The sequence below is a fragment of the Orcinus orca genome, chromosome X (assembly GCF_937001465.1).
Source record: "Orcinus orca chromosome X, mOrcOrc1.1, whole genome shotgun sequence".
In the NCBI taxonomy this organism is placed as follows: Eukaryota; Metazoa; Chordata; class Mammalia; order Artiodactyla; family Delphinidae; genus Orcinus; species Orcinus orca.
The window spans coordinates 68,024,492-68,096,580 of record NC_064580.1 but is presented as its reverse complement, the minus strand read 5'-3'; the positions used below and the strand labels follow the sequence as shown (position 1 = coordinate 68,096,580).

At 36.2% G+C, this 72,089-nt stretch overlaps 1 protein-coding gene across 10 annotated transcripts; it reads right to left on the bottom strand.

Moving 5' to 3' along the window:
- Positions 1-18,156: 18,156 nt before the first annotated feature.
- GPR174 (G protein-coupled receptor 174) lies at positions 18,157-65,181 on the bottom strand. 10 transcript variants are annotated; one of them, XR_007474929.1, is made up of 4 exons: positions 56,221-56,734; positions 44,026-44,118; positions 22,299-24,772; positions 18,157-19,786 (listed from the first exon to the last, which is right to left on the bottom strand). XR_007474929.1 is itself a non-coding variant. In XM_049705127.1 (4 exons), exon 4 carries the CDS (start codon positions 24,211-24,213, stop codon positions 23,212-23,214), a length of 1,002 nt encoding a protein of 333 aa, XP_049561084.1. In that variant the 5' UTR covers positions 24,214-24,772; positions 37,875-37,940; positions 44,026-44,118; positions 56,221-56,734; the 3' UTR covers positions 18,157-23,211. The 10 variants fall into 10 exon arrangements, 8 of the variants coding, with proteins under 8 accessions (XP_049561084.1, XP_049561083.1, XP_033262805.1 ...); XR_007474930.1 differs by having other exon boundaries at positions 18,157-22,370; positions 22,559-24,772; XM_049705127.1 differs by adding an exon at positions 37,875-37,940 and having other exon boundaries at positions 18,157-24,772.
- Between the last annotated feature and the right edge of the window lie 6,908 nt (positions 65,182-72,089).

Genomic DNA, 72,089 nt, shown 5'->3' with positions numbered 1-72,089 from the left:
GATGTATATCTGACATATAACACTGTGTAAATTTAAAGTGTACAACATAGTGATTCGATACATTAAATTGCAATATAATTGCCAGTAGCATTAACTAAAACCTCTATTGCATCACATGATTAACATTTCTTCTTGTGGTAAGAACAACTAAGATGTAATCTCCTAGGAAGTTTAATGTTTATAATACATTTTTGTTGTCTATAATCACTATACTGTGTATAGGTCTCCAGGACTTACTTATCTACTAGTTGCAAGTGTGTACCCTTAAACAACATCTCTCCCTTTTCCCCACCTCTCAGCTCCTGGTTCCACCATTTTACTCTCAGACTTTATGATTTTAGTTTTCAGTTATCTTACATTCTACATACAAGAGATGTCATATAGTATTTGTTTTCCTCTGTGTTACTTATCTCACTTAACATAATGTCTTCAAGGTCCATCCATGTTGTTGTAAATGGCAGAATTTCCATTTTAATGGCTGAAAAGAATTATATATATATGTATCTATATGTGTATATATATATATATATATACTGCATCCTCTTTATTCATTCAGTTGTTGACAGACACATGTTGTTTCCGTATCTAGGCTATAGTGAATTATGCTGCAATAAACATAGGATTGCATATGTCTCTTTGATAACCAGTTTTCATTTAATTGAGGTATATACCCAGAAGTGGGCTTGATGTATTATATGGTAGTTCTGTTTTTAATTTTTACAGTGTGGAAATATCACTCTCCATAGTGGCTGAATCAGTTTACAATCCCAACAACTGTGCACAAGGATTTCCTTTTCTCCACATCCTCACCAACCCTTATCTCTTGTCTTTGTGATGATTGCTATTCTTACAGGTCAGAGGTGATATCTCATCCTGGTTTTCATTTGCATTTCTCTCATTATTAGCAAAATTAAGTACTTTTTCATGTACTTGCTGGCCATTTGGATGTCTTCTTTGGATAAAAGTCTATTTAGTTCCTCTGCCTATTTCTTAATCATATTTTTTTGATATTGAGTTGTATGAGATTTTATAAATTTTGGATATTAACCCCTGATTCAATACATAGTCTGTAAAAATTTTCTCCAATTCTGTAAGTTGCCTTTTCATTTTGTTGATCGTTTCTTTTGTTTTGCAGAATTTTTTTTGATGTAGTCCCAATTTTTTTCTTTTGTTTGTGTTTTTTGATGTCATATTCAAAAAAGCATTGCCAAGACCAATGTCAAGGAGCATCTTACCTGTTTTTCTTTTAGAATTTTTACAGTTTCAGGTCTTACGTTTAAATCTTTGATCCATTTAGAGTTAAGATTTGTGAATGATGTTAGATAGGGTCTAAAATTCATTTTTTCTTTCTGTGGTTAGCCAGTTTTCCCACCACCATTTCTTGAAGAGACTGTCTTTTCCCCACTAGGTGTTCCTGGCTTCCTTATCAAATATTAGTTGACCATATATGTAGGGGTCTAATTCTGGGCTTTTCTGTTCCATTGATTTATGTGTATATATATATATTTTTTGCCAGTACCATATGACTTTAGTATTTTGAAATCAGGATGTATGGTGATGCTGGTTTTCTTATTCTTTCTTATGATTGCTTTGGCTATTCACGATCTTCTGTGGTTCCATACAGAATTTAGAATTGCTTTTCTATTTCTATTAAAAACATCATTGGGATTTTGATAGGGATTGCATTAAATCTATAGATGGCTTTGGTAGCATGGACATTTTGAACAATATTAACTCTTCCAATCCATGAAAACAGAATATACTTCAATTTGTTTGTGTCTTCTTCAATTTTTCTCAGCAAGGTCTCATACTTTTTATTGTACAGATCTTTCACTTCCTTAGATAAATTTACTCCTAAGTGTTTTATTTTGTTTGATGCTATTTTGAATTGGATATTTTTTAAAAATTTCTTTTTCATATGTTTTATTGTTAGTGTATAGAATATCACCTAATTTCTGTGTATTGATTTTACATCCTGCAAATTTTCAAAATCCATTGATTAGATCCAACATTTTTTTAGTTGAGACTTTGGGATTTTCAACATAAGATCATATCATTAACAAATAGTGATAATTTTACTTCTTCCTTTCCAGTTTGAATGCCTTTTATTTATTAATCTTACCTGATTGCTCTAGCAAGGATTTCTAGTACTATGTTGAATAAGAATGGAGAGAGGGCACCCTTGTCTTGCTCCTGACCTTAGAGAAAATGCTTTCAATTGTTCTCCATTGAATATAATGTTAGCTATTGGTTTGTTGTATTCAGCCTTTGTTATGTTGGGGTGTGTTCTTTCTATACCCAATCTGTTGAGAATATTTGTCATAAAAGAATGGTGTATGCTGTCAAATTATTTTTCTGCATCTATTGAGAAGGTCATATATATTTTGTCTTTCATTCTATTGATGTGGTGTATCACATTTACTCTTAGTCATGGTGTATAATTTTTAATGAGTTCTTGAATTTGGTTTACTGATATTTTATTGAGAATTTTTTCATCTATGTTTATCACTAGTGTTGCTCTATAGTTTTCTTTCCTTGTAGTGTCATTATCTGGCTTGGTTATCAGGGTATTACTGGTCCCATAGAATGAGTTTGGAGGTATTCCCTCCTCTTCAGTTTTTTGGAAGAATTTGAAAGATAATATCATTAATTTTTTATATATATATAAAACAACTTTATCAGTACATCCATCAATGGACACTTAGGTAATTTCCACATCTTGGTTAATGTAAGTAATGCTGCTATGAACATTAGAGTGCAGATATCTTTTTGAGATACTGTTTTTATTTTCTTTGGATATATTCCAAGAAATAGACTTACCAGATCATATCATAGTCCTATTTTCATTTTTTTGAGGATCCTCCATATTGTTTTCTATAGTGGCTGCACCAATCTACAATTTCACTAATAGTGCACAAGTGTTCCTTTTTCACCACATCCATGTCAGCATTTGTTTTGTCTTTTTAATGAAGGCCATTCTAAGAGACATGAGGTGATATCTCGTGGTTTTAATTTGCATTTTCCTAATGAGCGTTTTTTTTGTTGTTTGTTTGTTTTTTTTATGTACCTGATAGCCTTTCATATACCTTCTTTGGAGAAATATCTATTCAGGTCCTTTGTCCTATTTTTTTAAAACTGGGGTGGGCTTTTGTTTGTCTTTTTTTATTGTTGTTGAGTTGTATACATTCTTTATATATTTTGGTTATTAACCCCTCATCAGATATATGGTTTGCAAATATTTTTTCCCATTCTGCAGAGTTTGTTTTTTTTTTCATTTTTTTGATGGTCTATTTTGCTGTGCAGAATCTTTTTAGTTTGATGTAGTCCCACTTGTTTATTTTTATTTTGCTGCTTCTGCTCTAGGTGTCATAAAAAAAAATTACAAAGACCCAGGCCAAAGAGCATTATTCCTGTGCTTTCTTCTAGCAGTTTCATGGTTTCATGTCTTACATTTAATTCTTTTATACAATTTTAGTTAATTTTTGCAAGTAGTGTAAGATATTGGTCCAGTTTCATTCTTATACATGTGAATATCCAATTATCCCAGCAACAATTATTGAAAAGACTGTTTTTTCTCCATTGAGTATTCTCAGCTCTCTTGTCAAATATTAGTTGACTATATATGCTTGGGTTTATTACTGTGGTCTTGATTCTGTTCCTTTCATCTATTTGTCTGTTTTATAACAGCACTGTACTGTTTTGATGACTCTGCATTTATAGTATAGCTCCAAATCTGGAAGTGTGATGCCTCCTGCCTTGTTCTTATTTTTTTCTCAGTGTTTCCTTGGCTATTCAGGGATTTTTGTGGTTTCACATACATTTTGGGAGTGTTTTTTTCTACTTCTATAAATATTCCATTGGAAACTTGATAATGATTGCATTGAATCATAGATGGCTTTTGATAGTATAGACATTTTAACAATATTAATTCCTCCATTCCCTGAACCTGGGTACCTTTCCCTTTCTTTTTGTTTTCTTCAATGTCTTGTAGTTTTTAGAATAGAGATATTTTACCTCCTTGGATAAATTTATTCCTGAGAATTCTTGGTGCTGTTGTAAATGTGATTAATTTCTTTATTTCTTTATTCAGAAAATTCATTTTTGGTATATAGAAATGCTACTGACTTTTGTATGTTAATTGTGTATCCTGAAACTTTACTGAATTGATTAGTTGGATCTAACAGGTTTTTTCTGGTGGAGTCTTTAGAATGTTCTATATATATAAATCATGTCATTTGCAAATAAATTCTATTTTACTTCTTTCCTTCCAATTTTGATGGCTTTTATTTCTTTTTCCCTGTGTGATTGTTCCAGCTAGGACTTCTAGTACTGGGTTGAATAGGAGTGGTGAGAATATGCACCATTTTCTTGTACTTGATCTTGGAGGAAAAGCTTTCAATCTTTCACCATTGAGCATGATGTTAGCTGTGCACTTGTCATATATGGCTTTTATTATGTTGAGATATGCTCTTTCTATGCCTAATTTTTAAAAAGTTTTTATTATGAATGGATGTTAAATTTTATTGAATGCTTTTTTTCTGCATCTATTGAGATGATCATACAATTCTCTACTTTAATTCTGTTAAAGTGGTGTATTGATCCATTTGCATATGTTGAATCATCCTTGCATCTCAGGGATAAGTCCCACTTGATCATGGTGAATGATCCTTTTAATGTACTGCTGAATTCAATCTACTAGTATTTTATTGAAAAATTTTCCACTGGTATTCTTCAGGGATATTGGCCTATAATTTTTGTTTCTAGTAGTGTCCTGGTTTTGGTATCAGGATAATGTTGGACCCATAAAATGAGTTTGGGAGTGTTCCATTCTCTTTGATTTTTTGGAAGAGTTTAAGAAATATTGGTGCTAATTTTTCTTTAAATGCTTGGTAAAATTGATCATTGAAGCCATATGGCCCTGTTCTTTTCTGGGACACTTGTTTACTGATTCAACCTTCTTAGTAGTAAATGGTCAATTCAGATTTTCTATTTCTCACTGATTCAGTCTTGTAAGTTGTATGTTTTTAAGAAGGTTTCCATTTCTCTTAGGTGGTCCTGTTTGTTCTCAAATTGTTGTTCATGTTTCAAGGTTTTTGATTTCTTCTATGTTATCTACTTTGTTGGCATATAACTTTTTGTAGTGGTCTCTTATAAGCCTATGTATTTCATTAATGTTAGTTATTGTTTCTCTTCTTTTATATCTAATTGTATTGATTTGAGTCTTCCCTCTTTTTTTCTTAGTATCACTAAAGGTTTGTTGATTTTATTATCTATTTGAAAAATCTGCTTTTAGTTTCATTGATCATTCTTCTTTTTTTCTGATATCTATTTTATTAATTTTCACAGTGATCTTTACTATTTCCTTAGGTCTCCAAACTTTGCTCTTATTTGATTAGTTCTTTAAGGTGTAATGTAAGGTTGTTTATTTGAAATCTTTCTAATTTCTTAATATATGCATTTACCACTATAAACTTTCCTCTCGGAACTGTTTTAGCAGTGTCCCATAGGCTGCGGTGATTTGTGTTTTTATTTTCAGGTGGTTTTAGATATGCTTTGATTTTCATTTTACTTTTTCTTTGACACATTGGTTGCTCAGGAATGTGTTGTTACATTTCCACATATTTGTAGATTTTCCAGCTTTCCCATTGATTTCTGGTTTCATACCAGAAATATGTGGTCAAAAGAGATACCTGGTATTATTGTGGTCAAAAGATATATGAGGAGTTGAGGAAGATGGCAGAAGAGTAAGAAGCAGAGATCACCTTCCGCCCAACAGATACACCAGAAATACATCAGCACGTGGAACTGCTCCTATAGAACACACACTGAACGCTGGCAGAAGACCTCAGACCCCCCAAAAGGCAAGAAACTCTCCACGCACCTGGGTAGGGCAAAAGAAAAAAGAATAAACAGAGACAAAAGAATAGGGACGGGATCTGCACCAGTGGGAGGGAGCTTTGAAGGCGGAAATGTTTCCACACACTAGGAAGCCCATTCGTGGGTGGAGACTGCGGGTGGTGGAGGGGGGAAGCTTCGGAGCCGTGGAGGAGAGTGCAGCAATAGGGGTGCAGAGGGCAAAGTGGAGAGATTCCCGCACAGCGGATCGGTGCTGACCAGCAATCACCAGCAAGAGAGGCTTGTCTGCTCACCCGCTGGGGTGGGCGGGGGCTGGGAGCTGAGGCTCAGGCTTTGGTTGGATCCCAGGGAGAGGATTGGGATTGGCTGCGTGAACACAGCCTAAAGTGGTTAGTGCACCACAGCTAGCTGGGAGTTAGTCCGGGAAAAAGTCTGGACCTGCCGTAGAGGCAAGAGACATTTTCTTGCCTGTTTGTTTCCTGGTGCATGAGGAGAGGGGATTAAGAACGCTGCTTAAAGGAGCTCCAGAGATGGACGTGAGCCACGGCTAACAGTGCGGACCCTGGAGACAGGCATGAGACACTAAGGTTGCTGCTGCTGCCACCAAGAAGCCTGTGTGCAAGCCCAGGTCACTCTCCACACCTCCCCTCCCGGGAGCCTGTGCAGCCCGCCAGTGCCAGGGTCCCGTGATCCAGGGACAACTTCCCTGGGAGAACGCATGGGGCATGCCTCAGGCTGCTGCAACATCACACTGGCCTCTGCCGCTGCAGACTTGCCCTGCATTTGTACCCCTCCCATCTCCGGCCTGAGTGAGCCAGAGCCCCTGAATCAGCTTCTCCTTTAACACTGACCTGTCTGAGTGAGGAACAGACGTCCTCAGGCGAGTTAAAGGCAGAGGAGGGGCCAAATCCAAAGCTGAACACCAGGAGCTGTGAGAACAAATAAGAGAAAGGGATATGCCTCCCTGCAGCCTTAGGAGCAGTGGATTAAATCTCCACAATCAACCTGATGCACCCTACAACTGTGGAATACCTGAATAAACAAAAAATCATCCCAAATTGAGGAGGTGGCCTTTGGGAGCAAGATATATTCTTTTTTCCACTTTTCCTCTTTTTGTGAGTGTGTATGTGTATGCTTCTGTGAGAGATTTTGTCTATATAGCTTTGTTTTAACCATTTGTCCTATGGTTTTGTCTGTCCTTTTTTTTTTTTTTGGTTTCAAAATTTTTTTTCTTAATAATTATTTTTTATTTTAATTATTTTTATCTTACTTTACTTTATTTTAATCTCTTTCTTTCTATTTTTCTCCCTTTTATTCTGAGCCATGTGGATGAAAGGCTCTTGGTGCTCCAGCCAGTAGTCAGCGCTGTGCCTCTGAGGTGGGAGAGCCAACTTCAGAACACAGGTCCACAAGAGACCTCCCAGCTCCACATAATATCAAATGGTGAAAATCTTCCAGAGATCTCCATCTCAACACAAAGACCCAGCTTCACTCAAGGACCAGCAAGATACAGTACTGGACACCCTATGCCAAACAACTAGCAAGACAGGAACACAAGCCCACCCATTAGCAGAGAGGCTGCCTAAAATCATAATAAGGCCACAGACACCACAAAACACAGCACCAGACGTGGACCTGCCCACCAGAAAGACAATATCCAGCCTCATCCACCAGAACACAGGCACTAGTCCCATCCACCAGGAAGCCTACACAACCCACTGAACCAACCTTAGCCACTGGGGTCAGACACCAAAAACAATGGGAACTACGAACGTGCAGCCTGCAAAAAGGAGACCCCAAACACAGTAAGATAAGCAAAATGAGAAGACAGAAAAACACACAGCAGACGAAGGAGCAAGGTGAAAACCCACCAGACCTAACAAATGAAGAGGAAATAGGCAGTCTACCTGAAAAAGAATTCAGAATAATGATAGTAAAGATGATCCAAAATCTCAGAAATAGAATAGACAAAATGCAAGAAACATTTAACAAGGACATAGAAGAACTAAAGAGGAAACAAGCAATGATGAACCACACAATAAATGAAATTAAAAATACTCTAGGTAGGATCAAGAGCAGAATAACTGAGGCAGAAGAATGGATAAGTGACCTGGAAGATAAAATAGTGGAAATAACTACTGCACAGCAGAATAAAGAAACAAGAATGAAAAGAACTGAGGACAGTCTCAGAGACCTCTGGGACAACATTAAACACACCAACATTTTGAATTATAGGGGTCCCAGAGGAAGAAGAGAAAAAGAAAGAAAATATTTGAGGAGATTATAGTTGAAAACTTCCCTAATATGGTAAAGGAAATAGTTAATCAAGTCCAGGAAGCACAGAGAGTCCCATACAGGATAAATCCAAGGAGAAATACGCCAAGACACATATTAATCAAACTATCAAAAATTAAAAACAAAGAAAACATATTAAAATCAGCAAGGGAAAACCAACAAATAACACATAAGGGAATCCCCATAAGGTTAGCAGCTGATCTTTCAGCAGGAACTCTGCAAGCCAGAAGGGAGTGGCAGGACATATTTAAAGTGATGAAGGAGAAAAACCTACAACCAAGATTACTCTAACCAGCAAGTATCTCATTCAGATTTGATGGAGAAATTAAAAACTTTACAGACAAACAAAAGCTGAGAGAGTTCAGCACCACCAAACCAGCTTTACAACAAATGCTAAAGGAACTTCTCTAGGCAAGAAACACAAGAGAAGGAAAAGGCATACAATAATAAACACAAAACAATTAAGAAAATGGGAATAGGAACATACATATCGATAATTAACTTAAATGTAAATGGCCTAAATGCTCCCACCAAAAGACACAGACTGGCTGAATGGATACAAAAACAAGACCCATATATATGCTGTCTACAAGAGACCCACTTCAGACCTAGGGACACATACAGACAGAAAGTAAGGGGATGGACAAAGATATTCCATGCAAATGGAAATCAAAAGAAAGCTGGAGTAGCAATTCTCATATCAGATAAAATAGCCTTTAAAATAAAGACTATTACAAGAGACAAAGAAGGACACTACATAATGATCAAGGGATCGATCCAAGAAGAAGATATAACAATTGTAAGTATGTATGCACCCAACATAGGAGCACCTCAATACATAGGGCAAATACTAACAGCCATAAAAGGGGAAATCAACAGTAACACATTCATAGTAGGGGACATTAACACTCTACTTTCACCAATGGACAGATCATCCAAAATGAAAATTAATAAGGAAACAAACTTTAAATGATATATTAAACAAGATGGACTTAAGTGATATTTATAGGACATTCCATCCAAAAACAACAGAATACACATTTTTCTCACATTCTGCTGGAACATTCTCCAGCATAGATCATATCTTGGGTCACAAATCAAGCCTTGGTAAATTTAAGAAAATTGAAATCGTGTCAGGTATCTTTTCTGACCACAACGCTATGAGACTAGATAACAATTACAGGAAAAGATCTGTAAAAAATATAAACACATGGAGGCTAAACAATACACTACTTAATAACCAAGAGATCACTGAAGAAATCAAAGAGGAAATCAAAAAATACCTAAAAACAAATGGCAATGGAGACACGACAACACAAAACTTATTGGATGCCACAAAAGCATTTCTAAGAGGGAAGTTTATAGCAATACAATCCTACCTTAAGAAACAGGAATCATTTTAAATAAACAACCTAACCTTGCACCTAAAACAATTAGAGAAAAAAGAACAATAAACCACCAAAGTTAGCAGAAGGAAAGAAATCATAAAGATCAGATCAGAAATAAATGAAAAAGAAATGAAGGAAACGATAGATAATATCAATAAAACTTAAAGATGGTTCTTTGAGAAGATAAACACAATTGATAAAGCATTAGCCAGACTCATCCAGAAAAAAAGGGAGAAGTCTCAAATCAATGGAATTAGAAATGAAAAAGGAGAAGGAACAACTGACACTGCAGAAATACGAAAGATCATGAGAGATTACTACAAGCAACTCTATGCCAATAAAATGGACAACCTGGAAGAAATGGACAAATTCTTAGAAAAGCACAACGTGCTGAGACTACACAAGGAACAAATAGAAAATATGAAGAGACCAATCACAAGAACTGAAATTGAAACAGTGTTTAAAAATCTTCCAACAAACAAAAGCCCAGGACCAGGTGGCTTCACAGGTGAATTCTATTAAACATTTAGAGAAGAGCTAACACCTCTCCATCTCAAATTCTTACAAAACATAGCAGAGGGAGGAACACTCCCAAACTCATTCTACAAGGCCATCATCACCCTGATATCAACACCAGACAAAGATGTCACAAAGAAAGAAAACTACAGGCCAATATCACTGATGAACATAGATGCAAAAATCCACACCAAAATACTAGCAAACAGAGTACAACAGCACATTAAAAGGATCATACAACATGATCAAGTGGGGTTTATCCCAGGAATGCTAGGATTCTTCAATATACACAAATCAATCAACGTAATACACCATATTAACAAATTGAAGGAGAAAAACCATCTGTTCATCTCAATAGATGCAGAGAAAACCTTTGACAAAATTCAACACCCATTTATGATAAAAACCCTGCAGAAAATAGGCATAGAGGAAACTTTACTCAACATAATAAAGGCCATATATGGCAAACCCACAGCCAACATCGTCCTCAATCATGAAAAACTGAAACCATTTCCATTAAGATCAGGAACAGGACAAGGTTGCCCACTCTCACCACTATTATTCAATATAGTTTTGGAAGTTTCAGCCACAGCAATCAGAGAAGAAAAAGAAATAAAAGGAATCCAAGTCAGAAAAGAAGAAGTAAAACACTCAGTGTTTGCAGATGACATGGTACTATACATAGAGAATGCTAAAGATGCTACCAGAAAACTACTAGAGCTAATCAATGAATTTGGTAACGTAGCAGGATACAAAATTAATGCACAGAAATCACTGCCATTTCTATACACTAGTGATGAAAAATCTGAAAATGAAATTAATTAAACAGTCCCATTTACCACTGCAACAAAAAGAATAAAATATCTAGGAATAGACCTACCTAAGGAGACAAAAGACCTGTATGCAGAAAATTATAAGACACTGATGAAAGAAATTAAATATGACACAAATAGATGGAGAGATGTACCATGTTCTTGGATTGGAAGAATCAACATTGTGAAAATGACTCTACTACCCAAAGAAATCTACAGATGCAATGCAATCCCTATCAAACTACCACTGGCATTTTTCACTAGAAGTAGAACAAAAAATTCACAATTTTTATGGAAACACAAAAGACCCCATATAGCCAAAGCAATTTTGAGAACGAAAAATGGAGCTGGAGGAATCAGGATCCCTGACTTCAGACTATACTACAAAGCTACAGTAATCCAGACCATATGGTACTGGCACAAAAACAGAAATATAGATTAATGGAACAGGATAGAAAGCCCAGAGATAAACCCACACACATATGGTCACCTTATCTTTGATAAAAGAGGCAAGAATATACAGTGGAGAAAAGACAACCTCTTCAATAAGTGGTGCTGGGAAAACTGGACAGGTACATGTAAAAGTATGAAATTAGAACACTCCTTAACACCATACAGAGAAATAAACTCAAAATAGATTAAAGACCTAAATGTAATGCCAGACACTAACAAATCCTTAGAGGAAAACATAGGCAGAACACTCTATGACATAAATCACAGCAAGATCCTTTTTGACCCACCTCCTAAAGAAATGGAAATAAAAACAAAAATAAACAAATGGGACCGAAAGAAATTTAAAAGCTTTTGTCCAACAAAGGAAACAATAAACAAGACGAAAAGGCAACCGTCAGAATGGGTGAATATATTTGCAAATGAAGCAACTGACAAAGGATTAATCTCCAAAATATATAGGCAGCTCATGCAGCTCAATATCAAAAAAACAAAAACCCAAGTCAAAAATGGGCAGAAGACCTAAATAGGTATTTCCCAAAAGAAGATATTCCGATTGCCAACAAACACATGAAAGGATGCTCAACATCACTAATCATTAGAGAAATGCAAATCACAACTACAGTGAAGTATCACCTCACACCGGTCAGAATGTCCATCATCAAAAAAATCTACAAGTAATAAATTCTTGAGAGGAATCCAGGAAGGAACACTCTTGCACTCTTGGTGGTAATGTAAATTGATCCAACCACTATGGAGAACAGTATGGAGGTTCCTTAAAGAACTAAAAATAGAACTACCATATGACCCAGCTATCCCACTACTGGGCAAAAACCCTGAGAAAACCATAATTCAAAAAGAGTCATGTACCAAAATGTTCATTGCAGCTCTACTTAAAATAGCCAGGACATGGAAGCAACCTAAGTGTCCATCATTGGATGAATGGATAAAGAAGTTGTGGCATATATATCTACAATGGAATATTACTCAGCCATAAAAAGAAATGAAATTGAGATATTTGTAGTGACGTGGATAGACCTAGAGTCTGTCATACAGAGTGAAGTAAGTCAGAAAGGCAAAAACCAGTACCATATGCTAACACATATATATGGAATCTAAAAAAAAATAAAAAGGTCATGAAGAAGCTAGGTGTAAGATGGGAATAAAGACACAGACCTACTAGAGAATGGACTTGAGGATATGGGGAGGGGGAAGGGTAAGCTGTGACAAAGTGAGAGAGTGGCATGGACATATATACAGTACCAAATATAAAATACATCGCTAGGGGGGAGCAGCCACATAGCACAGGGAGATCAGCTCGGTGGTTTGTGACCACCTAATCGGGTGGGATAGGGAGGGTGGGAGGGAGGGAGACACAAGCAGGAAGAGATATGGGAACATATATGTATGTATAACTGATTCACTTTGTTATAAAGCAGAAACTAACACATCATTGTAAAGAAATTATACTCCAATAAGGATGTTTAAAAAAAAAGAGAGATACTAGATATTACTTCAATCTTTTACATTTGCTAAGACTTGTTTTATGTCTTATATTATCTATCCCTGAGAATGTTCTGTGTACACTTGAGAATAATATTTCTTCTGCTGCTCTTGGATGGAATATTCTATAGATGTCTTTTAGGTCCATTTGGTATAATGTAAGGTATGCGTTCATTGTTTCCTTGTTGTTTCTCTGTGTCTCCCTTCAGATCTATTAGTATTTACTTAATATATTTAGATGTTCCAATGTTTGTTGTGTACATAGTTATGGTTGTTATATCTTTTGGTTTCCACTTACATGACTTATCTTTTTCCATCTCTTGACTTTGAATTTACACATGTCCTGAAATCTGAAATGGGCCTCTTTTAGGTGGTATATATTTGGGTCTCATATTTTTTAAATCCATCCCGTCACTGTGTGCCTTTCGATTGGTAAGTTCAATCCATTTATATTTATACTAATTATTAATAGTAAGGACTTATTTATATCATCTTATGAATTACTTTCTGATTGTTTTGTATTTCTATTGTTTCTTTTTCTCTCTGTTTCTGCATACTTTTGTAAATTGGTTAATTTCCATGGTGGTATTTTCTGTTTCCCATTTCTTTGTCTTTTGTGGATCTACTCTAGGTTTCTGAACAGTCTATTTTAGATTGATAGCAACTTATATTTGGATGCCTATAAAACTCCACCCTTTTACTCCTCTTTTTTTGTGTAATTGATGTTATAATTTTCTTCTCTTTATGCCATGTAATTGTTAACAATTTATCATAGCTGTAATTATTTTTACTACTCTTCTCCTTTAACTTCTTTTTACTATAGTTGAGTGGTTAACACACCATCCTAATATAGAGTTATAGTTTTCTGAATCTGTCTTTCATCTTTACCAGGGTGTGGTGTACTTTCATAGGTTTTCCTGTCACTGATTAGTGTCTTTTTATTTCAGCTTGAAGAACTTTCAATATTTCTTGCAAGGCAGATCTAGTGGTGGTGAACTCCCTCAGCAATTGTTTGTCTAGGAAAACCTTTATTTCTGCTTCTTATCTGAAAGATACCATTGCCAGATAAAGTTTTCTTGGTTGGCAATTTCTATCCTTCAACACTTTGAATATATCATTCCACACTTTCCTGGCCTGTAGAGTTTCTGCTGAGAAATCTGCTGATAACCTAATGGAGTTTCTTTTGTAGGTTACTTTCTTTTATTCCCTGGTTACCTCTAAGATTATTTCATCATTATTTTTTGACCGCTTCATTATAATGAATCTTAGAGAAGGTCTTTTTACATTGAGATTACAGGGCATTCTATTAGCTTCTTGGACTTACATGTCCAAGTCTTTTCTCAGGTCTGAAAAGTTCTCAGCTATTATTTCTTTAAATAACCTTTTGCTCCCTTCTCCTTCTTTTCTCCTTCCTGAAGCCCAATTATTCTAATATCTGCCTTTCTTATTGAATCTCATAGCTCTGGTTGGCTTTCTTCACTCTTTAACTCTTAGTTCCCACTCTTCTTCTAACTGCATTATTTTCATGTTTCTACCTGCAAGTCACTTATTTTTTCTTCCATCAAGTCTGCCCTGCTACAGATGCCTGTTATTGCATTTTTAAATCTCATTTATTTATTTCTTCAGCTCCAGAATTTCTGTTTGGTTCTTTTTCATAATTTAATCTCTTTAGTAAATAACTTCTTTTTTTATTTCTAATTTGTTGAATTCTTTCTGAGTTTTCTTGTAGCTCATCAAATTTCTTTATAACAGCTATTTTGAAGTCTATATTAGTTAGATGAGTTTGGTTGCTGGAGAAATGTCATTTTGTTTTTGTGATGCCATATTTCCTTGAATTAAAAAAAAATTTGTAGCTTTGTGTTTCTGCTTTCACATTTGAAGTAGCATATGTCTCCTTAACTAAGCTTTTATGTCTTCTTTGGTTCTTATAATTAACAAGGCTGGCTATTAGAAACCTCTCTTTTGTATTTCAGAAAGTAGTGCTATAGAGCATGTTTTTGTTTCTCCCTTGAGAAACAGTTGCCTATTTTCAGAGCACACTATCTGTGTCATGAGCTTGCTCTTCATGATGTATTTGGGAGCACACACAAGGAACTGGCAGCAGACTGGTGAGAGGTTTGGGTCTAACACTTGTTGAGGTGTGTTTAGGGAGTCTGAGGACCTAGTAGATAAATCTCCAGTTGTGGCACTCCTAGAGACATGTGGATGGACTTTCTGCTGAGCCCAAGTCCCTCAAAGCCATTTGAAATTCTAATCTGCTTCTTTTTTTTTTTTTTTTTTGCGGTATGCAGGCCTCTCACTGTTGTGGCCTCTCCCATTCTGGATCACAGGCTCCGGACGTGCAGGCTCAGCAGCCATGACTCACGGGCCCAGCCGCTCCGTGGCATGTGGGATCTTCCCGGACCAGGGCACAAACCCGTGACCCCTGCATCGGCAGGTGGACTCTCAACCACTGCGCCACCAGGGAAGCCCATAATCTGTCTCTTTCTTAATATGCTCCATTCCCCCAGTTTCAGAGCCCCCACCTTAGTACTCTGTGTGCTGGTGGAGAGAACTTGTTTTCTCCAGCAGCATCCCATTTAGCTGGCATAAGGGGAATCCCTTTCTTTCTCCACAGGAGAGGTCACCTCCAGCAGATAAACCAGCCACAATCAATGCCTTTTGGGGGGTGGGACGGCACTGAGAAAGTTTCTTTCACCATCTCCACTGTGACAAAATTCATGTTTTTTTCTTTTTTCTTTTTTTCTTATCCAAAGTTGTTTTAGATTCTCCCTTCAGGGGGCTGGAGTTCTGCAAGTCCTTTCTTGAGGCTAAGTGTCTGCTGAATTCAGTACTCACCCAATTCTTGCCCAACAATAGCAAGAGGGGTCCAGGCAGTCATACTGGTTATGCTGTTTCTGCAACCCATATGGTGATCTGTCTATATCCTACTATCTGCACTGGTGGACAACTTGGGTCCTTTAGAGCAAAGTACAAAGTCCAGAAGTTCCCACAAATGTGCTTTTCTTGGTGTATGGATGTCTAATTTGTTGATTTAAGAGGGGTATACAAAGGAGGAATGTCTTATGCTATCATGTCACTGATTTCACTCTCCCAACATATATTTTTTTTATTGTCTACTATGTTGCAAGTAGTGAGGTAGGCATTGTATACACAAAGGAGAAAAAAATCTTATATTCAAGTAGGGCAGGTGAACAATAAACAAATAAAATAAGTACAAATTATAAGAAGCCATGAGAAAAAAATCAAGATAACTTATTAGAAATGAACTTGTGTCTAGAGGGGTGGGGAGCTCTTTAGTTAGGGTGGTCAACTTTGAGAACTGACAAACTTTAACTGAAGGAAGGGAAAAGATAACTGTTGGAAGAAGATTCTAGGCAGAAGAAACAGGTACTGCAAGACACTTTTTGAAGCAATTTTAATTCCTTGAACCAATCAAGTTTGATGGCAAGCCTATGCTTTGCATCTGAGCTGACTGGTGGGAAGTCAGGAAAGGGAAGTGTTGCTTCCTCTCTGGGAACAGAGTAAAGAAAGTATAGGTGGGATCCTGACCAGTGCAATCACTTCCCATAACCTTGTTTGATCCCCCGTGTTACAGGTTTTAAGTGTTGTCCATACACTCCCAGAGCACCACCACTATAACTCTTTTCTGGAGGTTGCCCTTCCTTTTGCTGTAGGTAAAAGTGCCATTGGATGATTTAGAAAACCTCAAGAGGGAAGAGAATTTGCTGCTCCATTAGAGGGAAGTGATGATTTTATAACATGGAATGAGCATACAAGAGACTACTGGGTTTTATGGTTTGTATGGAATTCTTGGGGCAAAATGACATCCCTAGTACTTCTGATATCCATGGAATGATAGATAATACACGTTGTTACATCATATTTGTTTTTCTTTTTTTTATAATAAAAGAATTTTCAGCTTAGCATATGGCAACCCGTAATAATGACTACATATTCTAGTCTCCTGTGCAGCTTGGCAGGGCCATGTAGCTGATTTCTAACCAGTGAGTTGCAAGCAGAAAGGATTTTCAACACTTCCAGTCACCCCCTTAAAAAAAAAGCATGTCTCCCTTTCCCCATTCTCCCATCCGACTAGCTATAATGTGAATGTGATAGGAAAACTTGCACCATTCAGATTGAGAAAACACCCCAAATGTGTTGGAATAAGAAGACAGGAAATGTATATCCAAATATCTTTCAAAAAAAGCCACCAACTGGCTAAGACTTTTACATGAAAGAGAAATACATTTCTATCTAGTTTAAGCCACATTTCTATTAATCACAGATAAAACTATAGCCTAACCAATACAGCTTATAAAAAAAGATTCAAAGGAAGAAAATGTGAAATATCTGAGGGAAATTTTAGAGAAATATAGCCACCTAACTATGAGCAGTGTTCACAGAGTTTACATAACAATTACATAGGTCTCAGAAAAATTTCAGAATGTACATTTACATGGATGCATTCTAATACTGCTCTAGAAGTATTGTTTAGTAGACGATTTTGACAAAAATGTAGAAATTTAAGCTGTCAGCAGTGGTATTTTTACTTTTAGTGGACCTGAATGTGCTGGACTCCTTCCCATGAGAGTCATAATAAATTTGGATCGAGGGATCCCTGAACTGAAATCAACATTATTCTGTATCAAACTTCTGCAGTAGAAGGAAGGCTTAGCTAAGGCAAAAAAGATCAGGTTAATAGATGATTTTATCTAAGTTGGAACTTGTTCAGGTTGATAAAAAGTAAATTTTTATACTTGTTAGAATTTAGTGTTTGATGTCATTACTGAAAAACATCTAAAACCGGTTCTTATCCCTTACCCCTTTTGATCATATATTAAATAGTTCATTTAAATGGTACTATAACTTATTAAAATATTAAACTTTTGAATTATATAATGTATGAAATGTACTTTTATATAATCTGGGGTAAGGAGAGTGGGTACAGACATAGAAGAAAGAAGACTGGCCATGTGTTGCTGTTGGTTGAAGCTGAGTAATGGGTACATGAGGGTTTCTTATACTAATTGTTCTTCTTTTCTTCTTTTGAATATATTTGATTTTTTCCATAGTAAAATACATATATATGTTATACATATTATATATATATATATATATATATATATACACATATCTATCTTTATGTGCATCTGAGTGAAAAAGTTAAACTTATTTAGTGACACCATTTTGAACCCATTATTACAATGTTTGTCTTTATCCAGGTATGGTGTAGGAAGTTTATAGTAGGATTACTTCCTTCATACTTTCATTCCCTGAGCCTCAAACTTGGATCGTTATTGTTTCAAGCTGTTTTTGTTTATTTTTTCTTCTCATTAGATTGGCATTTTAAAAAGTATAAATGATCCTGGTCTTTGTTCAAGTTGTGAATATTCAACATTATTTAGGAAAGGCTGAAAAACATCTTTCTATTGTGGGACAGAATCAAACTTGAAGAACAAAGATCCTAGATCTGCCTCTCAGCTCTGCTTCTGAAGCTCCTGTAAAAAGGAAGATATTGGGGTCAGATTGATAGGCCTAATTACAGCCCACTTCCCACCAATGAACAGTTACTCTATTATTCCTTGAAGAGATCCAAGAAGGAAAATGTAAGGCCTTAAATAAGGACTATGCCTATAGATGAATAAGCAGATGTTCAGTAAGTAGTTAGATGAAGAGAACTTAGTCAACAGAAAATAGAAGAAGAAATAAGGTCTTGGAAAAATCAAGTAAGTGTTTAAGTCTGAGGAAGTTCTGCTGAAGAAATTATCTGTGAAGTTCAAAAAAGATACAGCTCACTGCCTGCCTCTCAAACACTCATCACATCCTTTAATTATTGAGGAGTAAATAAGTTGAAAGAGCCACATTTACTTGAGAGTTTATCTCTCACTTCTTCCCTCTCAAAATAAGGTACAGTGAAGGCAGTAAAATTACTTGTGAGGTGGCTTCAAGAAGGCATGTAGGAGGGATGTACATTATTTGAGGACATTTGATGTGTGGGTCAAATCCCATATTTATATCCCATTACTTTTTTCAAGTCTACCAAAACATCAGAAATTTCTCCTTAGGAAAGCCTTTACCACTTCCTAGGAACATTTTTCTGTAGCAGTCAAAATGTGTAATTCATAAAAACTTGGTTATTGCAGAAGATACTGAAAGCATTAGGAATATAGGTGAGATGAGAAGGGAGTTGCTAAAGTGGAAGAAAGATAACTAGGATGAGAGGAGAGCCAGAGACAATTCTCCTGACTTTACTATTTGTTTTGTTTTGTTTATGTAGATCTGTTTTGAGAAGAGCAGAGGGGGACAGTGAAGGATAAGACTTTTTCCCTGCTAATCTATAAGAAAAATCAAACTATTGGGTCTTAAAAACCCTTAAGATTAAAGAGAAAATATTCTTTCTGTTCCCTCATCTCCTTTTCTGCCCAAAGACTATACTTTAAAAAGTACAAGTATTTAAGTCATTTGGGTAAACTTGGTCAACAAGTGAGGATGGGGAATAATCTTAGTAGGGTGTGAACAGTATGGGAAGAGTGGATGGCAGGTGTAGGGTAGGATGGGGAAGTGGTTCATCTTTCCATTTGAAAATAGAACGCACCACTCCAGAGAGAAAGGGAGAGTAGAGCCTCTGGGGACTTAACATCCATGTATGTGAGAACACTGACAAAGATCATCAATTACATCAGTTTGCTGAAAAAGTGACATTGAATTCTGGAGGCAGAAATTTTCTATGCAAATAGAGAGACCATCTTTATTACTAAAATACATATTATAAATTATAGACATAAATATATTCCAAGTGCAACATTTTCACAGTCTTTTGGGAGTAAAAACAAAAAGATGACAGAAAAATTACGTTGCACAGGAGTTCCACTTATGCATAGTTTCAGACCAAGGTAATTTGATCTGTTGTTCCTAGAGCAGATGGCTCCTTTTCATGGAATTACAGGTTAACAGAATAAGTTCCTAAACAAAGAGACAATAAAAACATATAAACCATTTGAATATAATAATAATAAAAATAACAATAATGACAATAATAATAACATGGAAATCACTCCATATTAAAAATATCTGTTGGGGACTTCCCTTGTGGTGCAGTGGTTAAGAATCCGCCTGCCAATGCAGGGGACACGGGTTCGAGCCCTGGTCCAGGAAGATCCCATAGGCCTTGGGGCAACAAAGTGCATGTGCCACAACTACTGAACCTGCACCATAGATCCCATGAGCCACAACTACTGAGCCCACATGCCACAACTACTGAAGTCTGCGTGCCTAGAACCCATGCTCTGCAACAAGAGAAGCCACAGCAGTGAGAAGTCCACGTACTGCAATGAAGAGTAGCCCTCACTTGCCACAACTAGAGAAAGCCCATGCTCAGCAATGAAGACCCAATGCAGCCAATAAATAAATAAATAAATGAATAAAAATTTTTTAGAAAGCCACTTTAAAAAAATATTTGTTGGAATAATTGTGTGTACATTTTGCAATCAGAACTCAAATAACTTTAATAGAAAATGTGAGTTCATTTATCTTGAATTGTATATTGCTGTAGTTGATGGTGTTTACTTTTTGAGGGTTTTACTTTTTTCATTAAACCCGGAAAGTGACAAATGGGAGGTTTGGAGAGAAAATTCTCCAAGGAAAGGAGACACTCAAGAGGCTGCTGTCTGGATGGTAGCTGCAACACTACTTCTCTCCTAGTTTAGACTTTTCCCTGGAAATCAGATCCAGAGTTGGAAGGGGAAAAAGGCAAAAAGAAAAAGAAAACAAGCAGAGATCTGAGAAACTGATAGTCATGTTTGTAGATATATTTCTTAAAATTTAGCATCCCCTATTGTAAGAAAATTAGGTGATCACTTACTATATGTAACCTGAAAGGCACTGCTGTAAGACTCACTTTCTTCAAAATATCTTCCTTTCCAGTCTGCTTCAGTGTCTTTAATCCCTCCATTAAAAGTGAGAGATTTACACTTTGAGTTAAAGTTCATCCCTAAGGCCTAGAATTCAGATATCCTTTGGCAAATTAATATTAAGCTAACATTAGTCATTAGTACATTAGTGTGAATAAATTTATCAGTTACTGACTAGAACAAGGGAATAAGACAGAAGACAAAACATACTGATGATGATGAGGGCTTGATAAAGTAAATCACAGCATTGAATACAAACTTAGATGGGCAGGCCTGAAGAGAAGGTGTGGTCCTAGCTAAGCAGCATAAAAATACTGGACACTTGTTCTCTCTGTATTTTCCTCAAATGATATAAATACTTTTCAAGGGCTTCTGGACTGCCTAATAAATGGGCTATAACCTCAACATTTCCTCTAAGAATGAGGAAATATATCTCCTGGATATATTTGCCTCCTGTTTAAAATAATAGATATGTTTAAAGTGAAATTAATATGTTAATGAAATTAAATCACTGGTCTCCCAAAATGACCCTAAAAAGTGTAATTCATGCTAATATAGAAAATAATAGACACATATAGTATAGACAAGGCCCTTTCATTACAAGTACCCACAAAATTATTACTTCTAATCCCATTACAACACTGAATTATGTTCAAACACAAATCACTTTAAAGCAAAGAGACCAGGCATAATTACAGTTACCCATTTTAAAACACAATTTAACACTCATTTGGAACTCATTTAACACATCGAAATATGTACCTTATGATGAATAATTAGGATATAAATACATACACTATTGCTAGCAGCACAAAGTCAATCTTCTAGCAGGGTATTATCTTAATAACAAAGTACAAGCAAATCAACACTTGCCTAGAGAAAACATTAGAAGAATTTCCATTCATCTTAGATATTAGAATTCATTTTGATTTCACCAGTTTTTTTTCCCCAAATATATTGGTATTGTAACTGTGTGCTTAAAATAACTCCCTTTCTGTAAATATGATGGAGCTCTTCCTTGATTTTCACATTCCTTCCAGATAGGAAGTAGCATGTTTCTTCATTTTAAAGCACACAGATTTTAATTAAAGCACGCTTTGAAACTTAGAGCTTTTTGCCAAAGTATTTTTCAAAGTATTCTAATATTTAAGACCTCAGGTTAAATTACTACTCATATCCTGGGTCTGTTTCCTGCATACTAGTACTAAACAGGTAGGAGGCAAGGCATTTTAATGGGCGTCCAATGTGGCCAAAATTAATCTTCTGCACTTTTCTCAAAAGGGGAAAATACTGACTTCCCCAGATGCTGGGAGGGAGGCTGTGCTGGCCTTACAATGTTATGACTGGGGCAAAGCTGGGCCAGAAAAATTACTGAAGACTCTAGGGTCCACATGCCTGGCTGCCTCCAAACCTACTCTGGCTTGTGAATGCAGCTTGACAGTTGCCACCTAACTTAAAAATAAGAAATAACTTCATCTTTTTGCTCTGGCCTAAACTTAGTGGCCTAAACTTAGTGCACTACTTCTTCCATAGGCTCAGAAAGTGCAGTAACCTGTCAGAGGTACCTTGATGTCACTCTAGAAGCATGGTGGACATTTCTTTTACTTGGCAGATCCGTACATCTTCAGAGGTGTTCTCTGTAAAAAGTTTAAGAGAATCAGAACTATGATTATCACCTATCTGCTTTCTCCTGGACCTTTAAAGGCAATTTGGGTCACATTGTATGAACTTTGACAAGCCACCTGCCCTGGTTAGATTAAATATGGCAATTTATACAGTCATAGAGAGTATGTGAATTTATTTCTTGTTCTTATTTTAAACATACCAGAGGCCTGAGTTCAGATTTTCATTCTATTAATAGATGTGACAGATGATTTTTCATACTGATATTGAAATGAAGGAAATAGCTATTTGAGTCTTCAAACACTAGAGTGTAATCACATATGGAGATAAAAATGGTCCATGCGGGCTTCCCTGGTGGCGCAGGGGTTGAGAGTCCGCCTACCGATGCAGGGCACACGGGTTCATGCCCTGGTCCAGGAAGATCCCACATGCCGCGGAGCGGCTAGGCCCGTGAGCCATGGCCGCTGAGCCTGCACGTCCAGAGCCTATGCTCCACAACGGGAGAGGCCACAACAGTGAGAGGCCCACGTACCACAAAAAAAAAAAAAGGTCCATGATTTTAACACTGTTTTTGCAGAATAATATAATGTCCATCCTACTTAAAGACAACTAAAATATGATATTGGGATATAAACTGTGATTACTAGTATAAATAGACAATTACATTGCTTCTAAATACAAGGAAACTCAATGTCCATTGTAACAAAACTAAGTGCTTATAATGACTTCAACCTAATAGTCTCTCTTTGTCTTAGGTTCACAGATACAACTGCTGGCTCTAGTTGAGATCATATGTGTATAGTATGTCACTGAAATTTTATAGCTTAAGTTTCAGTCCACATTCAGTTTTTTTTTTTAACATAGTTCAGTTGTCAAGGTAGAAGTGGTATGGCTGCTCACAAATGATTTTGCATGGAGTTTTATGTTATCATGCAAATCTTGTCTTGAAAGCCGTCTTCTGAACTCATCAGTGGTAAAGTAGTATATGATTGGGTCAAGGCAGGAATTCAGACTAGCAAGACACAAGGCAATAGAATGAAATATTAGAATCACCCTTCTGGCTAGGCAGCTTTTAATTTCATTGGACTTGACCAGGAAATCTAAAGGAAAACTGAAGTGATAAGGTGCAAAGCAAATTAGGAAAACTCCTGCACAGGTTAGAATCATCTTCAAGGCTTTCTTTTTCTCTCCAAGGTCTTGAGCCACAGGATATTTGTCCTGCAGTGATAAAACCGTCTTCCAGGTACAATACAGGACAGTCAGAAGAGGAGTGACAAATCCAATCAACTCGCCAATGGTCATCATGACAACAGACTGGGCTAGATTGACATTCCTGGTAGGAAGATCCACAAAGCATTTTGTTCTGTTGCTAGGGGTGTCATCACTGCTTCGGAGGAGTGGAAATAGCAGACAGGCAAGGCAGATTATTAGCCAGCCAGCAATGCTGATGTATAGGTCATATTTCTGTTTACAGTCGTGGAAGCGAAAGGGGTAGAGGAGAAACCAAAATCTTCGCACACTGATGCAGACCAAGAAGTAGATGCTTGCATACATGTTGACATACTTCAGGTAGAAACAAAACATGCAGAGGCCAGGCCCAAATGGCCAGTCATGATTCAAGTAGTAAAAGATCCTCAGTGGCAAGGAGAGGACTTGTAATAAGTCAGCAATGGCTAAGTTTATCATGAATATCACAGCCCGTTTGGTTTCTTTCATATAGCCATAAAATACCCACAAGGCTAATATGTTCCCTATGAGACCTGGCACAAGAATGACAGTGTATGTCACTGCATAGATGAAGTACCGAAAATCTGTATTGGATCCATCTGTCCCAGCACATGTGTCATTAGCAGGCATGTTTCTTTCTAGAGAAACTGCCTTTGCTAAATGGTGGTTAAAAAGCTAAATTTATAATTTACTGCTGCTCTTTCTAAAAGACTGATCATCGATGGGCTGGGGAGACTGAATATAGAATAACATCCTTTTTATTGCATTGGTCTGGGCTTATATACATGATTTCGGTTTTTTTCAAGTAACTATCTGCATGTTTGCTTTGGATTTGTCTACATTAACTACATTGAAGTCTAATGTGCAAGCACAGATGACAAGCTGTTATAATTTTCCCTTCTTCTTTACTCAGTTAAAAGGCCTCTGGGACATCATAACAGTTGATCCTCTCCCATTTGATCATAAATGTGCCATATAGTAGCTCTTCAAATTCCCATATGATGACAGTCATCTCTTTACTGGTGTTTGGCAGGCTGTTTTTCATTTTTTTGGCTCACATAGAAGGAAGATTTGCTTTTGTACTCAGTGGGTCCACAACTCTTCACAGGTGATTAACTTGGATGGATCATCTTTCTGGGACATTTTCAGTTATGTGTCGTAAACTAAAAAGTGAGAAACAAAGTCAGAGCTGCAAATGAAAAAAAATTAAGCCAATTATTGTCTAGAAATTTTTGAAAAAAAAGCCTATGTGTAGAAAAATCTATTACCCTTAATGGAAAGTTCTGATGTGAATGAGTGTGATTAGTCACAAGTTCCATAAGACACTTTAGAGTCACAGGACAGTATAGCTAGAAGGAACCTGAGAAGTAATCTAGCCCCTTACTACTCAAAATGTGATCCATGAACCAGCATTACTGGAGAACTTTTTAGAAATGCAAAAGAATCTCAGATCCCATCTGGGATTTGCTGCAACACAATCAGCAATTTAAGAAGAACCACAAGTGATTCTTAGGCATATTAACATTTGAGAGGCTCTGATGTAGACCACAGCTTCACAAACATCACTGAGGGTCACACTCATCTGGGGAAGTTTAAAAAAATTACAACTTTCCTTAGATTTTCTAGTGTCTCCCGTAGAGATTCTTATTCAGTACTTAGGGCCTGAAATTTGTATTTTTAAAAAGATCCCCATATGATTCAGATATAGCCAACCCAGCCAGCATTTGTCCTTGAACCATCATATAGGGGCCACTGATTTGTTTCATATCTTCCCCAGATGTCTGAAAATTAGTGGGCAACCACCCTCTCTTTAATTACTTGCAATAACAAGGGTCATTTAGCCACCTCTCAGTTATCCAAGACAAAAGACCATGACATCAATACGGAGAATCAAAATCCCCAAAAAGTTGACCCAGCTAGGTCCATGACCTTTGTTCTAAAACAAATTTTAGTTTAGGCACCTGGATAGTTGCCTCAAGGCTGCTGAAATGCAGGAGGAGTTAATTGACTTTAAAGATATGTGGGAAGAACAAAAATGAAGTAGAAATTATAAAACATCCTGCTATGGATTATCAAATCCATGTAGATTATCAAATCCATGTTTGAAGTTGGCTTGATTCAACCCCTGAAGGAATTGTAATTGTTATTATTTTGCCTCAATTGCCTGGTAAGTAAAATAGCACATTTGTTCAAAGATATAATGCACACTTTATTTAAACATGCTGATAAATAGTATGAACTATGCATTCAGATTGAAGGGGTTAAATACTTGAGATTTCTCAGATAAGGAAGTAGAGAGACGGTGTTATAAAATAACAAGAAGCAAGACTGTAAAGAATAACATCGATGTTGAAAGAGTGGTTAAAATTAGAGGTTGTTCAGCTCCCAAACTGAAATACATCTTTGAAATATTTTCACAGGTAGTGATTTTGATTAGGTGACAGGCAAAATTAGGTGGCTGACCAAAAAGTCACAAGCCCTGGGTTTTCAACCTCCTTTTAACTATTTATATAAAAGTCATCACCTGCTAACGTCACTGATAAGAAATCAGAACTATACAAATAAACATCCAGTCAACCTCTAATGAACATTCACCTCTCCTATCAAAGCCAATGACTCTTAAATCTGTATGTGAATCCTGAGCTGTAGCTCTCTTTCCAACTATATATAACACCTCTTCTTTTGGATATTTCATTACCATCTTAAAATTCAACATATGAAAGTGAAGCCACCTTTTCTATTTATTGAAAATATGTCATATCTTGTCAGATAATGTCACCTCTTTGATAAAAAATCTCCTAATGTCTTCTCATCTCACTCAGAGGAGAAATAAAAGTCCTTACAACAAATGGCCTATTTTAACTACATGGTCTGGCCCCTGGTTACTCTTCTGACCTCACCCTCTAAGATTCTCCCCCTTGCACTCTGCTCCAGCAACTTTACCATTCTTGCTGTTAGGTGAACAGACCAAGAACCTTTCTGCCTCAAAGCATATGAATTGGCAGTTCCCTGTGCCTGAAATGCTTTAGCCTAGTTATTTATTTGTTTTACTCCCTTGCCTCCTTCAGATCTTTACCCAAGTGGGTTCTTTTCATGAGGCTTTCCCTCATCTTCCTATTTAAAACTGCAGCTCACCTCCAACACTCCCCATCTCCTGTCAGTATTTATTTTATCTATTGCCAGTTGTAACTAACATACTCTTTGATTTTTACTTATTTATTTTGTTTTTATATATTTTCCCTACTAGAATGTAAAGTTCATGAGGACAAGGATTCTTGTGTGTTTTGTTTACTTGCTATAAAACAGAACTGAGGACTGTGGAAGACACAAATAAGTGCTCAGTATTTGTTGAAAGAAATAATTTCAGTAAATAAAATCAATATATCTCACACAAAAATGATCATCCCTCAAAACTTCAAACCAGATTCTGCTCCTGACTTCTTCATTGCTATTAAGTTCACTAATGTTTTCCTAGGTTGTCTCAAAGTCTTGGAGGTATTGACTCTTTGTCATTTATTTTCCACTTCCAAACAAGTTAGGGAAGATAGCTTACTATGGGGGAAATAACATATGTTTAGGAGTCAGGATTACCTGGGTTTAAATTCTTGCTCTTTTAATAAATAGCTGTGTGACTTCAGGTATATCGCCAAACTTCTCTGATTCTTTAATTTCGCATTGATAAAATGAGAAAAATCATACTACCTAACTTAGAGTCAGTGTGAGAATTAATTGAGCTGCTGTATATAATTTATTTAGCATAGTGTAAGGTACATAAATGCTTAATAACTGATATTATTATTATTACTACTTTCTGCAACTGCGTTATTTCTCATAATATTATTCTTTAAATTGCATTGTTTATGCTCTAGTTCAGGACCTTATTACTTAGTTTATTTCCCTATCCCTTATCATTTTCTACTCCATACTATATAATGCTGTCAGATATTTTTTTCCTTAAAATGAGCTCTTAAAAAGTAATAATGGATTCCTATTGCCCAAAAAATCACAAAATACAGTCTGGCAGTCAATGGCTTTCTTAAATACAGGGCCATCTACCTTTAGGATTTTGTCTCCCAGTGCGCTCCTAACATGTCCAGAACTCCAGCCAAACTGAGCTCCATACTATTCAAACTGACTTTTTCTTCCCCCACAAATAGCTTTTTCCATTTTTTCATTCTGCTACCTCAGCTTGGAATATCTTTTGTTGTTTTGTTTTATTTTTTTGCATACCAGTCCTACTTATTTGTAAAGACCTTTCTCAAATTTCCTGTCCTTCGTGAAAACTTCTTTAACTCAACACTGTTGTCCTAACTCCTTTTTAAAACCCTCATATATACCTCTTTTAAAGCACATACTTCTTCTGCTTTTTGGTTAGTAACTTATGTCTGTGTCTTACTTATGCCTCTGCTCCCCTTTTCACCCCACTCCACCACAACTATGCCAGAAAATTGTTGAAGTCAGGGGCTGAGTCTTATATATCTTTATACCCCCCGAAGCACCTAGAACTATGTTTGGAATATGTTGGGATCATCCAATATTTATTCAGCATTTGTCATTTGCCAGGTGCATGCTTGCTACTGGAGGTATGGGCGGTGGAAAAAGGCACAAAATCTCTGTCTTTTTAGACCTTATAGTCTAGTGAGGAAGAATGATAATTGCTGCACAATATGAAAAATGTGATCATAGGCAATGTACAGTGTTCCCTAAAAACACAAAAAAGGGGAACCAACTAAATATTAAGAACATTTTTGCTTAAGTGATGTGAACTTAAACTCAAGACTATCTTCCTGAAGTCTATATTTTTCCTGTTGGTTGTTCCCTCACTGGCCATATTTTAATGCTTTTTCATCTGTATATCCTAAACTGCAAACTTGAAATGCTCTTGAATACCGAATCTCCCTTAATATTCTTCTGACTTCCTTCTGGGAGAGCTGGTAATGTTATCCCTTTGTTAAGATCACATTATTTTCTAGTAGGAAAAGTTGCTTGGGATTGTTGGAAAGGCTTTCAAACATGGGGGAAAAAAAACCTAGTCAGCTGTGCTGCAATGAATATAAATATTCCTTTATCTAAGAGCGATGGACACAAAAGATGAAGGAGGCATTTTTTTCAGAGCATATTACTATTTTTTTTGAGATTTCCCTTTCTCAGGAAGGAATCCGTATTGTAACAGACAGTGGAACAGACTCCAATTTTAAATGAGCTATTTGTTTGAAGCAACATGCCAGATTCCTTGATCAATTTTTTCTTGCTTCAGGAGCCTATCCTTACTTAATTTTACTCACTTCCTTGGGAAGAAGAAAAACATAAGAGAAAAAGTGAAACTGATGGCCTGAGTTTAGCCTGATTTCCAGCAATATACCGTCCAGAAACTATTCCATATATAGTTCTTGTGGGAAGTTAGTATTTTTATTTATGAATATTTATCAGTTTACCTGAACCTGAAGCTTCACTAAATTTTACTCATGATATGGTTCAAGAGTGTTTTCAGCAATATTATGTATTTGGTTGCTTATTTCTGGGAAAACCTGTTTCAAATGAATATCAGGGATAGCTTTCTGTGTATTTTACTGAGACTTCTTAGTAAAATCTCAGCAAAATGTGTTTCTGTATTTTAATAAAGGGAAGTGAATTATTAAAAGACCTAATTTATAATGGTGGTCTTTGAGACATATTAGTGGCAAGTAGAGACTATATTTTGGGATGTGGAGCTCTGCTCAGCAACCATCCAATCACAGGTCAAATGCAACTGCTTGCTCAAAAGCCAACTTTATTTTAGAGTTCTGGTTATGTACACACCTTAGTAAGCCAAGGAAAAGCAGACCTAGTGCTACAAGTGACTGCAAATAATGTGGGACAGAACAAGGAGCGTACATGTGTGTGGGAGGCAATTATACTTTTACGATACATGAGTAATCACAAATATTGAATAGATGAGAGCAGAACAATTTCTTCCTGATTCTAATCAGCACACATAGCAAATCTCAGGGCTTCTTTTTCACTTTTGAAAATCTTCAAAGTGAAATAATTTACAGTATTTCCAGAAAACCTGTCCAGCAACTATATCTAAGAGCTGACTACAGCTCAGTAAGCAAACACTTTAGAAAGTCTTTACCTAGTTAATTCTCCTAGGAAGAATGTTCCATCAGAATTTTTATTTTAAAGAGGGGTGGGGGGCTTCCCTGGTGACACAGTGGTTAAGAATCTGCCTGCCAATGCAGGGGACACAGTCTCGATTCCTGGTGTGGGAAGATCCCACGTGCCGCGGAGCAACTAAGCCCGTGTGCAACAACTACTGAGCCTGCGCTCTACAGCCCACAAGCCACAACTACTGAAGTCCGCACACCTAGAGCTGGTGCTCCACAACAAGAGAAGCCACTGCAATAAGAAGCACATGCAGGACTTCCCTGGTCGCACAGTGTTTAAGAATCCAACGGCCAATGCAGGGGACACAGGTTCGAGTGCTGGTCTGGGAAGATCCCACATGCTGCGGAGCAACTAAGCCCATGTGCAACAATTACTGAGCCTGTGCTCTAGAGCGTATGAGCCACAACTATTGAGCCCATGTGTCACAACTCCTGAAGCCCGCGTGCCTAGAGCCTGCGTTCGGCAACAAGAGAAGCCACTGCAATGAGAAGCCCGTGCACTGCAACAAAGAGCAGCCCCTGCTCATCACAACTAGAGAAAGTCCATGCGCAGCAACGAAGACCCAACACAGCCATAAATAAATAAATAAATAAATAAATAAATAAATAAATAAATAAATAAAAGAGGGGTATTCTGTATAGATACCACATCTAATCATGCTCCCAACTCCTCTTATCTTTGACATCTATGATTCCCTGATAGGCCAGCTCCATGAAGGGAGGAAATACCTATGTGTGGACAAAGTAGTTATTTAGAGTTATTATTTTGCTAGGAAGTTTCACTTAGCTGAATCTAAATGTCTCTTCTGAGATCTGAAGCACATTTCCACTTCAGCAGATTCTGTATCTTGTTGCTCTGCTCTGAGTAATACGCTTTTAATTACTCGGAGAAAGAAGGAAGGTCATCACTCAATCTCACATCAGAGTGAATAATGCCCAGACATGTTGCCTTTCCTCAGATATCCTAGTTCACAATCATTTTGTATGCCGCAGACCAGCACATGCCAATTGGTATTGGGAATGGGTTACTGCAGAAGCTGTTGAAATCTGTACTGATAACTAAAATTACTTTAGCCACTATCCACTTTCTTGCTCCTACCATCCATTAAAAAAAGTTAGTTTGTTCTTACATGGCTCCCACCTCTCAGGGTCTCCTTCTTATCCACATGATTTATAGGTGTCTATTTTTATTCTTTCCTTTTTTCTTAAGCAGGGCTTCTCAAAATGTGGTCTCTGGGCTAATATGGTGTATATAATAACTTTTTATTCAAAATACAAGTAACCATTTTACAAAGTTCCATTTTACACGTTACATTTAAAATATTTTCACTTTGTAGAAGTGATGAGAAGATCACAAGTTATGTTACAGTGGGAAAATGGTACATATTTTCTGTTCTCACTGCTGACACGACTGTGGGGATTTTCCTCAGCTCTTTTGAATGTCACCTTGTGTCTCAGACCAGACATGAGCATTTAGACAAGAAGGGGGATTTTTTTTAAGGAAAGTTATAAGCTTCCAAGCTTACATAAAATAAACTAAGGTCCAAGATAATCAGGTCCTTCTGGCCCTTTTTACTTTTTTGCAGTTCTTTTTCTTGCAATTTTCTCTTTGAGAGTGTACCCTATCCACTGCTTCATAGGATTAATAGTCTGTGAAAGTGGAGGAGTAAACCAATCTTAAGGGTTCTGGTAAAAAGAGCAAGGGTGAAGTGGAAAATTAAACCAGTCTCCAGGGCCTCATTTCATAGCTGGCCTTGATTTGGGGTGTAGGTAGCTACCTAATGTGGTGTAAATTCATGGATTGCCAAAAAGCCCTCCTTTAAGGAAAAAGAAAGGAAAAGTCCTTTCCTACTTGTTGGCTGGGGCCCAAACTCCTTTTTCTTAAGGATAAGCCTTTTGCCTTATAGGGAGAGTTTAGGCTTGGAATGTCAGTCTCCCACCCTTAAAGATGGAGTGCAGTAATTTAAACCTGGTAACTTTTCTTGGGGAATGTCAGTACCTCAGACAAACTCAGAATTTCTCGATCGTGTGTAATAGACCTCAGAGCTTTTGCATCCTTTGTCTTTCTGCTCATTGTATCAGATCTTTCTGGTCTTGGTGCTCAGTGGTTAACCCCCTCTCCACAGTTACTTGTGTTTTACTTATAATTTGGAGCCATTTTCTCCACACTATATTATCCAAGGTGTATAGCATTTTGTTTTTAAAAAGCAAAGCGTAATATAGAAACGTCTCAGCAGACATTGGGGTCTTCAGAAACTGCATAAAGAATCCTGATGGAAAATTATTTAAATTGAATTTTAAATACTAAAATGCAAATGGCAAAAAGGAATTGTTTAGCCCTCAGTAATTACCCTAAAAAGTGGTCATAGAGCCTTCAGTAATTACTCTGAAAAATTCCCAGGGAACATTTGATATCCAAAGAACAAGACAATTAATCTAATAAAAGGGGGGTGTCTTGAATCTTACTTTTTTTTTTTTTAAATCTTTTGGCCTCACTGCACGGCATGTGGGATCTTAGTTCCCCGACCAGGGATCAAACCTGCGGCCCCTGCACTGGAAGCGCAGAATCTTAACCACTGAACCGCCAGCGAAGTCCTATTCTTGAATTTTAAATGACAGATAATATATACTGTTCTTCAATCAGGCTTTAAGGGAGGCATAGGAAAGGGGTACAAGACACTGAACACTGTTATCCCAGATGACTGAATATAAGCCTCCCCTGGTGGTGGTTTTGTCTTTGCTGGACCTGTTTTATTTTATGGCTCTTGGTAGTATGTCTTCTCTCAACAGGTTTCTAGTTGGTTACTTCTCAATCTTCTACCATGTTTTCTATACTTAGAAAGTAGATCCTATAAATTAATCAAGATTCTCACTTCAAAAAATAAGTCCCAAAAGTCCTTTAAGTCACTGTCTAAAGAGTAACCACATACCAGGAACCATTACTGTGGTCCTACAGTTCTCCTTCCAGCATCAACAGCCCTCCTGACTAGTAGAAGCAAACTGAGTCTTTTGGAAACTCTTGGCTCTTAGAGGTATTTTTCTGATTACTGAGACTGAAGTGTCATTGAAAAAGATGACTGCATTCCTTGACTAATTTTCCACCAGTGATGGGAATGCTGTGACAGACACATGGCCCTTGGCATAGGTGGAAGCAGAGAGGGTGGCACATCCCTGCTAATGTTTCTTCTTCCCAGACTCTCCTTTTTTATAAGCCACCACATTTGAGAAAAGAGCTATGACTGTAAAGTGTTAGGAGTGGAGGGTTCTCTTTCCCTGGATCTGTCTCCAAAAGGAGGGTTATAGGGGGTAAGGTGGGGAGACTCCTAGACTAACCTCAAAGATGCTTGTTCTAAATCTACTGTACCCATGGATCCAAGAACCAGATAATGACATATTCACTTGGAGATCACTCTAGCCCAAGTCTGGAATAAGGATGCCCCAGGTATGAAACATCAAACATCAAATTAGATTGTAGGTCCTCACCAGAACTGTTGTCACATTTGTCTGAGATGACATCATATACATATTGATTGAAAAGAGGTTGTGAAAATTGTCATATGGGACCCTTTCTTATGACACTCTCTTCATCCCACACTAATATTTTAGGTACTAGATTCACAAATACCGAGAAATTTTACTCTTCTCTAGGACAGGGCTGAAGCGTCCTAAAGAATCACAGACCATAGCTGAAATCAAGCCTGGGATTATGTTAGCCTCTGGAGCTTGATGAATGTTCAATATTCGACTGGAATTTTCTGTATTTGTTTTTACTGCATAATGCTCTGTTAGCAAATAAAATAATTTTTCAGTGAGTGTCTTTATTTGTAATAGCTGGGCCATTTCTGATGACATTTCACTGGAGTGAAAGGTAATATAGTTCAAGATTGGGATATAATGAAGGACAAGCCAATGTTGTCCTTCACTGATCTTGTTCTTTGGCTTTAAAAGCAGATATATATCTGGACTTCCCTGGTGGTGCAGTGGTTAAGAATCTGCCTGCCAATGCAGGGGACACGGGTTCGAGCCCTGGTCTGGGAAGATCCCACATGCCGTGGAGCAACTAAACTCATGTGCCACAACTACTGAGCCTGGACTCTAGAGCCCGTGAGCCACAACTACTGAGCCTACGTGCCACAGCTACTGAAGCCTGTGTGCCTAGAGCCCATGCTCTGCAGCAAAGAGAAGCCATCACAATGAGAAGCCTGTGCGTCTCAATGAAGAGTAGCCCCTGCTCGCGGCAAGTAGAGGAAGCCCGTGAGCAGCAACAAAGACACAATGCAGTCAAAATAAATAAGTAAATAAATAGATACATTTGTTTTAAAAGAAGCAGATATATATCATCCACTGTTTTCTTGCAGTCTGTAGTATGAGTTGAAAAGTATCTAAGAAACCCAGAAAATCCCTTCTTCTAAAGTCTTTTGCAGATGTTCCTACAGAAAGACTATGAGCTTCTATTCTGTTTTGACTCAAAGGATAGAGTGTCATCTTCCACCTAAAATGAATAGGCAAGCAAGTAAAGAATACCGACCAGCAATTGCAAACTTTTTGTACATTTCCAGCATAGTATCAGTAACACTCAGCAATATTTCAGGAGGAACAGACATTCATATTTTATCTCTGTTTACAACACTTTGACATGAGCAATAGCTGTACTTCCTTTCTATTATGTTAAATATCACAACTTTATTATTTTAGACTAACATATTTCTACAGATGTCTTTATCAGATACAGGTTGAAGCATATCATGCACTTGTGCAAAATCCTTCAAATATTCACACTTTGATGATGTAAATATCTGACATTCAAAGCTCTATTTTCTCTCTTGAGCCCAATCTCTTATTACACTCTTCCAAATGTCCTAGGCTTCCACCATGCCAGGCTTATCTTGAATACATCATGTACTTTTTAATGTCTTTCTCTCTTTTAATTTAGTCAGAATGTCTTCAAGGTCCAATCCCCTATCCCCACTTTCCCACTTTGATAGGAAAATTCTTGATAGAAAGGAGAATTTCTATAATCTCATTTCTTCCTCCAAGACTCTCTTGAGTTCACCCAAACTGGAATTAACTCACCTTCCTTTGACTTCCCACTTCATAGTGCTTATACCTCTATTATAGTCTGATGTGTTTCATCCTGTCTGATAGTACAGTTAGTTGTCTATATAACCACTAGATTGTAATCTTTCTGAGAGTAGGAACTCTGTCCTAATCATCTATGTATTTCTCACAACACTTAGACCTGTACTAAATGTTCATTGGTAGACCTTTAGTAAATGCCTGTTAAATTTGGATACAAATGTCCCTGCAAGTCTGTAGAATATTTTTTCCAATTATCCAGTTCTGTATAAATTTTGAAATATGTCACTTAAAGGCTTTTCAAGTCATAAAATCTAAAAACATATTTAGTAATTTCTAGCTATTGTTTTAATCATTGATATTGGCTACTGCAAAGTATTTGGAGATTACAAAACCACTTTTTAAAGAGTTTTTCTTTTTTATTTGCTGAGAATCACATCTGAATTATTTTCTGTATGAAGTTGTCTTTTTTGCGGAGCACAGGCTCCGGATGCACGGGCTCAGCGGCCATGGCTCACAGGTCTAGCCGCTCAGCGGCATGTGGGATCTTCACGGACCGGGGCACGAACCCATGTCCCCTGCATCAGCAGGCGGACTCTCAACCACTGCGCCACCAGGGAAGCCCTATCTTTCTTATTGGTCACCTGCCAATGGATAAAATAAGTGCTCTGGATGCCATACCATTGAACTGATTACAATTTCCTCCATGGTTTCCTCAAAACAATCAAATGTATTCACTTAAGTGTTTGGGAATCAAATTGAAGAAATTTCAGAAACAATCAAAAAGAAAATTCCTCCTTCACAGCAACAGTGGCCCCCACAAGCTCCATGCTCACTTAACATTTAAAAAATTATTCAACTAGTTTTACCATATTTATCTGCAAGCTCTGAACTAAGGCAGAGTACACGACTCAAAACACACTAATTGCCTTTTTAAAAAATCTCAACTCTTAATGTACATATAAACAGCCACATTGTATTGCAATCAAGTGAAGTGCAAATAAAAGGAAGTCAGGTTTTAAAAGTATTATCCTCCCACCACACACACACACACACAAACACACACACCCCAAAATGGAGAAGAGCACAATTCTTTGTGGTAATGTGGTGCTATTTTTACTTTTTTTTTTTTTTTTTTTTTTTTTTTTTACCACCACCTGCTACCTTCTTCTGGCAGGAAATGACAACTCCCTCCCCCACCATAGTCAGGGAACTCACCAAGTACCAAAAGTGTGTTGAACAGGCACTTGTTCCCAAAATCTGCAGTTGAGAAAAGATATTTTTTTCCTATTACATTTACCTGCTGGTTCGCTCACTTTTATCTCTGACATAAGCCAATTGCTTACGTCTCTCTCTCATTATCTACTCAGAGAGTACAGCTGGACTTCTGGATACCTAAGTAATTTAGGCATAAGCTTGCTATTTATTTATTTCCAATGCCTTTCCCTTAAATGTATCTTGTGAAAGGCTAAAGGGAGGAGGTACTTTGAAACCAAAACTGGTGACAGTAAATAAAAGGATTTTTTTTCAGTGAATGGCATTATTTGCAGTATTTGGTTGGTTTTTGATGACTCTTTATATCACTGGATTGAAAACTAAGTGACTAGCCACTTCTTGAGATTCATTGCAATTGAGTTCATTGCATTTTCTTCCTGCTTTATTTGTAACTTTTTAACAAGTGTTAAAGCAATGACTTTTAGCTCTAAGAGATGGCAAAAAAAAAAAAAACAACTTGAATTCAGATGTTCCCCCACCTCATACTTACCAACTTAAGTGTATGTCAGGGTAAACGAGAGAGGAGAAACAACTCTTTGACAGTTTGGAATGCCAGTCAGTTGTTTCAATGATTGACATCAGTGACAGAGTAATTGCAAACATGAGAAATATGGTTATTTTTTATTTTAAGATGATCATCAAATGGTAATGTGCTTCCATCATTTGTTCGTGATCTATCTAACTGTCCATCAATCATTTCAACAAGGCTTCACAGACAGGATAAAAGGAAAGTTGAAACAAATGGCTAGCAATCTTAAGGGCAAATTTATCTAAAACTGGGACCCTTCTCTTTCACTGTTCTTCCCAATACTGAGTATGTCACTGATACACTAATAACTCAAAGTTTTGACTTTAAATTTTTCTTTAATCTCCCTCCTCCCTCTGTCCTGTTCCTCTTCTCTTCCTCCTATTTAGACTGCAGCTTCCTCCATCTGACCTTCTCTGCCACACTGTTGTTATCTACATTGTTTTTTCCTTAGCTCTAGTTCTATCTATCTGACTATTCTATTCCTTATTACTCTCACAACCTCTTCAACTATGTCATCAACATGTCCTACATACCACACCAAGGTATTCATCTCCAATAAATTTCCTTTGCCTGGGAGGATGGATGGTATTCTCCATGTGAACTTATTTATCTGGGAAAAGTCACCCAAGAGATACAATACAGCACACCTGCACACACACACACACACACACACACACACACACACACACACACACATTACCTTTCTAGACTCCATCAATGAGTTGAAACATTTAAGACATTGGGTTCCTCACAGTGATAATATTTTTTTAAAAATAAAGTTATCGGAAACAACAAGGCAGAGCTATAGTCAATATCTTGTAATAACCTATAATGGAAAATAATCTGAAAAAGAATATATATATATATATTCTTAAATCATATTTAATGGTGAAAGACTGAATTAATTCCTCCTAAGATCAAGAGTAAGTAAATAATGTCTGCTCTCTTTCCTTCTATGCAACATTGTACAACTTTCCAGGGCAACCAGGCAAGAAAAAGAAAATAAGGTATCCAGACTAGGAAGGAAGAATCAAAATTATCTTTATTTTTAAATGACATGATTGTCTATGTAAAAAAATACAATGCAATCTTCAAAAAAAGAACTACCAGAACTAATAACTGAATATAGCAAGGTTTCCAGAAAAATGTCAATAAAGAAATATCCACTGTATATCTATGTACTAGTAATGAATAGTTGTACATTAAAAATTAGAAAAATATAACCTTTACAATACCATCAAAATATGAAATACTTAGAAATATACCTGGTAAATGATGTCAAAAAAACTGTACACTGGTATTCACAAAATCTTGCTGAAAGACTAAAAGACCTAAATAATGGAACAACATATATTAAAATAAATAAATAGATAGATAGATAAATGAACAAACTTATCAGGAAGCAAGCAACCAAATGAGTTTGTCTTTCCTGAGCTGTCACTTTGAAAAGCTATAGGCTTATTCCAATTACATTCCTTATTGCTCAGGAAAATTTTGGAGCTCTCCCTTAGAATTGCACTCAGAGTCTGCCTCATATACTTTAGAATAATCCCTGTGGTGAAAAACCTTTGTCTTTTAAGGGTAGTTGAATTTTGGAAATAGTCAAAAGCCATTCAGAAATAAGTCTGAACAATGAAGTTAAGGATCAAGTTAAACATGCCATTTTTGGCTCAAACCAAGGTATGATAAGGTATGACCATAGTGTGTTATGACATATTTTTCTTGATTAGCTCAAATCCAGTCTCAAAGATAATTTCAAAGAACAAGTTATGAGACTATTTGGTGAAACACAGCATCACTACTGTAAGCATATAACTTTGCATTTGAGGGTGACATTTATTCAAAAATATAAATAGTGATGTATTTATTTAAATTAGTAATAGCAAAGTCAATTTAGTGTAATGAAAATAATATCAGATTGAGAGTGAGAAGACTTGAGTTCTTGTTTCACCTCTGCCATTGAATATCTGTGTAACCTCGAGCAAGTCAACTTATCTGGACCTCTATTTCTTCTCTGAAATGTGTAGGTTAAGCCAAATAACTTTTAATAGCATTTCTAGCTCTAATATTTTGTCATTTTATTTCTGGATTTTATTCATTTTATTTTTATTTATTTATTTATTTATTGGTGCACCACGCGACTTCCAGGATCTTAGTTCCCTGACCAGGGATTGAACCCGTACCCCCTGCAATGGAAGCACAGAGTCCTAACCACTGGACTGCCAGGTAATTCCTCTACATCTGGGTTTTAAATAGCCCTGGCATTCCATTTCATATATATGTTTTCATGTACATGCATTATATAATTATTGCATAATATGCAAACATTTTATAAATAATGAGGCATGATTTGTAGTTGGCAAGAAAACGGACTCTGGAGCCAGTGTTCCTGTATTCAAATTGAGGCTCTGCAACTGACTAGCTGTGTGACTTTGAGCAAGTTACATAAACATTTCTACATCTCAATTGCCTCATCTGTAAAATGAGATAACAGTAAGTTCCTCTATGGGTATTTAATGAGTTGTTATTTGTAAGATTCTATACCAAGTGCCATATAAATTATTAAATAAAATGAACAAATTCTTAGCATTTTAAACAGTGTAAAATAATTATATGTATGCATAAATGCTGTCGCTAAAGACTGAATGCTGGTTAATGTCTCAAGGAGGAAATCATTTAAACAAATTACATAGATGACAAGTTACATACCTATTAATACAAATTACAAATTGCATACCTATTAATACAAAGGTTTTACTGTTGTTGTTCATCTTGTTTAGCTTTTTTGTTTGTTTGCTAGTTGTAACAGTTGAGTATTTCTCTTTTTCTCTCTTAAGCCTGAGGTTTTATCTTGACTATGGACTTTCATGGCTATTAATAAATGAAAATGCATTTGAATTTCCCCTAGTTAATTTGAATTTTATATCACAATGGAGATTCAGGCTCAACCAGCACTTTCATTTGTTAATACTTCCAATGGAAGTATAGTACTTTAATTGAGCCAACAGATATTTATTCCACAGAAGACTACAGAAATATATCAACTGTGTAACCTACTCCACCTATAATTAATCACAAATTTACGTGTGTTACAAGCATAATATGTTTTGGACAGATGCCTAAATTTTTCTCCTTGTCTCACTGAGCTCTCCAGCTATTGTCATCCTGTTTACCTCAGGAAAAATCTCAAGTGATCTTGAGAAGAGGCTCTTTCCCTTTTTACAAGAAAGTGCAACTAGAAAGAAAGGATGGAGTGGCTTCAAGTTGGCTTCATATATCCATAAACCCATACACTAAGTACTTAAGTTAGACATGCACACATTCACATACAAAGGATATTTTCACTACAAGGTATTGTATTATTTATTAAAACCCTGACCTCATGGTTAGGAATATAACTGAAAATGACTATATTTAGGGTCTTTTTTTCTCCATGTTTTAGTGATCTGCATAGTCATTTTGCTCATGGTTTTTTATTATATAAGTTTCAGGTGTACAGCATTATAATTAAACATTTGATACACTACAAAATATCACAACTACAAGTCTAGCTACCTTCCATCACAATAAAGTTGACCTTCTTCATCCATTTCACCCACTCCCCCAACCTCCTTCCTTTCTTGTAATCACTAATGTTTGCTGTATCTATGACTTTGTTTTCATTTCATTTGGGTTTTTTGTTTGTTTTGTTTTTTAGATTCCACATATGAGTGAAATAATAAGGTATTTGTCTTTTTCCATCTGATTTATTTCACTTAACATAATATCATCAAGTTCCATCCATGTTGTCAGAAATTGCAGGACTTCATGTTTTTTTTTATGGCTGAGTAGTATTCCATTGTGTGTGCATGTGTGAGTGTGTGTATAATCTTTTTTAACTGAAGTGTAGTTGATTTATAATATTATATTACTTTCATGTATACAACATAGTGATTCAATATTTTTATAGATTATACTCCATTTAAAGTTAGCCATAAAAAAGAATGAAATTTTACCATCTTTATCCATTCATCCATTGGTTGACACTTTGGTTGTTTTCCTATCTTGCCTATTGTAAATAATGTTGCAATGAACATTTGTGTTTATATATCTTTTTGAATTAGTGTTTTCATGTTTTTCAGATAAATACCTAGAAATGGAATAGCTGGGTCATATGGTAGTTCTATTCTTATTATTTTGAGGAATATCCATACTGATTTCCATAGTGGCTGCACCAATTTACATTCTCATCAACAATGTAGGAAGGTTCTCTTTTCTCCATGCCCTCTCCAACATTTGTTATTTCTTGTCTTGTCAGTAATAGCCATTCCAAAAGGCATGAGGTGGTATCTTATTGTGGTTTTGGCTTGCATGATGATTAATGATGTTGAACATCTTTTCATGTCCCTGTTGGCTATCTGTATGTCTTCTTTGGAAAAATAAATAAAATGTCTATTCAGATCCTCTACAACTTTTTAAATCAGATCATTTTCTTGTTGTTCAGTTGTGTAAATTCTTTATATATTTTGGATATTAACCCCTTATCAGATATATTGTTTGCAAATATCTTCTGCCATATAGTAGGCTGCTTTTCATTTTGAGAACAGTTTCCTTAGCTGTGCAGAAGCTTGTTAGTTTGATGTAGTTCCATTTGTTTACTTTTGCTTTTGTTTTCATTACCTTTGGAGTAACATCCACAAAAACATCACTAAGACCAATGTCAGTGAGGTTACCACCTATGTTTTCTTCTAGGAATTTTATGGCTTTAGATCTTATACTCAAGTTTTTAATTCATTTAGAGTTAATTTTGTATGTTGGGTAAGATGGTTTCATTATTTTGCACATGGATGTCCAGTTTTCCCAATACCATTTATTAAAAAGACTGTCATTTCTCCATTGCATGTTCTTTGCTTGTTTGTTGTAAATTAATTGTCCATACATGTGAGTTTATTTCTGAGCTCTCAGTTCTGTTTCATTGATCTCTGTGTCTGTTTTTGCACCAGTACCATACTGTTTTGATTACTACAGATTTGTAGTATAGCAAATCAGGGAGCATAATACCTCCAGTTTTGTTCTTTCTCAACGTTGTTTTGGCTGTTCAGGATCTTCTGTGGTTCCATATAAATGTTCGTATTATTCTAGTTCTGTGAAATATGCCATTGGAATTTTGATAGGAATTGCATTGAGTCTGTAGATTGCTTTGGGTAGTATGGACATTTTAACAATATTAATTCTTCCAATCCATGAGCATGGAATACCTTTGCATTTATTTGTGTCTTCTTCCTTTTTTTAATCATTGTCCTATAGTTTTCAGTGTAAAGGTATTTCACCTCCTTGGTTAATTTTATTCCTAGGTTTTTTGGTTTTTTGTGTTTTTTTTGATGCAATAGTAAATGGGATTTTTTTTAACTTCTCTTTCTGATAGTTCACTAATAGTGTATAAAAACACCACAGATTTCTGTATATTGACTTTGTATCCTGTGACTTTTGTGAATTCACTTATTTCTAACAGTTTGAGGTGCAGTCTTCAGTGTTTTATATATATATAGTGTCATTTCTTCTGAAAATAGTGACAGTTTTCTTTGTTTCCAATTTTATTGCCTTTAATTTCTTTTTCTTGCCTAATTGGTGTGGCTAGAATTTCTAATACTATGTTGAATAAAAGTGGCAAGAGTGGAATCCTCATCATGTTCCTAATCTTAGAAGAAAAGCTTTCAGCACTGAGTATGATTTTACCTGTGGGTTTGTCATATATGGCCTTTACTGTGTTGAGGTATCATCCTGCTATACCTACTTTGTTGGGAGTTTTTTTTTTTTTTTTTTTTTTTTTGCGGTATGCGGGCCTTTCACTGTTGTGGCCTCTCCCATTGCAGAGCACAGGCTCCAGATGCACAGGCTCAGTGGCCATGGCTCATGGGCCCAGCCGCTCCACGGCATGTGGGATCTTCCCAGACCGGGGCACGAACCTGTGCTCCCTGCATTGGCAGGTGGACTCTCAACCACTGCGCCACCAGGGAAGTCCTGTTGGAGTTTTTATCATAAATGGATGTGATTTTTTTTTTCAAATGATTCTTGTGCATCTATTGAGTTGATCATATGATTTTTACCCTTCATTTTGTTAATGTGATATATCACGTTGATTGATTTGTATGTGTTGAAACATCCCTACATCTCTGGAATAAATCCTACTTGACCATATAATCCTTTTAATATATTGTTGGATTAGATTTGCTAACATTTTGTTGAGGATTTTTGCATCTATGTTTATCAAGGATACTGTCCTGTAGTCTTCTTTTTCTGTGGTATCCTTGTCTGGTTTTGGTATCAGGGTAATGTTGGCTTCATAAAATGTGTTTGGAAGGATTTCCTCCTCTTTAGTTTATTGGAAAACTTTGAGAAAGATAGGTATCAAATCTTCTTTGTATGCTTTGCAGAATTCATGAGTGAAGGCATCTAATCCTGGACTTTTGTTTGTTGGGAGATTTTTGATTACTGTTTCAATATCCTTACTAGTAATATGTCTATTCAGATTTTCTATTTCTTCATGATTCAGTGTTGGAAGATTATATTCTTCTAGGAATTTACTGTTTGTTCTCAGTCGTCCAATTTTTTTGCCATGTAATTGTTCAGAGTAGTCTCTTATGATACTTTGATTTTCTGTGCTATCAATTGTAACTTCTCTTTCATTTGTTTTCTTTGAGTCCTCTCTCTTTTCCTTGTCTAGCTGAAGTTTTGTCAATTTGGTTTATACTCATGATTTTTTAAACTGAGCTTAAGTATTAGGCATCTATTAGTCATGTCCACTTCTGATTGTTAGATATCTAGGCTGGTTTTTCAGTAATACACTTCTTCTAAGAATAGACATCAAGACAAAGGAGCCAAAAGCAAGCATAGAAAACACCACCCCCATCTCCAAAATCTGTTCTTAACCTACATTCATTGACCTTTAAGCTTAGTAATCAGTGAATAGATGCTTGCCTAATATGCATGAATCACCTACAGCTACTGTAGTCTTCTTTTTTAGCAAATGGCATCCCTTTTCTCAACAAACACATATCCTCTGTTGTATGACTAGGGTGGCCAATGTGTGCTGAGTGATATATCTATATCTATATCTATATCATCTATATCTATATCTATCTATATCTATATAAACTAATTCTTCCTTTTGTCTCAGGCTCCAGTATGACTCAATGGGACACTATTAATAAAAATCACATTCTACCAAATACTCCATAAACCGCAGCTTTTCATGTTCTATAAGATTACATTTATTGACTGAGATAAATGTAATTTAACTGGCCATTACCTGGTAATCTATCAAGTGGACCAGATGTGGGACAGGCTCTCATTGCCTTCCCAGGGCCCACAGAGTGAAAGAGCACTCTTTTAGGGATGATGCCAAAAGAGAAGTCAAGATAATATTTTAGTACGTACTGTTTTCTCCAGTGTTGGGGAAATTCTTTAATCAGAGCAATAGGGTCCCCTGAAGAAGCCATAGGGAATCTGGCTGGTTTAATTCATTCATGCCTGAAAGAACATAGAATAACAGTGATCAAATGCAGTGTGAAGAAGATGCTCAGGAGGGCTGGAAAATTTCAGCAAGTAGATGCTGAAACCCCAGAAACAGATTACCACTGGGCAAAGGAGAGCATGAAAAGAGTTACACTTAGCCCTTAGTGGTAGCAAAGTAGGGTGAGTGGGAACCCCTTTACTACCATCTGACATCTCCTTTTGACTTAGCAGCTTTTAGAAAGGGTGAGAGTGGATAGGGATGTCAGTGGCAGGGTTCACAGTCCCTCCCTGGTCATAAGGAGCTCTTCATTATAATGAGCTAGCCCAGGAAAATCTCACAGCTTATAGTCAAACTCAACACAGTTGGAGTGTAGAAACTGATTTTTTCTCAGTTAGGGATTTTTCTGAGTTCTCATGACCACAACTGTTTAATTAATTAGTGAATACACATGGAAGGAGACCCAGCTGGCCACTGGCTGTCAGCACAGCTGGTGCTAAGAAGATGGACTAACTTCTGTGCAAAACTACCTTACAGGTACCCTTTCAATGCTTATAGATGGCTTTCTATGTGTGGTGATATGAGGGCATCAAAAAACCACACTCCACACCTGCTCTTCTCTGCTTCACTTTACCCAGGGATCTCTTGCTCAGGCTTGCCACTTTGCCTGAAATATACCATTATAGATTCAATCCTTTAAGGCACTTTGTCTTTAAGGCACTTTGTCTCCAAGAATCTCCTATTAAAATGAAACTACTACAAGGAGGATTTTCACTTTAACCCATTAACTGTAATCAATCAGATAAGGTAGTTCACCTTAAAAATGAATGGGATGAAATATAAAGAGAGATACATTTTACTTGGTAGAGGAAGGGAAGTAAAGGAATGTAGAGGCAGATAGCCTTAGGTGGTGCAATATAGTAGGATTAACTGAGAAGCCAGATTGTATCATAAGTTTTGGCAGAGAATTCTGCAAAGGGGAGAAGAGGGCAGGAAAGATAGAAGGCAGGTAACTAACATAGCAGCTGCCACCTAAACAAGTTTGCTTCAAACCAATAATTTTAACAATCTTTTCTCAGCTAGATTGCCAGCTCCTTGGGGAAGGGGAACCTTTCAAAGAGACCAGAGTTCAAATGCCAGGTTCAGTTGGGGAAAGTCTCTCTCTCTCTCTCTCTCTCTCTCTCTCTCTCTCTCTCTCCCCCCTCCCCTCTCCCTTTCTCCCTCTGTCCCTCTCTCCTCTCTCCCTCTTTCTCCCTCTTGTAAAATGGTATAATAAACAATGCCTACTCCTGGGGTGTATTGTTAAGATTGCGTGGGGTATCCCAAGTAAAAGCCAGTAAGACCATGCTTGACACACAATAGAGGGTCAATACACATTATTTGTCCTTTTCTTCTTGCCTCTAAGACATAGCAAATAGGGTGCTAGGCACACAGGAACCTCTCAATATATGCTTTAAAAGGACCTGATGAAGAAAATTAATGGTGAAAATAAAGTAAAGTTCTTTCTAAATTGCTTTGTCTTTAAAAGAAGGTAACAATGCTGAATAAATAGACCTGAGAAGAGAATGAGTAATGTATTCTCGGTGCCCCAGTATCCACAGAAGTCTGTCATGGGGGCTAAGAAAGAAAGCCCAGACAGGAAGTTACAGACAGTTATAATCTCTACTGGTAGTTTGCCGTGTGTGAAGGTAGAACAAGAATTATCCAAGTACCACCTAAATGGGGCAGATATGTGAGGACAAACTAGAGTAATAAACCATAGGGACAGAATTCAATGACTGAGTAGGGCCGCAGATTAATCATAAACTCTACGAGGCAGATACAGCTGACTAGAAGCAGATTCTATTAAGATGGTGAATATTCTCAGTAATTTTTTTTAGGTCATTTAATTTATTGTATTTCATGGACAGGACTCAGGCAAGATATCAACAAGTGGATTTTGGTTTGGGAGTCACTTCATCAATTTCTTCTAGAACAGTCATATACCATAAAATTACTGTTTTACTCGCTGGTTTCTTCAACTCCCAAAACAGGCCACTTAACCTGAGAGAAAGCAGGACGTAGGGGAAAGAGCACTGGTTAGGCATAGGATACCTGGCTTATAGTTTTGGCCATATCACTAATTAGTGGTATAACCTTAGGAAAGTTCTTTCCATCTCTGGTGCTCAGTCTCTCATCTGTAAAATGAAGGACTTTGTAGACTAAATTATCCCTAAGGTTCTGATACTCTTAAGTCTAGTAGAAAGTTTGATTTGGCAGATAGTTCCAATTCTAGATAAAAATTGGAAAAATATGAAGAAATTTTGTGTTCTTATTTTTAAGTGCTTCATCACCTCAGGTCTGATCAAGAGTCCTCACATCACAACCTACCTGCCTGGAGTCCATATCCAATCCAAGACCCATAATCTTAGGCAGACTTTCGTGATGTGCACAAACATTCCTTTCATGGACTGCTCCTCATCAAAACATTTTTAGGGCCAGTGTCTCTACTTTTAACCTCAGAAAATAAGTAGATTTAAGCTAATGCATTAAGAACAGAGGACTAGAAGATATTATCCAGGACCTTCACAAAAAGCATGCAGACATTTTTCCAGCAGCCTATTTTTAAATAATTCATGGGAACTATTGCAGACCTAAGCAAAAAAGAGCATGGTACAGTACCATAGGAGGAGAGTAAGGGAGAGGTTTTAATCAGGTTAAACCCCTCACATCATACACTGAAGCCTGCTCAGCAGCCTACATATGGAGTAAGTAATTCAACAAGTTCAGACAGCAAATACTTATTGAGCACTTGGGGCAACATGCTGTTTTCATTAATAAGCCCAAAGATGACATCATGGTGATTCAGTGAGCCTTATTATAATTTTTAAATTTCTGGAAGACTGATTTAGTATTTAAAATAAAGATTAGACTATTAATCTTTATTATGTCTCTATTAATAACCTTCTAATCTCTACTGATGCTTTAGTCTTTACAAACAAGGTAACTGAGGGCTAGAGAAAGCAGGGGATTCATCCTGAGTTACATAGCAAGTTAATAACAGAGCCAGGACTAGAATTTGAGTTTTAATTCAAAATCCTTGTGTTTTTTTATCCACATCACATTTCCTTCCAACTACACATTCTGTAGTATGTGTGTATCCACACATATTTCTCTCCCCCTCATATAGTCCAACTATTTGGATGAAAGATTTGTTTACGTTATTAAGGCTTTCAACTTTCTAAATCACCACAGCATAAAAATCACCAGAAACAAGTATCCCTCATTTTTCTTTTTGCAATGACATGGAAACCAGTGGTCTTTACTATGTGAGAAATATCAACATCTATTCTTACCTCTTCCTCTTCTCTCTCTCTACCCCAGCGCCCACACATACAGAAACACAGACACTCAGACATCCATTTCTACTGACATAAAAGACTGGAAATTAACCAAAATGAGACAAATGTTCTTTTTTCCTCTTTACCTCCTTTTCTGCTGCTACAATTTGCTAAATTATCAGTCAAGGACAAAGGAATTAAGTGATGAGCAATGCCATGTAGTAAATCAGGTCACCATGTTAGATCTCACTGGAGATAAAAAGAAAGGAGACATGGCCTCTCTCCTTGAAAACTTGTAGACTGGTAGCAGTGACACAATAGACAAAACAAAAGAGAAATGAGTAAAATCAAATGTTAAATTGAGCAATTCAGATGCCCAGCCTTGTAAAATTTGCCATGTATTTAGGGTACAAACCCACAATAATTTTTAATGTGTTAGGCCATTCCATAAGGAATTTATAAAAGCAGTGATTTCACTAATCCATAAAACTCACATGTCTCTCTCATTTATTCTGCTGCAAGCCTTATAACTATTACCCTTCTTATAAGCATTTAGAACTGCAAGCTTGACCAAATGCAATGCTCCTATGTACTGAAGGAAACCTATCATGTGAAAGACAGGTGCAACTTAATTTTCCCAGAGTGATTTCAATCCAATTTCACATGGCATTTTACAAATTGTATAGAGGAATTCTGACCAAAGGAGTGCAAAGTACCCAGTAAGCATTAGCATTATGATCCATACCCTATAGAAAGTGGTGTCCTTAATCACACTCTTTTCATAGATAGAGAAACTGAAAAATGAGAAATCTTGCTGTCTTTTTCAAGTTTATACCCCAAGTCAGTCCCAAAGGAGCACAACTTGAAGCTCAAGCCTGTAATTGATACCTGCTGAAAGTATGATTTAGAACAGAGTTCTAAATCAGGGATGGATGTCCCAAGTTCCTTCCTTTATTTCCTCCTGGATAAGGAAACATAAACATGGGCGGGGGGTAGGGAGCATTGCAGAGACCAGGAAGATATGGGGTAATAACCAACATTATCAGGAGATGAACTATCTTAAAACCCTGTTACTGTATTTTTGGTTTTTGCTTTTAATTTTTTACCCAGAGTTCTGTAACTAGGTGGGTTAGATGTTTACAACACTGAGCTCCTAAACTTAAGTATGTGAGTCAGATTCTGGTTAATTCTTTCTGAAATATAGCCATAGATTGTGTTGTGAACCTGGGACAGGCATCCTGTAACTTCAAGGCCTTGGTCTTAAGGAAAAAAAATGACTCACAAATATAAATATAGCTCTACTTTCTCTTCTGATGGTTGGTATGTAACATCAGTTTTTTATATGAAGGATCTCATGATTTTCCCTTCAATTCGGATGCCCTAAACCCAATAAAGAGTGTAATAGGAGGTTGGCAATCAAGTATACACATAAATTATTTTATTCCTCGAGACTTATTTAGGAGAGTCTCTCTGTAAATTTTTGTTTGTGTCCTTTTCTTGTTTTTATTTTAACTTGCATCTAAAATCACATATTCTGTCCTAGTCTCTAATATGGCCTTATATCTGAAATTCAGAACCTTTACTCTAAACTTAGCATGACATAGGTTAGGTTAGGGATAGAAAAGCAAATCTTTTGTAAAAGCTCTAATATGATTTCCTTTTTGCATCACTTCAGCTTAAATGTGAATGGGGATAGTGATTCTCTGTTTAAGGAAAAATATGTCATGAAGTCACATATCTTCACATATGTTTTGTATAGTCAGGTTTAATATGTGCTACTTTATCTTCCCCAAGTAAATAAGCTCCATGATGGCAGGGGCTTTAACTTATATGACTCCTATTATTACCCATACTATGCTGGAAAAGTAGTAATCACACCATATAGATTGGTTAAAGGGAATTAAAGTACTTCATCTATACTTTCTATGATCCCCATTTTTTATCCATTTTTATTCCTCATGTTATGTGTTTTACCCCCTTATTTCCTAGTTCACCCAGCCTGAACCTAATAAAATAACGAACTATTTTTAAATTGGTACATCTTGACTCCTTCTATTATAAACTCTCTTGATTCTCAAGTGGAAAGGGTCAAAGTAGTGTGATGTGACTTTATCATATAGGGATAGTATAGCATAAAGGAAAAACTTTGGCAACCAACGGAATTGGGTTTGAAATTCAAACAAGACAGTTATAAAACTTTGGGAAACTTATTTAATTTCTTCACATTGTTTTTTTATCTATAAAATGTGTGAAATAACATAGTTATTTTCAAGAAATAAGATCTATTGCCCAATGCTTAGTACTTCATAAGTGCACAATAAATCATAATCATTATTATTTTTATAGCAGAGAACCCAAAACCAAAGTTAGAGCTAGTAGTAGATAAGCTCCAAAAACCTGGTAAATTCTAGACTCTAGGTAGCTTCTTAAATATTTAATAGCTTTTTCTGGAGTCATTACTAGGAAGATACATGATTTCGAATAGGGCATAAGTTCTTAGGGGGAGAAAACAGCTCAAGGATGACCTGAATCTGATGTTGACCCTTAGTCCATGGTGAGGACTTTGGCCCTGCCTTGAAGTTCACAGCTTGAGCTTTGAGGAGGATTTGGGAACCACTAAATGTAGATCTAAACCCATAAATCATATTGGAAAATTCTGATTATTTTTCCTTTCCTATAAAAGCTAGACTGGTTTCCCAGAGTTGTGAGAATAGAAAAAGGCCAAAGATTCAGAATTTTCCATAAAGAAAATGAAATCAACACACTTAGCAATGAGACTGAGCAAATCAAAACTAATTTATATTCCACAATGAATTTTTCAAACCTAAAAATAATTCCATACCCACAAAAAGGCTATGTGAAATTAAAATCTTATTTTGAAAACACACTATTAAACATGAAAATTAATTCCATTGTTTAAATAAACATGCTAACAGTTTATGGGGAAAGATAATGAACTGATCATCACGACTTAGAAGTATTTTATATTATTTGGCCCAATAAGACAAGGGGGTTAATGCATGAATGCATTACTAGATTAGATTTAAAATCTCCAAAGCAACATCATACAGTTTTTGGAGGGGAGTTTATTAGGGTGGTTCACCATCAATTTTCATTTTATAGTGTCCAAAATATTTCCTTCAAATTCACAAATGTGTCACTAAATGAAAATGCTGGGGAACAGACTGCATCTCTATCCAGTGTATTAAAGCATCCTGCATACTGGAGATCCCACTGCATTTGGGTAGGAGCTAGCATGATTAACCATCACGCCCATATTTTCCAGATACTGGTTTAGCATAGGTTTTTATTCTAGCTCTGTATGTTTGGCCCAAGTCCCAGTCAGGGAGCAACTTATAACCCACGGTAATCAACCTTAATGTCTCTTCCTTATTGAATGACGTCACAGGGATTTTCAAATTTATTGATTCCCAGAGGTCAGGCAGCTTTAAATTTCCTGAGTAATTTTATTCCCCTAGGAAAGGTGAACAGGCACACAGATGACAGTTTTCAATTCTACAACTGTAACTTTGAATCAAGATGGTTTTAACAAGTAATTATATGTAATTATATGTATATTATATGTAAAATATAATCCAGGTCATACTCTGTGAATGCTGAGAAACAGCACTCTTGTCTCTGCAGATTGCTAAATGTCTTTACAGTGATTTGCTTAATCAAATTTCATGGTCCAAAATTGGGGAAAGTTTATTCTACTTTCCGTGACCAAAAGGACCCTTCAGCAAATGGCCAGAGCAAAGCTGGGCAGACCATAATTTAATGGATTATCCCGAACTCTGGATAACTAGGGCCCAAAACTCTATTTTCCCTACTTAACCTGGATTGGTTATGTAGACTGACAACTTCACAGTCTGTCATATTCATATTGTGCTTCAGCTAGGTATATTATCATCAGGATGAATTTATTATATTAATTGATGTGAAATTAACACAAATTGTTTTTTTTAGTCCTGATAAGATTTGGAAGTCATAGACTTTCAGAGGGAAAGATTTTACTGTACCTGATGTCTTGATATGGACTGTGCCTAATTTTGACAACAAAACCAGGTATTTCTATCATCAGTGGCTCTTTCTCAGAGAGATTAATGTTAAGTCTAATGACTGAAATTTCCTTTATTATACTGAATTAGCTTTATGAAGTATTAAAAATTAGTACTACCTAGCTTTAAGCTTAGCATCCTTAGAAAAAAAGAGAAGTCTGGTTGTACCTTCAGAGATAAAAAATATTAGAATGAAGGGGGGGAAAAAAGATTAAGCAACAACTACAACAAAACAAGAACAAAATCAGGTCCCAGCCAAAGATGGACCCAAGAAGATAGAAGCAGAATGCTATAATTATTATGGAAATGTGGGAAGAAATTGCCAAATAAATATATCTTTAGAATATTAAATGAGTAAAATCTTTAGTTATAAAAATTAATAAGGGGCAGGAAAATATAGATTTAAAAATCCCCTTTGCAGGTCCCTACCACCTAAGCCAAACAAAAACAAAGACAATTTTCTAAATTATTTCTACACTTACAATTTTAAGCTAACCAGGTAAATTGGACAAAAAGAGTAAGAGGACAACACTGTGTCTACTAAAGAAAAGTTTGTTTATTGGACCCAGGTTATATTCTTTCTCTATCGACATTAACTGAATTATTTGGATAATCATTCAAGTTTCCACTGCGAGAGGAATGTATAAAGATAACTTCATATCTTAGAGTACCTCTGATAGAATTTTTAATAAAAGTTATCTAACTTTGTCATATCATTGTGTTTAAAGGTAACACCAGTCTTTCGTTTTAGACTCTTTACAAGAAAGTCTAGTGCATATCCTTGATTCTCTAATATGAACAATATATGTCAAGTTGCTAAATGTTCATTAATTTCAACAACTTCAATTTTCCAGGAAGAAGAGAGGGAAAGAGATCTTCAACGTTTTATAGTTAATCTAGAACAGAAATTGTTTCTGTAGTTTGGAGCCACTGTCTTACATCTGTATTCAGGGTGGCTTAATTATATCCATTGAAGTGACCTTAATAATAAACATCAAGAAAACATTTCCTTTTTCAGTTTTAGAATTGAAGGGATTTTAAAAATGAACACATCTGATAAATAATAAATCAGTCTATCTTCCACATGTCATTCATTTTCCAGCATACCATTTGGTCAGACACTTCAGAGTAGCTACCCAAAATAAATTTTTAGTCTTAAAGATTCAATTCATAGGTCACTTTGTGTCATTTAAAAAAAAGATTTAATACTCCAGACAGTATATCATCATCAGTACTGTTATCCTATAAATAACTTGTAAGAATTATTTTATCATATAAAAAATAAGTCATTAGCTTTTAAGAAATATCTGGTAGCATCTTATTAGCTTTTGAGAAATACCTGAATCTGATCTGCCAAGTAAAGCTGAAAAGCATCTTAGGTAACTAATTATAACAATATTAAAACCTTTCTTCTGCTGCTAAGAACGTGGACAAAACCTTGTCATTGTCTGCCATAAATAGTGTAACACTGAGCAAAAACTCTTGGAAGAAACAAATAGATTGTCAATAATTAAGGAAGAAATTGAGGGGCTTTTGACTTGGGGTAGACATTTGCATATATTTTAGGTACCTAGTGAGATAGCAATTATGCTCTCTGAGATACAACTGAGCCTGAATAGGCAGCCTTGGCTTATGTGCTGGACGTAAGTCATGCTTCTATGTGACCCACATACTGATCATGGCCAATGGTGTAAACTTTGGTTTCCTTACTAGGTAATAGTTAGTGAACTTCTTGGCCCATACCCAAATCTCCAGGGTCTATACAGACTTGATTTTGGTTAAGATCGTGCACTTCTGATTATTTCTTAAGAGCTCTATCTGCATCTGGCTGATGCTAATGCAGCTGTCGCTGCAAACGAAAGTGATGCCTGTGAAGCACACTCTCTACTCACAATTGTCTTCCAATGACTATACCAAGAGAGTCCACTTTAATTTTCAAATCTAAGATTATCACCCTCTTATATGATAAACATTAGTGATAGTCAAGCCACTAACTACTGCATCCTCTTTGGAATTCACATACCAGCAATTATTACAATATTTAGCTTCCTCACAGTTTATCCTAAGCCCCATATACCTGTTTCTGCAAGGCAGATACCTTGTAATCTTGATCCCCTTCTCAAATCTGGACTCTCCTAGACCTCAACACTTTCTTAATACTCTCTCTTACAGCTTTGCCAAACTTACGCCCTGGATCTCAATATAGCACATAAGCATCCAGTCCACGGTCAAGTCTGTGGTAGTATTATATTACGGCACCTAGTGTACATCAATTTGCATTTTGGGATTTTTTTCTGTCAGCACAGTAGGAATAATCATTTCCTATTCTTGCAAGTAAACAGTGGTAAAGCCCAGCAAATCAAGGTTTTTTACATTATCAGGGCCCTTGGGAGAAACCTGAATTGTGCCCTCGGTATTGAGAAGTCCTTGAATGATTTCAAAATGACATCTTTTAACATTTCTCAATGAATAATGCATGTGTCTGTTAATCCTCAAGCCTTGTTAGGCAGTAAAATGAAATGAGCACTGGACAAAGTGTCACAAGACCTAGGATCCAGCCTTTTCTCTGTTATGGACTCACAGAGGTACTTAACCCATTCACTTCAACTCTCTGGGCTTCAGTTCAACTGTAAAATGCAAACTGACGATCTGTCACTTCCCAAAGCATAAAAGAGTCTCATATGTTCGACACTGCTCCTGTGAATGACAAGATTTGAATCTGTCTCTGATAATTTCATATTCTCTGACTAGGGTTCTGGTAACTGATTCTTGGGACCTACGGCATAAGAGGAAGGCTTTGGGGACGTCACTTTAATGGGCAAGGGAAACAGGACTGTCTATGGTCTCTCCTCTGGGATTAAGTAGGAGTCAGAAGAAGGAGTTAAATTCCTTGTTTGGTTTCAAGCATCTGACTGGTGCCAAAAGTGTCTATCAGAGGAAGACAGAAAGCATGCTTATTTCTCCTTTTAATTTCAGTTACTTAGTGCAAAGGGGGATAATTGAGTCCATTGATTCCTAAAAATCCCTAGGTGGAAATTCAGTGAGCTTTTTGGAAGAGTCAATGTCCCTCTTAGATGTATTCACCTTTACAATATTCTGTACTATATTACACTGGCTCCAACAGAATAGATACAATAGATGGTTCCTCTCTCACAGAAATATTACTGTAAACATGCAAGGTAGAGTAGTACATGTGTTAACAAGTGCAAAGAAAATTTTATAATTAAAAAAAATTTCCCCTTTGGCACAGACTTCTTGGAGTATGGCATTTATGTATTCCAAAACTTTGCTAGCTCGGAATCTTTCCCTGGGCTAAAAAAATTGAATCCCATCTAATAAACAAGGTCTTTATGTATACCACAGGGAAATATATTTAATATCCTGTGATACACCATAATGGAAAAAATATAAAAATGTTTATATGTGTATGACTGAGTCAGTTTTCTGCACAGCAGAATTTGGCACAACATTGTAAATCAACTATACTTCAATTAAAAAAAGTTGAATCCCATCTATAAGATTGGTACCTTTGCCACCATACCTGAGACTTACAGCAACTAAAACATTCAGAAAGATATACTCCTTGCTGAATGACCCAAAGCTCTCTAACAAATGTAGCTTTCCTAGTTGAATAAAATTATAACTTTTTTCTTCCCTGGAAAGATTACAGAAGTATAATATGCAGTCTCTGCACAGCACTGTTGATAGCAGAGAAGGGAGCAGGAAAGTCATTTGGGATTTAATCTTGGGTCATGTTGCACCATAAAAATCTATCATTTCCTTTCTGATAATCTCTGAATGGAGTTTCTAACAGTTTCATGCTATAGATAGCCTCATCATTTAAAGTTTGAAGGCACCTTCCTTAATATTTCCTCTTCGAGCACAAAAGAAAAACAACATGCAAACCAGAAAACAATTTCATTTACATTTTTTCAAAATAAGTTGTCAGTTATGTGTCTAAAAATGTAAATTTAATTCAAAATTATTTTATCCATTGTTGACTTTTTAAATGTACTGATTATTTATTCTGTTAGATGCAGCTTATCTATGAGCAACTGTTTCTATTATTTTATTTCCTCTCTCTCTCATTAAAAATATGTTTTGTTTTGTTTTGTTTTTCTTTCTGGAGTGTTTTCTTTGAAAGCAGACTCTCTATAGCTAACATTAATTATAATTCACTTTTAAAGTGAAAGTATGTAACTTATATAAGCTAATAGGAACACACATTCATGCTGGTAAGGGTCCTGAGATATTATAGCTCTTTTTATTTTTTAATCATAGCTCATTTTGAAAATAACACAAATCTAATTTAATATTTTGACAGATAAAAGTATCATCTACAAAGAATTATAGCAAAGAGTAGATAAAAACATCCTGCACATTCATACAAGTAACTCTGCTTAATAAAGAGTTGGTTAAATCATGAATGTTCACAAGGCTATTTTATTCAATATCAATTGAGGGAAACACATTATGAAAAACCTCTCCATGTCAAACTTATATTTCTCCAAGTTCAAAGTTGCCTGCTCCCTCTCACCTCAGGCAGCCAACTGTATAATTATTTTTGTTTGTGCAAATACCAAGGAAATGACATACAAGGATGGTCCAGATTTATTATATCCATACCACCCTCAGATCTGACAGGTTACCCAGAATCTGGTGTGAAGACATCAATTCAAGACAGCAAGGGTGAAAGGCACAGATAATAGCTAATATGCATTTAAAAACTAGAGCTTACCATTTCAATTTCTTTCTGTTTTCTCCAGAGATCTCCAAAAAATTCATGTGACAGCCACTCCAGCAAGGACACTACTGATCTGTGCATCAATTCCAGCTCCCTGTTCTGAGAACAACCAATCCAATCCCCCTTCACTACCACCCCAAAAAAAGGAAAGAGAGAAAGAAAGAAAAAAAGAAAGAAAGAAAGAAAGAAAAGCAAGGAAGGAAGAAAGAAAGAAAGAATGAAAAAAATGAATGAAGGAAAGAAAGAAAGAAGGGAAGGAAGAAAGAAAGGAAGGGAGTAGGGAAAGAGGTTGGAAGGAAAGAGTAAAAAGAAAACAAGAGAAAGCTGAAAGAAAAATGAAGAAAGCAAGAGGAAAAAGAAAAATAAAATTCTTAGCATTACCTAATCACTACCATGTTGAACAACATGGTAGTGAGATGTCAGAGTGAAATATGCAAGCCACACTGTGAACACTGAACATTTCCGTTTTCCAGGGGTAGCTTGAGCTAATGCTCACTCTCTCTCTCTCTTCCTCTCTCTCTCTCTTTCTGATTAATGATGCAGGGCTACCACTCCAGCCTGCAAAGCTTCACACAACACAGAAATTCTCGTTTCTATTTATAGGGCCACAGTGTATCGTCTTCCAATCCTGTGGTTGAACTCAGCTTTGAGTTTGTGGTATACAGCCTATTTGCTTATGAAGCCCTTTGCTGAAACTAGGTGCCCCTGTTCCCATCCGTAGACAGTCGATCACTGCAATCTTCACTATTATCCTTTCTCACAGACTCTCAGTTATTGTGTTCAAATATGAAAATGGACACACCCTATCTAAGGATGTCCCTTAGGTAACTCCCAATAGGAGAGGTCAAGGTGGGGAAGACATCTGCCTAGGGTATTCTTTTATGTTTAAACCTCCAAACTCCTGATAATGAAATAAATATTCCTTAAGAGGTTTGGAGATACTTAACTCACCATTTCCTATCCACCAACTCCCCATTCCCCTCAGAGTCCTTGTGACCAGGAAGTACAGGAAAGCACCCATTTCCTCTCAGTGTTTAGGGAGGACTGAGTGAAAAGTGGCTGGTTTCCTTTAGCCCAGACTCATAGCCACAGCCTCTTAAAGATGGTGTTCCAAGTAACTTCAGAGTCCCAGAGCACAGCACCACACTATATTAGGCACCTAACACCCCACCACCACTACCACCATCAGCACCACTGGAAGATGAACAAGAGGCAGCTGAAGGCAATTCCCAAGACTTGAGTAGTATCTTTAGATCAGAGTGAGGGAATTTTTCACAGTGGCCATAGGAGAAAGAAGTATGTTAGTGCAGATCCAGCCTCACACCAGGACATACCTGTATGATATACAGAGCACCTGTAGGGCTCTCTGTTTCAAAATGCTTCCTTCACAAATGCCTGAAACACCAGCCCTTTGGAGGTAAGCATTCCCTTCTTCCTGAAGTCTTGATTTTCAAATCCTGATGCTCTCTTACAAATATACTTACTTAAAAACCTTGGTGTGAATAAGTTAATTAGAATTCAAAAGACAGAAGTAGATGGTGGTAGCAGGTCACAAAGGAAAACTGAAGAGACACCAAGATGGGAAAACTGAACTGCCAAAAGTAATCTTTTTTTTTTTCATAAACACTTCAGTAAGAACTGAAAGTAATACAGTCATTTCAACTGGTATTTAGAGAAAGTCTTTCAAAACTAAATGAATGGATATTTTTAACATCTTTATTGGAGTATAATTGCTTTACAATGGTGTGTTAGTTTCTGCTTTATAACAAAGTGAATCAGTTATAAATATACATATGTTCCCATATCTCCTCCCCCTTGCATCTCCCTCCCTCCCACCCTCCTTATCACACCCCTCTAGGTGGTCACAAAGCACCGAGCTGATCTCCCTGTGCTATGCAGCTGCTTCCCACTAGCTATCTATTTTACGTTTGGTAGTGTATATATATCCATGCCACTCTCTCACTTTGTCACAGCTTACCCTTCCCCCTCCCCATAGCCTCAAGTACATTCTCTAGTAGGTCTGTGACTTTATTCCCATCTTACCCATAGGTTCTTCATTACATTTTTTTTCTTAGATTCCATATATATGTGTTAGCATACAGTATTTGTCTTTCTCCTTCTGACTTACTTCACTCTGTATGACAGACTCTAGGTCCATCCACCTCACTACAAATAACTCAATTTTGTTACTTTTTATGGCTGAGTAGTATTCCATTGTATACATGTGCCACATCTTCTTTATCCATTCATCCAATGATGGACACTTAGGTTGCTTCCATCTCCTGGCTATTGTAAATAGAGCTGCAATGAACATTTTGGTACATGACTCTTTTTGAATTATGGTTTTCTCAGGGTATATGCCCAGTAGTGGGACTGCTGGGTTATATGGTAGTTCTATTTGTAGTTTTGTAAGGAACCTCCATATTGTTCTCCATAGTGACTGTACCAATTCACATTCCCACCAGCAGTGCAAGAGTGTTCCCTTTTCTCCACACCCTTTCCAGCATTTATTGTTTCTAGATTTTTTGATGATGGCCATTCTGACTGGTGTGAGATGATATCTTACTGTAGTTTTGATTTGCATTTCTCTAATGATTAACGATGTTGAGCATTCTTTCATGTGTTTCTTGGCAATCTGTATATCTTCTTTGGCGAAATGTCTATTTAGGTCTTCTGACCATTTTTGGATTGGGTTGTTTTTTTTTTGTTGTTATTGAGCTGCATGAGCTGCTTGTAAATTTTGGAGATTAATCGTTTGTCACTTGCTTCATTTGCAAATATTTTCTCCCATTCTGAGGGTTGTCTTTTGGTCTTCTTTATGGTTTCCTTTGCTGTGCAAAAGATTTGAAGTTTCACTAGGTCCCATTTGTTTATTTTTGTTTTTATTTCCATTTCTCTAGGAGGTGGGTCAAAAAGGATCTTGCTGTGATTTATGTCATAGATTTTTCTGCCTATGTTTTCCTCTAAGAGTTTGATAGTGTCTGGCCTTACATTTAGGTCTTTAATCCATTTTGAGCTTATTTTTGTGTATGGTGTTAGGGAGTGTTCTAGTCTCATACTTTTACATGTACCTGTCCAGTTTTCCCAGCACCATTTATTGAAGAGGTTGTCCTTTCTCCACTGTACATTCCTGCCTCCTTTATCAAAGATAAGGTTTCCATATGTGTGTAGGTTTATCTCTGGGCTTTCTATCCTGTTCCATTGGTCTATATTTCTGTTTTTGTGCCAGTACCATACTGTCTTGATTACTGTAGCTTTGTAATATAGTCTTAAGTCAGGGAGCCTCATTCCTCCAGCTCCTTTTTTTTCATTCTCAAGATTGCTTTGGCTATTCAGGGTCTTCTGTGTTTCCATACAAATTGTGAAATTTTTTGTTCTAGTTCTGATCAAGTGGGGTATATTCCAGGAATGCAAGGATTCTTCAGTATATGCAAATCAATCAAGGTGATACACCATATTAACAAATTGAAGGAGAAAAACTATATGATCATCTCAATAGATACAGAGAAAGCTTTTGACAAAATTCAACACCTATTTATGATAAAACCCTGCAGAAAGTAGCCATAGAGGGAACTTTCCTCAACATAATAAAGGCCATATATGACAAGCCCACAGCCAACATCATCCTCAATGGTGAAAAACTGAAAGCATTTCCACTAAGATCAGGAACAAGATAAGGTTGCCCACTCTCACCACTCTTATTCAACATAGTTTTGGAAGTTTTAGCCACAGCAATCAGAGAAGAAAAGGAAATAAAAGGAATCCAAATCAGAAAAGAAGAAGTAAAGCTGTCACTGTTTGCAGATGACACATTACTATACATAGAAAAACCTAAAGACTCTACCAGAAAACTACTAGAGCTAATCAATGAATTTGGTAAAGTAGCAGGATACAAAATTAATGCACAGAAATCTCTGGCATTCCTATACACTAATGATGAAAAATCTGAAAGTGTAATCAAGAAAACAGTCCCATTTACCATTGCAACAAAAAGAATAAAATATCTAGGAATTAACCTACCTAAAGAGACAAAAGACCTGTATGCAGAAAATTATAAGACACTGATGAAAGAAATTAAAGATGATACAAATAGATGGAGATATTTATCATGTTCTTGGATTGGAATTATCAACATTGTGTAAATGACTCTACTACCCAAAGCAATCTACAGATTCAATGCAGTCCCTATCAAACTACCACTGGCATTTTTCACCGAACTAGAATGAAAAGTAATCTTTAGTGGCTTTGTACTAGGATAGCTATGGTGAAAATATTCCTGAGCACGTTGGGGAAAATATAAGGGGGAAAAGAGTAAATTAATCTTAATTTGCATTAAGTCAGGTATGTTGACCACAGACCAAAATAGATTACCTCTGCTTTATCTTTTTATTCTGTACTCCAAGGTCTGGCAGAATATGGGGGTAATGCTTTGTTTGTTTATTTAATGAAATTTTTCCTATTTGCTTTTGGTTTCTCTAGAGTTTATCATGATGCTCTTTTCCCTCACACTCCATCCAGCAAACATTTATTGAATAACTGCTAAATGAAGACCAGTGCATCAAATACAGATTAGGAGGAGACAATGAGGGGAAAAGTGTGGGAGGGGGCTGATAGTAAAGGCATTGGTGCCACCTCCCAACAGCTTTTTAGGATCTAGTTAAGCAGCTAAGACAATATGCAGTTGCCTCAAATATGTGGCAACATATATGTGATAAGGGTCTAAGAATGCCATATTTAGAGTCACAAGATTTCATAACAGAAGTTAGGGATCCTGGAGGGCTGGGGTAAGGAATGGAGTTTCAGGATGGAAGTCAGTCAAGTATTCCCAGGAGAAGGAGAGAATAGGCTGGGCCTATTAATAATGGCAGGATTCCAATAAGTAAATAATAGAAAGATATTATTTGGATTTCTAAAAACCCATAAATTTTGATGCTTTAAACAGGCCCACCTTTTAGTAGCCTAATTTTCCTCCTGTCTTCTTCCACAAAATAAGGTTTAGGTGTAAGCATATCAGTCTCTTTGAGTATTCAGCCTGCTAGCTCAGATAGAATTCATAAGAGCCAATCTTCATTTTGAAATAAAGCAACCGGTGGCAAAATTTCCTGACCTGGGCTGTACTTTTCCTATCTAGGTCAAGGAACTTTAGGCTGATTAGAATCAAAGGAATACTCATATAGGAACATTGTTAAATTTCACTCCACTTTGGTCAAGTAAAAATTGTATATCAGAGCTGAAGGGGATATGAGTGATGCTTTAGTCTAAGCTTTCATTTTAAAGATGAAGAAGGTAAAAGAGAAGGAACCCATCTCATGTCTCGCAGTCAATTAATGATAAAGCTGAAACCTAAACCTGGGTTTCTTGACTTTTATGACAATGTCCCCAGCAAAGTCATTTCTATCTGGACCGCATCTAATGGCATCTCTGAAATGGTTGATTTATTTGCAGTTATGTCATCTGTGGCAAGGCTTAGTCATTCAATTGCAGAAGAAAGGTCAAATATCAAATAGAGTAAAAAACTAAGTTCTATGGCTCTGCCTTTATATATAAAAGGGGTTGATATTTTAAATCATTAGATTGACTTAAAAAAAAAAAAGGTCAAGCCCACTCAAATTAAGGATACAAATCTACGGATCAAGATAATTCTTTATCCTTTCTCAAAATTTGAATTCTGAAATATAAAATATACTAAAGTAGAAATAAAGGAAATGTTTGAGCTCTTATTATTAATTTGAGGAGAGAATTTTCTTTTTAATAAATGTTTCATTATGATCTAATGTTTACCTCACAATTCTAAAATTACTGTTTTAACTTAAATTTTTTGATGTGTTGTATATAAAATATTGCATGTTATAATATAGATTATCATTAATATAGTTTTTCTAAGCATATTCATACCATCAGACCTGCAATTTAAATATCAAGAGTTCTCCCTTTCCAATAATTTTCTATAGCTTAAATTTTCATTTGTTGTGATTTAATCATGACTAGCATTTGTTCTATAATCTGCAGAGTGCTTATGCCTTTTTATGTAATTGTACAGAATTAATACATCATCATTCATAAAATATGAGTGCTGCAATTAACAGATTAAAATACATTAAAAATAAATTACCTAAACTGTTTTCCTTGGGAAATTACCAGTTAAAGTACTAATTATACTCATTCCTTGTTTAAGTAGAGCATTTTTCAATGTGAAAGGGGAGGGTATTTCATGACCTGAGATTTGGCAATGCTCCAGTCACTGTGCTACCTCTTTTACATTCATTATCTTACTTACTTATCAAAACAACCCTATGCTTTAGGTGCTATTTGTCCCCAGTTTATATTGAAAAAGACAGGTTCAGAGATGTTAAGTAATTTTCCCCAAGTTGCACAGCTTTGATAGTCAAGAAATGCTGAGGATTGATTTGGAGTTTTGAAATTAAGATTTCAATACAGAGAATATCATTATTGATTCTCAGGCTATAGTGGTACCAGTTGGTAATGTATAATATTTTAACCAAATTCTATTAATTATTATAAATATACATACAATAAAAAATAACTTATAAATGGAGATTCAGGAGATGTTCAGGGCCAAAAGAAAAACTTTCATAGTTTTGGGATTATGAGGTTACAGCATAAGGGAGATTTCATATTTAGGGACCTCTCACATAGTCCTAAATGGACTGCAATATATCTCTAAATACCAAACTTTCAATCAGTCCCAGGGTAGATCACCTACACAACTCCTTCTTTCTTTGCCAAAGTTTTCATTTATATCTGATACCTGTATGTTTTGTGTTTCCTTGGGGTATAGTCTCTTACAGGATCATGGAAGAAGGTGAGAAAACAGAATTCACTTTACAGAAATTTACTAAATCCAGCAAGAAAGTGTGTGGGGGGAATTAGTGGAAAGTTGTTTCTATTCCAGACAAGTAGTCCAGTGGCCACATACAAAGAGCTAGTTTGTTCAAGAGTATACTCATTTACAAAGCCAATGTAGTAAAGTTTAATTTGTTCATTGAATTTTCATTCTTTATCTAGAAAATAAAGATAAATGGTCCAGAACACAGTGTTAAAACTAATAAATAGTGGTTATCATGTATTAGGACATGTTTAGGGCCTGACGGGAGCCTATTTTGCTATTTTGAAAAATATTCAAGAACATTATACTAAAAGTCACAGTGTAAGTACAAATGAGCAATGGATTTCCCAATCAAAAATATCACTCAAGGGAATAGAGCAAAGGATCTACATACTCAGACCAGAATTCAAGGCAGAAGTGATTTTGTTGTTGCTTATTTTAAGTCCTTATAATTAGCATAAGTAGTTAGGGAGGGTATCTACTGTACTAGACCTTTGATAATAGGGGATTCAGCTGCAGCCACCAAGGTTACTTTATACAGCCTGTATTCGGGTATACATCTGTGGACAATGCCCTACAGAGAAAGAAACACCCTTATCCATATACAGACTAGAAGGTCACTTATTGTACACAATGTAACACTCAGTGCAAGTGTTATAACCCCTAAAACCCACTCACATACCTGCCACCAGGTATGAAAAGTCAGTATCTCAGAAGTGGGTTTTATTTTTTGTTCTTCCTCTTCTGTGTCCTTTTTGCAAAAGCAAACTCTGTTGCGAAGTGTAACATGTATAGCCTCAAATTCCTTACTTAGTGTAAGTTTATCAAGTAAATCTGCTCTCAGTAGAGACCCTGGCAGTTTCAGGACAATTAACAGGAAAGGAGTTCTGAAGAGGAATGGGAAGGGTGTGGGGAGGTATCCACCACATAATTTGCCTTGGGTCAAACATACTGATCACATAAGAGGCAAAGTATTGGAGTAAAAGAATTCTTAGACATCTTCCTGTACATGAGTTTTTATTGGTGAGCCATGCATTGAGTTCAGAAATTCGTGGAATCTCTGAAAGCATTTATAAAATTTTTGTGTGCAATCATATGTGCACTTTTGGGGGGAGAAAGTCCATATTTTAATCTGATTCTTGTATGGGACTGGGGCCACCTCAGACTATCTGCTCTCAGGAAGTGCAACCTGGCAGGAAGAGCCTAGTGAGTGAGGATTTTCAAATAATAATCCCTCAAATGGTTACAAGCCACTGATCTGTCCAACTTCCTCATTTTACTGGTGAGGAAATTGAAGCCAAGAGAGTTACAAATCTTGTCCAAAACAGTATAATCAGGATGAGCTCAGTGGAAATTATTTTGAGTCTAATGAGAAATGATCTCTCTTAACCTCTATTTTCCTTGATATTATCTTTGTGAGGGGCACTGTGGGTGGAAAAGAGGATGCTCAATATGTTGGATACAGGCTTATGCTGGTATTTTCTGACCTGAGTAATGGCAGAAGAGGAGAGGTGGCAAAAAGGGAAAGGAAATGTTGAATAAAGCAGACTTTTCAGCCTAGAGAATCTCTGAAATTGTATGAAAATGTTAGCTTAGCAAGATGTAAATGATGTAGTACTGATAAGCTGCTTCCCTCACCACTATGTAGGGAGTAGGTGAGTCCCTGGTCCCCCATCCCAAAAGGCCATGCTCCCTCCCAAGTAATTAATCAAATACCTAATAGTTGAATTCAAAGCCATCTGTCCTTTTTTGGAGCCTCCCCATTTGTCTCGTAACTATTTCTTTTCCTCCATCTTCCATATGTCTTGGTTAAGGAAAAGAAGTGTAGGCATTTGCAATTTCAGGGATTATCATCACATTAACCAAATCATTCTATGCCCTACCCTACATGTTTTAGTCAGGGCACTTTCATATGCAAATGACTGAAACCCACTTAAACTGGATTTTTAAAAAATGTGTTAGCTCATGTACCTGAAATTTCCAGGACTTCAAGCACTGCTGTACTTAGGTTCTCAGACAATCAAAGCAGAGATATGTTTTTGTTGTTGGTGTTTTTTTTGGTCATATCTTGTCTCTTATTTCCTCTGGTTTGGCTTCATTCTTATGTAGGCTTTCCACAAGTCGTGATAAGTTGTGCTCCCAATAGTCCTGGAAAATAAGTAGAGCAGGTATTATTATACTCTTCTTATCCATGAAGAAAATGGAAAACAGATGATTTAAAGATGTAAGAGAATTGCTCAAGGTAACATAACTAGTTAGGTAGGTGACTGTATCAGACACTTCACATCATTTCAGACCTACATTTTACTCCAGTTGTTGCTTAAGCAACTAGCTGTGGACCAACATAATCTGACAGCATCATATCTCAAGTGCACCATATAGATCTCTCATTTTGGCTCAGGATTTCTCTGTATAGAATGGATGCCTTCTGGAAAACTTGAAACTGTGACAGAGCTTTAGAAAATGTTCATCACTGCAGATCCAATAGGATCTTAAACAGGACTGGCTCTAACAAGATGGATTTTAAATAGGAAAAATGCTTTGCCTTACTCTATATCTAAAAATGTAATCAGCCACTTAGAGAACAGGAGCGATGTGGATAAGCAACATAACATGTAGAAAAGACTGAGGAATTTCAGCTGACATTTAGCTCAGACTCAGTGAACAGTGAGCAATAATCAACAGCAAAAAGTAAATGCTGTCTTAGGCCAAATTAATGGAAATAAGCTATCTAGAATGATGGAGATGATAGTTATATTCTACTCTGAGCTAGTCACTCCTAGCTACTAAAGTAGTTTATAAAGTTCAGGTGGTCACAACTTGAGGAGAGAATATAATAAGAAAAGAACACCTAAGATAATAAAAAGGTATTTACAAGATAAGACAGTTGAAAGAACTGAGGAAGTTTAGTGTGCAGAATCTGGGAGTTTGGAATGGAGCACATGCCCTCTACCTTTAAATAACTCAGTGGCTGTTATACAAAAGAATAACAATATCTTATTCAGAAACCACTATGCGCCCTTTACATGAGCAGATTAATCAACGCAACCCTAAAGGGAGGATAGGAAGCTGCAGATGCAAACTACCAAGAGACATATGCTTCCTGAATGTTAGAAAAAGAAATATTCAAGCAATTACCTATGACAAAAGTTTAAAAAGACAGACTAGGCAAGCAAATGAGTTCCCTGTCCCCATAAAGTTATGAAAGCAGAAGCTAGACTATTCATAATGGAAATTACTATGTACTGAATCGTAGCCTTTACAAAATTCATATGTTGAAGCCTTAATCCCCAATGTGACTATATTTGGAGATAAGGATGGCCTGTGAGGGGATGGTAAAAGTTAAATGAGGTTATAAGGATGGGGCCTTTATTCAATGGAGCTGCTGCCTTTATAAGAAGAGGAAGAGACACCGAGTGTGCCCTCTTTCTTTCTTTCCCTTATGTGAGGACACAGTTGGAAGGCAGCTATCTGGAAGCCAGGAAGAAAGCTCTCACCAGAATCTGAATCCTGAATCCTGCCAGAACCTGGATCTGAGATTTTCCAGGCTCCAGAACTATGAGAAAATCAAGTTCTATTGTTTAACATACCCAGTCTATTCTGTTATGTCAGCCTGAGCAGACTAATGCAGAGATGCTGCATTAAGCAAAGGAAGAAAACTTAGGCTACACCAAAGATTCTAAAATCATTTGAAAAAGCCCCAGGGGATCTGCAAAAGCATGAATCTAGGCACACAACTCAAAGAGTTCCATGTTAAAATCCTTTATATATAGAATTTCTATGTAAAAAATCAGTTAAATAAATAATTTGAATGCTTTAAAAATATTTGGAAAAAGTGATTGAGCCCATTAATCATTTTGATCCTTCCCATACTTGAGGTAGTATGATCACATAGCACAATAATCAAAAGCAAAGTCTCTAGAGTTCCACCTGGGTTCTAAACTTGATTCAACTGCTCACTAGCTCCTTAATCTTGGACACACAATTTAACTTCTCAGTGCCTCAGTGCCCTCGTTTGTAAAATGTGGATAATAAGAGAACCCACTATGTGGGGATGTTATGAGGTATAAATAAGTTAATATAAGCAAAGTGGTAACTAAGCATTCAATTTATGTTATCTATTATTATCATTAACATTATTATATGAAAAGACACTATGAGAGTTTGTAATAAGTTCCAAGTCCACTCTCAGTATGGTTACAAACTTTCTCATTCTTCACATATCCAACACTAGCCTAATATTTTGCTGCCATATACAGAGGTCTCATCATCTTCCTTCTGATAAAGACAAGGCTTGTATTTCAGTGGCTCAGAACTGTTAAGGAACTAAAAAAAAAAAGCTAATAAGTTTAATGTTCGAGGTATATTTATTGAGGAAAAGTAAGAATATTTACTTGACTTCACTCCCATTTCAGATTTGTATAGATTTACATATGTGGTATGTGTTAGAAAAAGACTAAAAAATTAACTTCTCAGCTTAATCTTCCCTCTCTCCATGTCCTCAAGTCTGCATGAAGTGAGAGAGTGGCATGGACATATATACATTACCAAATGTAAAATAGGTAGCTAGCGGGAAGCAGCTGCATAGCACAGGGAGATCAGCTAGGTGTTTTGTGTCCACCTAGAGGGGTGGGATAGGGAGGGTGGGGGGGAGACACAAGAGGGAGGAGATATGGGGATATATGTACACATATAGCTGATTCACTTTGTTATACAGCAGAAACTAAAAAATAATTGTAAAGCAATTATACTCCAATAAAGATTTTAAAAAATTAACTTCTCCAAACCATTGCCCCATCTCTACCTACCATTCTCCCCTATCCAACAAATTGGAATTCTACCACTTAAATTGGGAATTGGCAAGGTATGACATGCAGGTCAAATCTAATGTTTATATGCCATTAACTTCATCTGTTTAGAGTATTTTCAGAGTGATACACTATCACTATAATCAAATTTTAGAACACTTTAGAACATTATCAGAACCCAAAAAAGAAACCATTAGCAGTTACTTTCCAGTTCCCTCACCACCCCTAAGCCATCACTAATACACTTTCTGTCTGTATAGATTTGTCTGTCCTGAATCTTCTATATAAATGTAATCATAAAATATTCGGCATTTTGTGACTGGCTTCTATCAATTTGCATAATATTTTCAAGATTCATCCATGTTGTAGTATGCATCGCCACTCCAATATTTGTTTATTGCCAAGTAATATTTCATAGTGTGGATATATCACATTTTGCTTATTCATTCATTAGTTGATGGAAATTTGGCTTGCTTTGAATTTTAAACTATCATGAATAAGGCTTCTATGAACATTTGTGTGCAAATTTTTATATGAGTGTAAGTTTTCATTTCTCTTGATTAAATATGTAGGGTTGCTAGATCCTGTGGTTAACTCCATGTTTAATCTTTTGAGTAACTAACAGACTGTTTGCCAAACTAGCTACATAAGTTTACAATCCCACCAACAATATATAAGGGTTCCAATTATTACTCCATATCCTTGTCAACATGTTATTTTTTTTTTTTTATTATAGCCAATCTAATGGGTATGAATTGGTCTTGAATTGCATTTACCTATTGTATAGTGATGAACATGTTTTCATGTGCTTATTGCCTTTTTGGTCATCTTCTTTGAAGAAATATCTATTAAGATCTTTGGTCCATTTTTAATAGGTTTGTCTTTTTATTGAATTATGAGAGTGCTTTATATATTCTGGATACAAGACATTTAGCAGATATATAATTTACAAATGTGTCCCCTTAATGTATGAATTCTTTGCACTTTCCTGGTTGTGTCCCTTAAAACACCATAATGCTTATTTTTTATAAAATCCAATGTGTAAATCTTCTCTTTTATTGCTTATACATTTTTGTGTGTGTGTGTGGTATGAGGGCCTCTCACTGTTGTGGCCTCTTCCATCACGGAGCACAGGCTCTGGACACGCAGGCTCAGCAGCCATGGCTCATGGGCCTAGCCGCTCCGTGGCATGTGGGATGTTCCTGGACTGGGGCATGAACCCATGTCCCCTGCATTGGCAGGCGGACTCTCAACCACTGCGCCACCAGGGAAGCCCTTGCTTATACATTTTTTGTAACCAACATTGCCTAAATTAAAGTCATGAAGATTTATTGTATGTTTTATCCTAAAACTTTTATAGTGTTAGATCTTACATTTAGGTATATGATATATTTTCAGTTAGTTTGTGTATATGGTGTGAGGTAGGGATATAATTTAATTCTTTTGCAAGTAGATATGTTATCTTAGAAACATTTATTTAAAAAAACTATTCTTTTTACTTTTCTTGACCATAATTAAAAGTTTATATTTGAACTTTAAAATCTCTCCATTTATCAATTTGTCTATCCTTATACTAGTACCACACTATCTTGATTACTGTTGCCTTGTATTAGGTTTTGGAATTGAAAATTGTAACTCCTCTAAATTTCTTTTTCATTTTCCAGATCATAGATGTACTTCCATTATTTAGATCATCTTTAATTTCTTTCAATGATATTTTGTAGTTTTCAACGTACAAGTTTTCCACTTCTTCATTAATTTATTCATTTTATATTAATATAACTATAATAATTATATATTGATATAAAATATATATCATATTATTATAAAATGAAATTCTATTACTAATTTCATTTTCAGGTTGTTTATTCCTAGGGTATGGAAATAGAATTGATTTTTGTGTACTGATCTCATATGCTGTAACCTTACTTTTTAGTTCTAATTTTAGAACAATTAGCTCTAATATTAATTTCTATAGCTTTTTAGTAGATTTCTTAAGGTTTTTTTAACATAAGATTATGTTATCTCTGAATATAGATAGTTTATTTCTCCCTTTCTAATTTAGATGAGTTTTATTTCTTCCTTCTTATCTCTCTGCCCAAGTTAGTACTATGTTGAATAGAAGTGGTGAGAATGAATATCTATGTCTTGTTCCCGATATTAGGGGGGAAACACACACAGTTTCACACTTTCACCAGAATATGATGTTAGTTTTGGATTGTTGGTAGATGTCCTTGAACAGGTTGGGGAAATTCCTTTCTCTTCTTACTTTGTTGAGCATTTTTATTATGGTAGGGTGTTGGATTTCATCAAATGATTCTTCTGTGTCTACTGAAATAAGCATATATTTTCCTCTTGAATTAATACAATGTATAACATTGATTTTGGCTGTTCAAACAAACCTTGCATTCCTGGGATAAGTCTTACTTATTAATGGTATATATTTTATATTTTACTGGATCTATTTAGTGTTTGGTTAAAGAATTTTGCATCTATATTCATGAGGTATATTAGTGTGTTGTCTTCATTTCTTGTGGTGTTTTTATCTGGCTTTGCTTATATGGTACTACTGACCTCATATAATGAGTTGGGTAGGAAGTGTTTTCTCTTCTGTTTTTCTGGAAGACTTTGAGAAGGATTAGTATTAATTCTTCTTTAAATGTTTAGTAGAATTCACGAGGGAAGCCATTTAGTCCTGAGCTTTTCTTTTGGGGAAGTTATTATCATTATCAACATCATCATCATCATTATTATTATTTATTAAATTTCTAAGTTTGTTACATAGGTCTATTCAGATTTTCTATGTCATCAAAAGTTAGTGTACTAGTTTATGTCTTTCTAAGAATTTGTCTAAGTTATTAAATTTGTTGGCATCCTGAAGTGGGTATAGAGGGAACATATCTCAACATATTAAAAGCTATTTATGACAAAACCACAGCCAACATAATACTCAATGGTGAAAATCTGAAAGCCTTCCCAGTAAAATCTGAAATTAGACAAGGATGTCCATTCTCACCACTTCTATTTAACGTAGTATTGGAAATCCTAGCCACAGCAACCAGACAAGAAAAAGAAATAAAAGATATCAAAATTGGAAGAGAAGAGGTAAAATTGTCATTATGTGCAGATGACATGATACTACATATAGAAAACCCTAAAGACTCAACAAAAAATCTACTGAAACAGATAAATGAGTTCAGCAAGGTAGAAGGATACAAGATTAACATACAGAAATCTGTTGCATTTCTGTATATGAACAATGAAATATCCAAAAGGGAAAGTAAAAAAAAAAAAAAAAACTTTACAAAATTGCATCAAAAAATATTTTGGAATAAACCTGACCAAGGCAGTGAAAGACTTATATGCTGAGAGCTATAAAATATTGATTAAAAAAATTGAAAATGATTCAAAGAAATGGAAAGATATCCCATGCTCTTGGATCAGAGGAATTAATATTGTTAAAATGGCCATACTGCCCAAAGAAATCTACATATTTAATGAAATCCCTATCAAATTACCCATGACAGTTTTCACAGAACTAGAAAAAATAATCCTAAAATTTATATGGAACCTTAAAAGACCCAGAATTGTCAAAGCAATCCTCCAGAACTAAGCTGAAGGCATAACCTTCCAGACTTCAGAGAATACTACAAAACTAGAATAATAAAAGTGAATGGCATTAGCACAGAAACAGACATATGGATCAATGGGACAGAATAGAGAGCCCAGAAATAAACCCACACACCTACAGTAAATTAACCTTTGACAAAGGAAGAGACAAAATATAATGGAGAAAAGAGAGTGTCTTCCACAAGTGATGTTGGGAAAGCCAGACAGCCACATATAAATCAATGAAGATAGAATACACCCTCACACATTACACAAAAATAAAGTCAAAATGGCTTAAAGACTTAAATATAATATATGATGCTGTAAAACTCCTAGAAGAGAACATCGGCAAAACATTCTCTGACATAAACTGTATCAATGTTTTCTTAGGTCAGTCTCCTAAGGCAATAGAAATAAAAGCAAAAATAAACAAGTATGACCTAAGCAACCTTATAAGCTTTTGCACAGCAAAGGAAACCATAAACAAAGTAAAAAGACAACTTACAGACTGGGAGAAAATATTTGCAAATGATGCAATACACAAGGGCTTAATTTCCATATTATAAAAACAACTTTGACAACTCAATAACAAAAATACA

What these genes read in the sequence shown, in the direction of transcription:
- GPR174 (XM_033406918.2), bottom strand. Translation starts at nt 24,213, where the DNA reads ATGCCTGCTAATGACACATGTGCTGGGACAGATGGATCCAATACAGAT.